General features: G+C 37.0%; 5 protein-coding genes across 5 annotated transcripts; all 5 read left to right on the top strand.

Moving 5' to 3' along the window:
• The first annotated feature begins 5,018 nt into the window (after positions 1–5,018).
• On the top strand, positions 5,019–6,101 carry LOC141679198 (uncharacterized). The gene is made up of 3 exons (XM_074485708.1): positions 5,019–5,093; positions 5,214–5,498; positions 5,727–6,101. Exons 1-3 carry the CDS (start codon positions 5,019–5,021, stop codon positions 6,099–6,101), a joined length of 735 nt encoding a protein of 244 aa, XP_074341809.1.
• Positions 6,102–18,418: 12,317 nt separating this feature from the next.
• Positions 18,419–19,021, top strand: LOC141679197 (uncharacterized). The gene has a single exon (XM_074485707.1). The coding sequence runs from the start codon at positions 18,419–18,421 to the stop codon at positions 19,019–19,021; it is 603 nt and encodes a 200-aa protein (XP_074341808.1).
• Positions 19,022–29,114: 10,093 nt separating this feature from the next.
• Positions 29,115–30,187, top strand: LOC141679196 (uncharacterized). The gene is made up of 2 exons (XM_074485705.1): positions 29,115–29,189; positions 29,330–30,187. Exons 1-2 carry the CDS (start codon positions 29,115–29,117, stop codon positions 30,185–30,187), a joined length of 933 nt encoding a protein of 310 aa, XP_074341806.1.
• Positions 30,188–32,424: 2,237 nt separating this feature from the next.
• On the top strand, positions 32,425–35,118 carry LOC141679074 (pre-mRNA cleavage factor Im 25 kDa subunit 1-like). Its single transcript, XM_074485556.1, has 7 exons — positions 32,425–32,744; positions 32,834–32,879; positions 34,004–34,097; positions 34,202–34,275; positions 34,351–34,437; positions 34,519–34,629; positions 34,901–35,118. The coding sequence occupies exons 1-7, from the start codon at positions 32,569–32,571 to the stop codon at positions 34,970–34,972; spliced, it is 660 nt and encodes a 219-aa protein (XP_074341657.1). The 5' UTR covers positions 32,425–32,568; the 3' UTR covers positions 34,973–35,118.
• A 4,868-nt stretch (positions 35,119–39,986) lies between these two features.
• Positions 39,987–46,171, top strand: LOC141677410 (mitogen-activated protein kinase kinase SIPKK). The gene is made up of 8 exons (XM_074483336.1): positions 39,987–40,210; positions 40,397–40,481; positions 41,292–41,426; positions 43,997–44,221; positions 44,357–44,539; positions 44,656–44,879; positions 45,733–45,778; positions 45,881–46,171. The coding sequence occupies exons 1-8, from the start codon at positions 40,134–40,136 to the stop codon at positions 45,968–45,970; spliced, it is 1,065 nt and encodes a 354-aa protein (XP_074339437.1). The 5' UTR covers positions 39,987–40,133; the 3' UTR covers positions 45,971–46,171.
• The last annotated feature ends 25,918 nt before the right edge of the window (positions 46,172–72,089 follow it).

The raw sequence follows: 72,089 nt of genomic DNA, 5'->3' as shown, positions 1-72,089 counted from the left end.
CTCTTACAGCCACCGAGAACGGGGAAGGGATTTCGGTCGTGGCCATCACTCTGCCTTCCAAATGGTTAAGTGGCCTTTTCAAATCGTCCACATTAAAAGTTCCCACACCTGGGATAGTTTGCATGTGAGGTTGCGGACCTTGGGGCTGTAGTGGAGGTACCTCTGCCTGGTTCCCACCTGGAGGAGCTTGTTGTTGGTTGGTGTTCTGGGCATCTTCCGGTATCACGATCAGTTCGGGGTTCCGACCTTGATCTCCCCCTAGATTTTCTCCTTAACCTCGACCGCGGCCTCGAGCCATCTCGCGATCATAATTTTCCACATTCCTATGATCATCATACTCAGCATAGTTATCGTTGTCTGGTCGATTATACCAGCGGGCATCAGTGCGGCCACGGCAGTTGTCGCGGAGATACCCATCTAAGTACCTACCTCGACCTCCGCCTCTTCCCCTCCATTGGGGTCTTCTCCAACGGTCGCTTCCATATCCTCGACCATATCGGTCCAGTGATTTGCGGGGAGGAGCTCTCTCATGATCGCGGTGCCACTCCTGATTCCCATGGGAATTCAGGGGCACACGCGTTGTATCATGGGGCGTCACATCTCCGCAATCAGCTTCCTTTTGCCATTCAAGTAACAACATTCTCAGATCATTGTCGCCTAAGCGGATCCTCAAGCGATCTTTTAAAGCCGCGAAGCCTCATTGCTCATTCACCGGCATGGACTCTGCCTGTCGGCACTCCTTAAGACTACGCCCCGACCGGTGCGGATGGGCAACCCCCCGGTTATCCATCCGCAGTATTTCTCGACCATCAGCATCTTCTTCTACAAGCTCGATGATTGCAGATGTATCATTGGAATAGTTCAGACATCGCGGGGTTATTGGCACACGTCCTCCTCCAGTTTGACCGTGGCCAGCCCAAGCATCTTTATCAGTCATGGGTGCTTTCCCAGGTGCATGAGTAGCACGGTTGTGGCGGAGGCCCCTTCTGGTCTTGCGTCGCTCCACGGTGCTCAGCCTTGAGTCGAAACCGTTCAGAGCATCTCCCATGCGATACAGTTGTTCCAGCAGGTCAGCGTTGCTGATAAGCACAGGCGGCTGTCCCCCAACATCTGGGGTGGGGCGATCAGTCATGGGTGGAACGTAAGGTTCATGGCGCTCATAGCCACGATCAGATTCTTCTTCAGAGCTTCCATCATAAAAACTTCCATCATGATATTGAGACATCCTTCCTCCTAGATGTAGATCTTGATTAGCCCCTCCTTCTAGTGCTAATTTGTTGACGGAGGAATTTGGGAGTAACAAAGTCTGAGGTTCGTAGCCAAAAACAAGATCGGTGATGGTGGTTCTTCGTCGGAAACGTGAACAGTAATCGATGGATCCGATGAACAGTATTCGTCGGATAGATGAACAATGTTTGGTGGTGGTGGTTATTGATGGCTGAGATTGCATAGGATTAGTGGTGGCTCCTTTGCACTCTCGCTTCTGATCCCTTACAATTTGCCTACGTATCCCTATTTATATGGAATCAAGCCAACGTAGTTCTTGGGGAACAAGAAACCTAATGGGCTTTGATCTCTTGTCCCGAGGCCCAATGGGAAACCCACTGGAAACCGTCTTCTACTAGCTTTAGGAATGTCCACCGATGAGGCCCAACCACAAAGGCCCAAGGCTCATCCGCGGCTTCGAGACTTCACGGATAAGGCATCTCCCTGGTTAAGGATAACCCTCTGCTACCAGCTGGTTCTCTAGTCCATGGACGCAGGTATAGCCGTGGTTCACCCCAAATGTTGGACGCATCCTTGTTCCCCGATAAGGAGCCCCTGCCAGATTACAGGACAAGTTATCCCAAGCTTTTGGGTGTAAAGTGCAGGATTCTCCGAAGTCTCCCAACGAGGACACCCATTGACTACAGAGACAGAGCTCCCAAAGTACACACCAGATTTTACCCCACATCCCCAATGAGGAAACTCATTGACTACAGGAGGAGACCTTCAGTCCAGGCATACCCCTGGAGGTCTCTGACCACGGACACCACCTTTACTGTAGATATGCTACAGGAAGGAGTTCTTCAATAGACTACCTGCATCAAATAGGTTAGTAATAATAATCTTCATCTTCCTAGAATCTTCCAAAGAACCCGGCCAAGTAATCATGTTAAAGTCTTCCCAAGGTTTTTCTACTCATTCAGGGCGCGCCCTAAGGCTCACCATAGGAAAGGATTTAATCAGGAAATTCCAAACCCTTTTTTTAATAATTGGGCGCGACTCCTCACTATGCTAAGGGCGCGCCTTCTTCTTCTACTTATCTTTTAGTTTCATGTTTGTTGGACGCGCCTCCCCTAACGATAGGGCGCGCCTGGTCCTTTATAAAGAAGGAAACCTTCTTTGTCTTTTCCTTAATTTCAGGCATTTATATCTTAATTTTAATTGTTTTCTTATTTTCAGTCTGAATATATTTTTTACCAATTTTTGGGCATAACACTCTCCTTTCCCTGATTGCTGAGATTTTCTATTCCAAATGATCAGGGATAGTAAGCAGGAACTTTAGATTCACTTCTTCAGCTTCATAGTATTTGTCATGAAGTTGCAAGTGATTTATCAGCTTATTGAATCTTTCAAACACATCAGTAATGCTTTCCTTTGGCTTAGCCATGAAATCCTCATACTGTGAAATCAGTATCTTTTTTTGGTTTGACTTAACATATTCAGTTCCTTCACAGAGTATCTCAATCTTTTCCCATTTTTGCTTGGCAGTGTCACAGTTGACAATGTTGTTGTACATCACATTATCAAGTGACTCAATCAATATTAATTGGAAGCTACTATCCTAGGATCCTTTCTCTTTTTCAGGATCAGTATACTCAGCATGATCTTTTGGAGCATAAAGAGTTGGGATAATCCTGTCTCCATCTGTAGATTCCTCAATTCTAACCGTAGGAATGAAAGGTCCATCCTTGAGGATCTGAATGAAGAGTGGATTGGCCATCTTGATGAACAACATCATTTTCTTTTTCCAAAGAGTGTAGTAGCTTTGTCAAAGGTAGGAATTTTGATGCTACTGATTTCTGTGTATTCATTCTTCCAAGATCTTAAATCTGTTTAATTTCAGATTTGGCTCTGATACCACTTGTTAGGAAATGAATAACACACAGAGGGGTGGGTGAATGTGTTTTACTGTTTTTAAGCTTTTCTTGAATGTTTATGGTTGAACAAAGTAAATTAATTCTTGTACTGTTTTGTTATAAAATTTCTAGGCTCTTTTTTGATAAAGAGCTTAGCTTCTTCTTGAGAATGTTACAAGAAATTTGATTTAAATTATTACAACTGACTAAAAGACCAGTGTTAACTTTATAACTTAGTTAACTGCTGGTTTACACAGTGGATAATAAAAAATGCTATTGGCTTTTCTAAAATATCACTTGTCATTTCTATTTATAGAAAATCAGATCTTCCATTTATGGCTTAGCATATCTTTAGCATCCCGTGTTCACTTTAATCTTCCTCTGTCGGTTAATCTTTGTCGTTGATCTTGCACATTCTTCAAGCTGCTTTTTGTAGACTTGCCAATCCAGCTGTTGGATTGTTTGTTGATTGTTTATCTTGGATATTCAACTGATCTGCAATTTTGTACTTTAAGATTGTACCTCGAGATCTCCAGTTTAGGTTTATAAAACACTTGACATCTCGATAAGTATATTGACTTATCGAGATCTCCAATATTATATGTTTAGTTTGGCTTGTAGAGGTCTTCAGTTCTCTATAAGAGACTTTAGGTTTGTCGAGATCTCTAGTCTTCACATCTTCACTTTGACTTATCGATAACTCTTAGTTCTCCAGTGGCTTCTTGACTTGTCGATATCTCAGAGTTCTTTAGTCAAATTCACCTTGTCGATATCTCAGAGTTCTTTAGTGAATTTTGACTTATCGATATCTCTGAGTTCTCTAGTGGAACTTGACGTATCGATAACTTAGAGTTCTCTACTGAATGTAGACTTGTCGATAATTTTGAGTTCTCTAGTGAAGGAATGACTTGTCGATATCTCCAATCTTCAGTTCTTCAATTTGGCTTGTCGATATCTTCCTGAGTTCTCTAGTAGCTATCCTGACTTCTCGATAAGCCATTCTGGAGTTCTTGAATGACTTCTCTATAACATTAAATTTGTGACTTGTACAGATCTTGACTTAGAGTATTTTTCTCTAAACAGATTTATTCAACTTCAAGCTTCTTCAAAATTTTTTTGAGGCATGATCTTCTTGATCTTCTTCCAGATAGAATCTTTAGGCTTGACACTGTTTCAGGAAAAAGACTCCAGTCTGCTCCTTTGCATTTTTACAGACTTTAAGCGTTACAAGTACAAAATACAAATTAAGATAATAATACAACTTACTTAGGGTTGGCCCCAAGTTTAACTGATTACCAAAAATAACAATTCATTAATCTCCTCCTTAGATTAGATGTCCATCTGGCTTGCTTCATATTTTGATCAGGGACACTAATGATATTCTTATCTCCAGTGATCTTTGACATCATCACTTATATATTACATATATGCCCCGTAAAGCAATCAAAGGGCAGACTTTAGCTGATATCCTGTTAGAATTTGATTCTGAGGCTGATGATAAGGCTTTGATGGTGTCACGTCCATCTCATACTGAGTAGGACTTAGAAGAGTTTCCGCACCCCTGGTGGATTTTACATGTGGATGGAGCAGTTAACAATGGAGGAGCGGGCGCGGGTATAGTACTCGTATCCCCGGAGGGCCATCATCTGATGAGCACAATTCACCTCAAATTTTATGCGACAAATAATGATGCGGAATACGAAGTATTGATCAACGGTCTAAAGATCGTTTTGGAAATGGTAGTGCGGAACTTAATTGCATAGAGCGACTCAGAGTTGGCGGTAAACCAGGTAAATGGGGGGTTTCAAGCACGAGGGCCGCAGACGGAATTATACTTAAGATGCACACAGCGCCTGATTGGAAAATTTAAAGAGCAATGCAGATGCTCTGGCAAAAATGGGATCTCAGCAAGAGGCTATATTGTTGGCATCCATACCCTTAGAGATCCAAGAGATTCCTAGTATTCCAGAGGTAGAGGTGATGCAAGTAGATGAGGCTCCCAAGGAAACATGGATGATGCCCATTCTTTCCTATATTCAAAAAGGGACACTTCCTGAGGATAAGTTCAAGGCTCGGTGACTCTGCTACCAGGATGCGAGGTATGTGGTGTATGATGAAGTTTTGTACAAGAGAGGCTCCAATCAACAGCTGCTCAGATGTGTCGATGAAGAAGAGGGAAATTACATCTTAAGGGAGGTACATGAAGGAATTTGTGGTAATCACTCGGGGGATAACTCGTTGGCAATGAAGGTTTTACGCCAGGGTTATTATTGGTCTACGATGAAGGGGGGTGCCGTAAATTTTGTTAAAGCATGCGATCGCTGCCAACACTTTGCGAATTACTCATCTATCCCAGCGACACTCTTGACATCTATGGTGAGCCCATAGCCATTTGCCATGTGGGGGATTGATCTTATTAGAGAATTACCTAAGGCTAAAGGAGATGTCAAGTATGCAGTGGTAGCGGTCGATTACTTTACTAAATGGGCAGAAACTATGCCGCTGGAAACTATCACCGCAAAGAAGATTAAAGACTTTGTATTCAACTCTATCATGTACGGATTCAAAATTCCTTACAAACTTGTCTCTGACAACGGGAAGTAGTTCGATAGCAAGGAGTCGCGGCAGTTGTGTGAGGATTTGAAAATTAAGAAGGAGTTCACAGCAGTTTATCATCCTCAGAGTAATGGACAAACGGAGGCCGTAAATAAAATAATAAAGCACACCCTCAAAACCAAACTGGAGGAGCGCAAGGGTAATTGGCCTGAAGAACTCCCGAGAGTGTTGTGGTCTTACAATACTACACCAAGATCTACCACGGGAGAGTCTCCGTTTATGCTCACTTACGGGTACGAAGCTATGGTTCCCGTAGAAGATGGCTCGGGATTGCTGCACAGAGATCGTTACGCAAAGGAAGATGCAGAAGTTAACCAAAGGCTTCACCTGGACCTTTTGGAAGAGACGAGGGAAAACTCCTAGTTAAGGCTCGCGGCCTACCAACAGCGTATTTCAAGGTACTACAACAAGAAGGTAAAGGGACAGCTTCTAAAGGTAGGGGATCTGGTGCTCAGGAAGGTGATGCCAAACACAAAGAATCCCCAGCATGGAGTATTTGGGGCTAATTGGGAAGGACCATACAAGATAAGAGAAATATTATGGAAGGGGACTTGTCAACTTGAAGATTTGGAAGGAAAGCTGGTTCCGCGAGCATGGAACGCTGAGCATCTTCGAAAGTATTATCAGTAAGGCACGGTTTTGGCCCCTTACATATCATGTTTACATTATATACTTGGGTCGTGCCCAAATTATAGGCCAGAAGCAATAAAATTCCTCCTAGCCTAAGGGGGTAGTGCATGTACTACTTACCTTAGAACTAGTTGAAGGATCATTTTTTGAATAAATTCCCCACAGAGTATAGTAGCCATGAGACTGGTGTACTTTTGACACTAGAGCGCATTATTAATAAAAACTTTGAAAAATTTCCAAATGGTTGTTTGCTTGCAAGATTGCTTGGTTATATGATGCGTCCTCATCATAGGACGCGCCCTGAGAAGTAGTCAGGTGAAACTGGAACTAGGACGCATCTTGGGTCTAAGGACGCGCCCAACCTATGCATAATCTTGGTTGACGCTCCTTTAATTTTAGTATTCTATAACTAAAATGAGGACATGTCCTTATTCAGGACGCGTCCAAAATGATATGTCAAAATACTTATTTTCAAATCTGAAAGGTTGACGCGTCGAAGCACTAGGACGCGCCCATATATTGTGCGTTGCATAAATCAAAAAGTGTATAATAACATGTTATCATACTAAGGGAAAAATATATATCACCCAGGAAATTTAAACGGCCAAGGCACAGGAACTAAGCAAAATAAGACGCGTCATGAGCTTAAGACGCACCCCATATATAAGAAAACGGAATGATCAGAAAAAGCACAACATGCATGAAAATAATAAAAGGAGAAATATCTCATAAAATTACAAGCAAACAAAATCCAGAAACAAGTCATAAGTTTACAAGCTGCAAGGCTTGAGGGGCCTGCACCCTTGATATTGTCCATAAAAAAGTTTATGAAAGACGCGTCCTATGCCGGAGGCGAGTCTTGTTGTTTCTCCTGGTCTTTTGGAGAAGAAGGCTGGGGTTGAACTTGTTGGGGCTGAGCTTAGTGTGGAGAAGGAGCAGGGGACGCGTCATCCTTTTCCAAGCCTAGGATGATCCTTTTATCCTTAATGGAATCTGCAACTCTGACTTTGAAATCAGCCACCCATTTTTGGGTATCTTTATCAAATTTGGAAAAGGTGTATTCTGGGTCATTAGCTATGAACTCAGAACACCACTCCTCAAATCCCCCTGCAAATCCATTCTAATACACCAGTTTCTTCTCCTCCTTTCAGCCATGCACTCTGTCATCATTTAGGAGGTCTAGCTCCAGTTGCATTTTAGAGTTTTCAGCAGTAACTCCATCAACAGCCTTCTCCATAGCAGTAATATGGCCATCAAGGCGCACCTTCTCCAATTGCAACTCAAGAATCTCTGCATCTTTGGACTGGGCAAGGAGGGTGATTTTGTTCTCCAGAGATCTGATTTTATCCTCAGCTTGGCTTTTTGCAGTATCAGTGGTGGCAAGACGCGCCCTCAGTCTTGCAGCCATGTTGGCACTTTGCCTTGCATACAAGTGGAGTTCAGCTGCAGCCCTCACCATGGCTTGCTCAGTCTGCTCCTCTGTCCTAAAGGTCCAGCCTCGAACTTCTTCCTCTATGAAAGTGCCATATGAGGACGCGCTTAGATATCTCACGACAAAATATTGGTCATCAGTCATTGTCTTCTGGCGCTTGGATGTTCACCAAAGTGGTGTTAATGATCTTGGGGGGGAAGAAGGAACCACAACAGGAGTAGGATCCTTGGCTTTTGGATTAGACTTCGCAGGAGCCTGCTTCATGACTCTCAGTTTTTTGGAGGCCCCAATAGCGAACCCTTTTGAAAGAGAAGTCATATCTGAAAAAGACATGTAAAATATCAGTTTTGGACGCGCCCAGAAATGTAGACGCGCCCTATAGGTAAAATACATATGGTAATATGAAAAATGATATGCACGCATATTATGAATTGTTTAAAAATAAAGATAAGGATATACTAATTTTATGTGCACATCAAAAATTATCCATATTACAACATGGATCACGAAAATGTGTGCGCTACTTCAACCAATGAAGCCTGGATAGTGAGAATAGATAATTTGTTCAAATTCAAGATCATGACGGTAATGAACAATTTTTGGGACAAGTGGCTAATGGTAATTTAAATTGTACATGTTCTTCTAAAATTATAAAAGATAAGAAGCTCACAAGTCAAAGCTATGTTTATTTTATGTACAGACACATGCCTTACATATTGCTATAGTGAATGCAATTTTTCGAGGCCAAATTAGAGCAAAGCTTTGTATTGCTTGACATGATTATTACAAGCACGCAATCCTAACTCATAGGAATACTGTAGTTCATTCCTTGTTGCTACTAAAATGACCCTCAAAGGCCATTTTACAGATAAGTTGTTCTATGTTTAAGTTTCCATTACAATTCAAGCTAGCGAACTGATGTTTAACCAGAATTCTACGAAAACAACATTTGGCAGCACAGTGACACAACAAATGAAATCAATAATATAATTATAATAGCAACAACAAGTAGGAAATACCAACATTCCTTGAAAGCCAACAAGAAACTGTAAAATGTTCATCTGCTTACAAACCATGAACATAGGAATATATGATCAACTACAGAGAAATTAGATGGAGCATATATAAACAATTCAACAGCATACGTGATCATCTTATATAAACTAAAACAAACATAAAAATGGTAACTTTAGCATAAAACAAACATAAAGATCCAAATTTTAGCATAAAAAAAGTCGAAAATAGATAAAACCTGAACATATTTGATGGAATGATAAGAAAGAAGCTGCAAAATCCTGGTTTTATAAGCAAGCAGGACCTGAGAAATCTGAACCGGAGAAAGATGAGGCAAATGAACCGAATGAACCTGCGACTCAATCACCACATCATGAAACCCAAACCCACTCAAACTCAAATCTTGACTCGAAGCAGACTCAGTGACTTGTTGTAAGTCTCTAATTAGAGCAGGATAGAGGTTTTCAATGACTCGGATCTTCCACTCGGAGGTGGCGTCGGATGGAACCCGGAAGATCTCAGGAGCGCATTCGTGTTCGTGGCCGAAACAAAAGGGGCATTCTGATTGGTTGTTAGAATTAGGGTTAGGGTTTGATTTTGATTTGAAGTCGGAGGGACGGTGGGATCTCGCCGGAGAGAATATAACCTAACGGTTGTTTATGGTGTTTTTTCTTAGTTCCGGGTTGCATTTCGGACCACCCATTTTAAGCAGTCACTACAAACCGTTGTTTCATTTTTGCAACAAAGCTACAAGATATGTAGCACCCTTAGTTTAATTCATCTAATTTATTTTTTATTTTTCATAAACTTTTTAAAATCACGTAAATTTAAAGATGTTTTTAATAATTAAAAAAAAAGCTAGCAAATTCATCGGAATTTTTTTTAATTTATGAAATAAATTTAATCCCGAGTCTTTGAAGAACATTACATTTTATTAAAAATTTTATAATCAAAACTGAATATCATTAAAAAATATCATTTAATTTAACATTTTTTTATTAAAATTTCAGTAAACAAACATGATATTTAAAAGGATTTAATGCTTCTAAATAAGTAGTAGGTGAGTACAATGAAAATTTTAAATATGAATGCACGTAAATATTTTTGTAATTACATGATTAAAAATTTAAAATTTTAACATTAAAAATAAGTTGCATACTCGTATAAGTGTATAATAATTGTCGTATTTAGGCCAATTTCCTCTTTTTAAAATTCAGAAAATTCTTTAAAATCATGATGAAACCCTAGCTCTATCATCCAAAAAATCGTGTAAAATCCAGATGAAATACCCAATTCCATCTCCATTTTCTTAAGCAGCCGATTACTAATGGCTCACGATCTTTTCTCTCTCCCAAGGGAAATATTTATTCAAGAGATAACAACGCAAATTCCTATTGAATCAATTGTACCGTTACGCTCCGTTTGTAAGTTGTGAAATTCTCTATTTTTTTACTCTGATAAACTAATAAAAAATGGGTAATGGCAAAAAATAATAAATTATTTGAAATTGATGATCTAAAAAAATATCAAATTTGAGAAATGCAACAAAAAATATTAGTGAAATACACTTTCTAAGATTGGGTATTTTACGCCATCTAGATTGATTGAGTATTTAAAATAATTTATATTTTTTAAAGTTGAAAACGAGTATTTCAACCAACTTTTTTTTTATTTTATTTCGAAAAATGCATTTTTACACAAAAAATAATTTTTTTTTGAGATATCCAACTCAATTTGAGAATGGTTATTTTGGAAGAAAAAGGCTTTTGCTTGGAAAGCAGATACTGATCTCATCATCAAACATTATCAAAAAATATTATTATTTTTATTTTTTTCATAAAAACATATAAATATCAAAAAAATTAACAAACGGTTATTTAATTTTTGCAACAAAGTTATAAGATATGTAGCCTCCATAGTTTAATTCATCTAATTTTTTTTTTCATAAACTTTTTTAATTCACGTAAATTTAAAGATGTTTCTAATAATTAAAAAAATGCTAGAAAATTCATCGGAATTTTTTTAATTTATGAAATAAATTTCATCCCGAGTCTTTGAAGAACATTACATTTTATTAAAAATTTTATAATCAAAATTGAATACCGTTAAAAAATAACATTCAATTTAACATTTTTTTATTAAAATATCAGTAAACAAACATGATATTTAAAAGGATTTAATGCTTCTAAATAGGTAGTAGGTGAGTACAATGAAAATTTTAAATATAAATGCATGTAAATATTTTTGTAATTACATGATTAAAAATTTAAAACTTTAACATTAAAAATAAGCTGCATACTCGTATAAGTGTATAATAATTGTCGTATTTAGGCCAGTTTCCTCTTTTTAAAATTCATAAAATTCTTTAAAAACAAGATGAAACCCTAGCTCCATTATCCAAAAAAATCGTGTAAAATCCGATGAAACACCCAACTCCATCTCCATCTTCTTAAGCAGCCAGTTACTAATGGCTCACGATCTTTTCTCTCTCCCAAGGGAAATATTTATTCAAGAGAAAATAACGCAACTTCCCATTGAATCAAATGTACTGTTACGCTCCGTTTGTAAGTTGTGAAATTCTCTATTTTTTGACTTTGATGTATACCAATAAAAATGGGTGATGACAAAAAATAACAAATTATTTGAAATTGATGATCTAAAAAATATCAAATTTGAGATATGCGACAAAAAATATTAGTGAGATACACTTTGTGAGATTGAGTTTTTGAAAATATGCCATCTCAGATTGATTGAGTATTTAAAATAATTTATATTTTTTAAAGTTGAAAACGGGTATTTCAACCAATTTTTTTTTATTTTTTCGAAAAATGCATTTTTACACAAAAAATAATTTTTTTGAGATATCCAACTCAATCTGAAAATGGTTATTTGATCGGTAAAAATGATCAGGATATTGAAAACAAATATTCTTGTTACTTAGAGAATCTCCAATAACTCTTTAAACATGCTTTTAAGTCTAAAAATAAGGAGTATGGCCCAAAATGAAGTTCCAAACTTTTAGAGGCTCTTTAAAACTCCAAGAGGCTTTTCTCTCTCCTCTCTTTTAGAGCAAGTCCAACAATGTTCTAGTAAATGACTTATAGATATAATAAAATATTGAAATTAGTGATTTAAGACAAATTTGTTGTATATCAACTCCAACAATATGCCTTATATTTGTGCTTTATTACTAAAATAATAATATATTTGAATTATAATAATAAGGGAAAGTAAATGATGAGAGAAGAGAGATGTGTGCAATAAAGTTTAACGACATATTAAAAAAATAGAAGGAGTAATAATTTTATTTTTCTGAATAAAAATATATAATTTAAACTTTTATATACAAAAAGAAACATTTAAAAATTATAATTTTTACTATGCTGTAAGCGACAATTAAAATGAAACAGGGAGTAGCTCGTGCAGGCGCAAGTTTCGTTTACTCGTTTAAAACAGGCTGCTGGAGTAATAATCTTTTGCTTGATAATTTTTTGATATTTTTTGGGAACAGCTGGTGACCATCTGTCATTGTAAAAGGCAATCCGTATTGGTGTGGGAGTGATTTCATTATCAAGTTTGATGTTAGAATTGGTAATTTTAAATCCTTGAAACTTGCGAAAAAGCACAACCATTGCAATCTTATTAATATGAATGATTATCTTGGATGCATTGATGATCGTGGATCACATGGATTTTCCCTGTTATTCAGAAATAGATACATATGGTATGCTTTAGAAGACCAAAATATATTCATATTTTTGTTAGCTCAGATTTTTCTTGTGCATCCTATATGTTACATGAGCATCCTTTTATGAGAAGTTAATAGGTTGTTCTACTTCAGGATTTCTGCTTTAAACAAAGTGCACGATCGATGCATATATAAATAAAACTAATTAAGCACGATTTTTGTAGTAATAGGTTATGCTAACCTGTTGCATCCAGAGAGAGACAAAATGATAAGATCCTGAATTTTGTATACTTCATTGATCTGTAACTCTCCTTCCGTATGCATGAGCTACATGTATGTATTTTTCACACAGAAAAAGTAATTTAATAAAGAAATTTGACATTATAGGGAAAAAATAACATGGCATGAGATAGAGCAGCTGCAGGTTAGCTTCCTAAAAATAGCATATAAATATAGGTATTTTTTTTGAATAATTAGGGCCTTGCAACTTAATATTTTTTCTAAAAAAATATGGGTATTAGTATGTCAAGGATCTGCATAATTTTTTTATATTGTGTTAATATAAATTTTCCTTTAGCTCTCACTGATAGGCTTAATATATATGTGTGCAATTTCATGGTATGATTTTATGTTTAATTTGGTCCAAAAAATTTGGCAGTGACAAGAATTTTCATTAAACAGCCATAATAGGGTTCTCTTAAACTGAATTTGATTTTATGAAGAACATGATTAATTAAATTAGTGCACTGATGCTGATAAAGATGCTGGATTAATGGTGAAAGAAGTCTCAGAAAATATATTACCATCTCAGATTACTATTCAAGATCCTAATCCATGCAAAATAAAAGGAAGACCTCGAGTATATAATAGAATTCCTACTGGAACGCAGGTTTCACATGTTGAAGCACAAAAGAAGCTAAGAATTTGTAGCAGCTATAAAACGAAGGGTCATTATACCACTAGGTGTAAAAATCTTTCAGTATCGTAGATATTTAGTACATTTAATTTGGGTTTTAGATATGGTTAAGAGGGGAATTTTATAGCAAGCTAAGAGGTTTTAGCATTTAGTAATTTAGATATTGAAAGAATTTAATGTGATTGAAAAAAACTCTGGTTCATTTGGTTTTAATCTTTTTGGATTCTTTCAGCTCTGAAGCGTGCTATTAACTGCATTGCAACAACTATATCAGCCATTGTATTACTTAGCATAAAGAGCTACTATTGATATATAGAAACTAATACTTTAATAACCCAACTAATTAAGGTTTCTCAAGATAATACTTATTTAAAACCAAAATCCATTAAAATTAGATAAAACTTTACAACTTCTCAACAATCCGTAAACTCTAACAAAAACCTAAGAAAAAGGCCGAACTAATCAAAGTTCCACAACTCGCACTCTTCCCGTAAGTAGCCCACCTAAGTAAGAATACCTGTCGGAGGAAAACAAAGAAAATAAAGGACCGGCAGTGAGCGAAAGGCTCTTATACGGATATGAAACAATGTATAAGATGAATAAAGATCGGACAAGATGTCAATATGAACATAAACCGAATAATGAAACGACGAGTGATGCCAAAAGGCAAGGAAGATAAAATACCATGATACATAAATTCACAATATGAATACACAAATAATTTCTAATCAAAATAACTTACTCTACCAAATAAATTCTTACCACTTACAAACAATGATCTTACATAATACGTGTCCCACAATTCCGGCGACACGCCCATACAATTTAATTACACCGCATAAGAGGTGTCAAGCACGAGATTATCCACTCGCGACGGATGTCTTACAACTCCCAAGTCATACAAATAACATAGATAACTCAAAACAAATACTCAAAGATCACACACCCAAATATTTTACATCTCCAAAATCATATATAAATTTATCAAAATAATCTCAAAACACTCTAATCAAGTATCACAAAACTAAACATCACACAAAATCACTAATTACTGATAAACTCAAATCTGATCAGTTCCAAAGAATGCCAAATTACTGAATAAAGATGAATTCAGCTGAAAAATTACGAAACACGAAAGTTGTAGGAAATTCCGAGACCTTTCCAGAATGGTAAGGCTCGTCAAAAAAGAATTCAGAAAACAAATAAATGCGGACTGCAGAACAGAATCAGACCCTGATTACAATAGTATTTTGATCTTTAAGACATCAAAATCACAGAATTTTGCAGCAGAATGTAAAAGCAAATTGCAGATATTGAAAAGAGCTTTCCAGAATAGTATTGCTCATAATATTGGAACAAATATTCAATTTATAATGAATTTACGAAGTTAGGCCGCACAAACAGAAATTTCAGCAATAAATTAGACAAACAACAGATTTTGATATATTTACAAGCAGAATTTCAGAAAATGCAAAGAACGAAAAACGAAGATAATCAAATTAGCTTTCCAACGAGTATAGAATCATAACAATCCAATAAACAGAGAATTAAATATGAAATTTATAAGAATTCAGATTACTAGAATCGAGGCACACGAATCCGATGAAGTACAACAAGACTGATAGTATAACGAAAATATCCGTACCTCGAGATCTTAGTTATCGAGAATTCTAACAACGATTTCAGAACCCCAATTCCACAAACTCCAAATTCATAACACTCCAAAAAGTTCTTGATATTAATCTCAATCTCCATCTATTTTTCTTTCTCTCTTCTATCTCTCTCTCCTCTCCTCCTTAATGAAAGTAACGTAAACACTTATTTTTTTAGCAAACCCTAACTCTTCTCTTCCTTCTTTTTTTTATTGAAACCCACACTTTTTTTAATAAAAGCCTTACTATTTTTTTAACTAACACTCTTAAAATAATATTCTGAATATAAGAATAAAAATAAACTTACACAGACTATTTTAATTATAATTCACTAATATTATTGAACAATAAATATCAAATGATAAGGTATAAGAGACCTGACTAGGATTCAACCTGGATCTAAAGGATATCAGGCTCGATCGATGGACCAAGACCCCCCTATCCCAGAACAATCAAGTAGAGAGACCATGCCCGGGGTCATCCCATGACCCGGATCAGGATCCGACCCGGGACCTGGATCATCTGCCTACCTGGATCCGGATCAGGGCCAAGATCACCATGAGGGGGGACCCAGCAAACACATGCACATCCCACAACTCGCCAAGGAAGGGTACGTGGGCACGTGACGGTGACAGTTATCAACAACCAGCACACCAGACAAGCACGGCGCGTGTCAGAAGGCCGTTAGGACACCCTGAAGGTGGTCCTTCCCTGGACACGTGTAAGCAATCCACCCAAGCCAGACATCCTCTGCTCCCAAGATCAAACGGCCCTGATTTAGAGATAACAACCCCTAAACCCTACCTTTGGGCTATAAATACCCCTAGGGCTGAAGAGTTTAGGGGTTAGAAAAATATTCACACTTTTGCACACTCACTCTCTCATATTCATACACGCACACATCAACCTTTCTATTACCTACATCTTCTCCAAAACCCTATTCTTATTCTTACACCGGAGGCGCCGTGGGAGCCAAACCCCCTTTCGGGTTTGTTTTGCAGATACCCAACCAGCAGTTAAACCTCATTCATACCCAGAAGATCCAGGAACGATGTCGGATGGAGCCGACCGCTCACCGGAGTTATCATTAGCGCTAGAAGGAGGGGTCGAACATCTTTGGGTCTCGGTGCCCCTGGATTCACCTTCATCAGCAAACTCTTAAGAGAGTCCAAATCTTAAACCTGTAAGAACAAAAGAAAGCATACCCTCTCTTGAATATGAATGCTCATTTTAGCCACGTTTGTGTGAGCTCATTACTTTAGGCCACGTTTGTGTGAGCCCGCTCTTGTTTGTTAATTTTGGTTGTTTAGGGTTTGATAATCTTGATAGTCTTGAAGCATGGGGTTTGATAGTCTTGATAGTTTCAAAACCCAGATCTACTTTAGTTTGCATATTTTCTTTGTGTTCTAGAGCCTGCTGTTCTTGTTTAGTCATTGTTAGCAAAACCCAGAAAGTTTGTTTGGTGTTATTCTGAAAAAAAATTTGTAACATTCAAAAAAGCAACCTTAGATCCATATTTTTAGCCTCAAATCTTGGTCAGTTGTTTGTACAATTATGGTAATGGCAAGAGCAGGAAAAAGTACGGTTGGTAGGCCCTCCGCCAGTACTCATGTCCAGGACCAGGACCACTCTCAGGCTCAAGAACCTGGGGGAGACCGAGAGACCCTCCAGGAGCAATCATTGACACAACATACCCCAGTCAGGGATGCGAGGAATGTCATCGAGCTCAATCAATATTAGTATACTAATGTTCCAGTGGCAGAGGATCGTATGGCTAACTTGACAAGCCATGAGCTGGCAGAAGCAATCAGGCTCTACAGAGATGAACAAGCCCGGGCTCAGATAGAATATGAGCAAGATGATGAGAAAGAAGAGTCCGGGGATTCTCAGCAATCTAGGAGATCTGTCTTCGACTGAATCGGAACTAAGGTAAAAAAGAGCCTAGTAAGAAGGAGACAAAAGCAACCAGAAAGAAAAAATTGGAAGAAATGAGGGAGCAATTAAGAAGGGAAGAAGAGGCAAAGCTTGAGCTAAAAATTCAGAAAAGAATGCAGTTGGAAGAGGAGAGGCTCTTAGCTAAAGGCAAAGGCAAAAGGACCTGGAGGGACCCCACCCCCGAGGTCATTTCCGATGATGAAGAGGAGGGTCAGAAAGACCTGAGAGACATGATCTATGAGCTCCAGAGGAAGATGGAAAAGGACTCTGGAATGGAAGTTGGGGAAACTCTAACACCCTTCAGCCATTCTCTGGAAGCAATCCCTCGACATAGAAACCTCAAGCACTACAACTTTGATTCTTTCGATGGATTGGGGGATCCGGAAGAACACCTGTATTATTTTGAACAAATTTCCCAGATATACTATTAAAATGATTTGACAAAGTCTAGATTCTTCGCCTCGACCCTCAAAGGGGGGGCTCAAAGGTGGTTCAGCAGGATCCCCTCAGGAAGCATCCACTCCTAGAAAGAGTTTAGAGGAGCCTTCCTCAGGAGATTCAGAGCCAATAAGACACACGAAATGCACATGTGTCACCTGGAAACCATCCGCCAATACGATAATGAATCACTCTTAGCCTGCATGCGGAGGTTCCAGGAAGCAATCAACAAAATCTTGAATCTTGATGAGCGGGAGGCACTGAGCATATTCCGAAGGAACCTGGATCCGAAACACAATGAAAGGTATATTGTAGAGCTGATCAACAAGGAACCTCAGAGCCTAGCTGCTGCTTACTCTATGGCAGCCAGATTCATCAAGGAGACAGATGTGCTCCAGGCCATGAGGATGACCCGAAACGGGGGATCCAGGAGCAAGAACTCTGATGACCGGCCGAAAGGGGGTTACCATCAGGAGAAAAAGTTCAAGCAAAGCCAACAAACCCAGCAGACAAACTTGGTGCAAAACACTCCAATATTTTATAGACTCGGTCCTAAGACAGAACTTAAAAGCAACCCTGGTCCAACTAGGCAAGCCAGATAGCCTAGACAAGAACCAGATTGGACACCACTAAACAGGACCCGGGAAGAGATATTGAAGAAAATCAATGGAAAGCCATTCTATTACCCACCAAAGCCCATGCAGACTCCCCTAGAGAGCAGGCCTTACAATAAGCAATGTGATTATCATGAAACTCATGATCACAAAACTGAAAATTGTCTCTCTCTCAAATATTTCATAGAAGACCAAGTCAAAAAGGGCAACCAGAATCAGTACATCTCCCGGGATACAAACTAGAAGGATGAAAGATAAAGAAAAGGAAAGAATGTAGTGAATGTGGTCCTGGGGGGTCTCACTCTCCCCCAGCAGCCCGGGCTCAGGAGATGAAGTATTCTCAATTCAATCCTACCCGGAGATGGTAATCTCATTCAGTAGCAAGGATTATGAAGGGATCAACCCGAATCACAACGAAGCTTTGGTGGTAACACTCTATATTTTTGACAATGAGGTAAGGAGAATGCTGATAAACAATGGCTCTTCAGTAAATATACTCTTCAAGCATACTGTGGACCGGATGAAGCTAGGGAGTGTGCGCTCAAATGAATTCCGAGAGGACCCTCTCTATGGGTTCGAGAATAACTTGGTCCCGATCCAGGGAACCATATACTTGTCAGTAATATTTGGGTCGGCCCCTAACCAAGTGACCCATGTCATAAAATTCTACGTGATCAACACTCCCTCATCCTACAACGGCATCATTGGCCGATCAGCTCTAACCAGGATCCAAGCAATCACCTCAATATCACATTTGAAAATCAAATTCCCAACTCCAACCGGGGTAGGAGAAGTTAAGGGAGATTATGAGGTCGCTGAGAGATGTTACAGCCAAGCTCTGGTAATGGCTGAAACCCATCAAGACAAAAGAGGAAGGCTGTGGTCCTTCGCAAACAACAAAGCATTAAGAAGAAACATCGCCCCCACTCAAGGGATGATTCCAGAAAAGAAGTCCAGATCATAGAATCCCTCCCAGATCCAAAAGCAACCAAGACAAGCTCGAAAGAGCAGAAAAACAACCAAGTCACGGCAGAGATTGAATTGAGCCCAGGCTTCGGCCAAGGCAATCCTACTGTACAAGCAACCAACCCTGAAACAAGTGAAGTAGGGGAAAGTAACCAAAAATAAATGACAGCCCAGGGTCAGATCTATATGAAAAAAAATACAGATGCCCGGATCCAGCAGTTGGTGTCAAATATGGATCATGCCAAGATTGAGGGCGCTGTAGAAACGGAAACAATTCTGATCAATGCAAGTGACCCTTCTAAGAAGATAAAGATAGGATCCGGACTCGAGGCTACCTTCAGAGAAAAACTGGTATCATTACTCCGAGGGTACTCTGATATATTTGCCTGGAACCCAAGAGACATGCCCGGGCTGGATGAATCCATAGAAATGCATAGCTTGGACGTCAACCCCGAGAGGAAGCCAGTTCAGTAAAAGAGAAGAAATTTTGCCCCAGAGAGGCAGAAAGCAATAGATGAAGAAATTGAGAAACTACTCAAAGCTGGAATCATATGCGAAGTCAAGTACCCGGAATGGTTGACAAATGTTGTGATGGTGAAAAAGGCAAACGGGAAATGAAGAATGTGTATAGACTACACCGACTTGAACAATACATGCCCAAAAGATCCTTACCGCTTGCCAAACATTGATCAATTGATCGACGCAACATCCGGGCACGTAATGATGAGTTTCATGGACGCTTACTCGGGGTACAACCAGATAAAGATGAATCCCAATGATATCCTAAATACAGCCTTCATCACCTACAGGGCGGTCTATGCCTATGTGATGCTGCCTTTCAGATTAACTAATACGGGAACAACCTACCAGAGAGCAATGAATAAAATATTCAAAGACCGGATTGGAAGGAACCTGGAATCCTATGTTGACGACATGATTGCAAAGTCTACATGCATCCCCGGTCACATAGGAGACCTAAGAGAATGCTTTGACAACTTGAGAAAATACTCACTCAGGCTCAATCCAGAAAAGTGCACATTCAGAGTGGGGGCAGGAAATTTTCTTGGATTCATGATAAGCAACCGGGGAATTGAAGCCAACCCAGAAAAGATAAAGGAAATCCAAGAGATGAAGCCTCCTAGAAAACAAAAGGATGTGCAGAAGCTAGCAGGGTCACTGGCAGCACTTAGAAGATTCATCTCAAAGCTAGCCGAAAGATGTCTACCCTTCTTTGACCTATTAAAAGGAGCAACCAACAAGAGAGAAGTGAATTGGAGCCCGGGATGCCAAAGCGCATTTGAAGAAATTAAAAGGTACATTTCTCAACCCCCTTTGTTAACAAAAGCCCAACCCGGGGAGCCCCTATCCCTTTACCTATCAGCAGGGACCCTGGCAGTTGGAGCAGCCCTGATCAGGGAAGAGAATGGAAAACAGCAACCAGTTTATTATGTGAGCCAAGTGCTAAAAGATGCGGAGACCCGATATCCAAGGCTAGAAAAGTTTGCTTTTGCCTTGGTAACGGCATCCAGGAAACTCATACACTACTTCCAGGGAAGGGAGATCAGGGTTGTAACTAATCAACCCTTAAGGAAGATAATACACAAGCCAGATGCCTCAGGAAGGTTGGTAAATTGGGCAGTCGAGCTAAGTCAATTCAATTTGAGTTTCATCCCAAGAACAGCAATCAAAGCCCAGGCTCTAGCTGATTTCATCATAGAATGCAATTTCCTGGAAGAAGAATTTGTTCCCATGAGCATTGACCCTGAGAACAACATTGATCAAGACATAGGAGCCTGGGCTCTCAAAGTTGATGGTTCTTCAACAAATGAAAGGTCAGGAGTCGGCCTCATCCTAAAGAGCCCAGAAGGATTCACAATTTAAACAGAAATCTCCTTTGGCTTTTCAGCAACTAACAACCAGGCAGAGTACGAGGCCCTAATAGCAAGATTGAAACTAGCTAAGGCACTCAGGATCCAGAACCTCAAAATCTACATCGACTCCCTGATCGTAGTAAAGCAAACAAACGGCGAGTATATAGCCAAGGATCCAGTTTTAGCCAAGTACCATGCTCTGGTCCAAAGCTACCTCGCCTTGATACCAAAAACACAAGTCACCCAAATCTGCAGATAGGAGAATTCAGAGGCTGATACATTATCTAAACTGGTTCAAAATTCATCAGACCTGGATTGCTCCGTCTACTTCGAAGAGTTACAGAGACCAGGCATAGAATCTGAAGAAGTCATGGAAATAGACAACAACCCGAATTGGATGACTCCATTCATCAACTACTTGGAGAAGGGAGAGCTCCCGGAAGACAAAGGGAAGGCTCAAAGGTTAAAAGCCAAGGCAGCAAAATTCTTCATTGAAGAGGGCATACTCTATCGCCGGACCTTCTCATCCTCAATCCTAAAGTGCATTGGCCCAGGAGAGGCACAGTACTGTCTGATGAAAGTTCACGAAGGAATATGTGGGTATCATATGTCAGCAAAGGCCCTAGCTCATAAGATCATTAGACAAGGGTACTACTGGCCAACTATTCACCAGGATGCAATAGATTTTGTGAAAAAATACAAAGAATGCCAAATCTTCAGTAATGTCACCCGGATGAGCCCATTCCTACCCTCTTCAGTCTTGTCACCAATTCCATTTATCGTATGGGGCATTGATATCATGGGACCCTTCCCCAGAGCCAAAGGAGACCTCAGGTACTTGCTAGTCTCAGTTAATTATATGACCAAATGGGTAGAATCAAAGGCCATGAGAATAATAAACCAACAAGATTGTATCAAGTTCATGAACAACATTTTGATGAGGTTCAGTATCCTGTGGGTACTGGTCTCGGATAATGGGCCACAGTTCGTTGGATCAGAATTTGAATCCTACCTTCAAGAGCGGGGCATCCGGCACAAAAAGTCATCTGTAGCCTACCCTCAAGGGAATGGCCAAGTAGAAGTAACCAACAGGATCCTTCTTCGGGGGATCGAAAAGAGGCTCAGGGAAAGCAAAACCAAATGGCCGCAAGAGTTGCCTAATGTAATATGGGCGTACAGAACGAGCCCCCGAACAAGCACAGGAGAAACACCCTTCAAGATGGCTTATGGAACTAAAGCTATGCTACCAATCGAAGTAGGATCCCCCTCCTATCGAGCAATCAATTTTGATGAAATAGCAAATGAGGAGGGGCTCAGAACAAATATTGAGCTAATAGATGAAGTCCGAGACCAGGCGGTGGCAAGAATGGAGAAGTATAAGGAAAAAACTAGAGAGCATTTCAGCAAGAAGTCCCGGGTCAAAAACTTCCAAGTTGGAGACCTGGTACTTCGAGACACAGAAGCTTCAAATCCTACCAACACTGGGAAGCTAATGCCAAGGTGGGAAGGCCCTTATAAAATTAAGGAAGTTTTAAGGCCAGGCACATACAAGCTCATGAATATGGATGAAACAGATATCCCGAACACTTGGCATGGACTCAGACTCAGAAAATTCTATCAGTAGAAAAAGCAACCAAAAGCAAACAAAAAATTTGTAGCCTGTGGCAAGCAACCATTGTATGAAAATTCCAAATCAATGAAAAGAGTTTTCCTTTCTCAAAAAGTTGTTAATTATCTTACCTTAGCAATAAAGCAAACTAGAAAACAATCCGGATATAGTCTCATACCCGGATTGGAAGCAAAAAATAAAAGCAGAAAACCCGGAAAAATTCCAAATCCGGATTAACAGCAACCACCATTTACTTAGAAATTTTCTAAGTAAATGGAGCAAACATCAATCCAGATTGGTAGCATAACCGGATTGAAAGCAATAATACAAGCAAAATAACAATTATGTACTCAGATTGTTCTCTCAGTACATAAAGTAAAATAAGCAAACATCAATCCGGGTTGGCATCATACCCGGATTGAAAGCAAATGTAAAAGCAAAAATTAACCCGGGTAAGCATTCGAATCCGGGTTGAAAACAACCATTATGTACTCGGATTATTTTCTAAGTACATAGAGCAAATAAACAAACATCAATTCGGGTTGGCATCATACCCGGATTGAAAGCAAATTCGAAAGCAAAAACCAACCCGGATAAGCATTCGAATCCGGATTGATATACCATAACAAAAGCAAAGTCAACCCGAATAAGGCTTCATACCCATAACAACCCAGATATAAACCCAATCCGAGTTGGGGGCCATAGCCACAGCCCAGATCATGATCATTTGTGCAATAGAGCCAGGATCCGGATTGCTCATAAAAGCAAAAACTATCGGATGAAGTGTCATACCCGGACCGGAAGACAAACAAATATTTTCTATAATGGAAGGAAAGTACAAGGAAACGGAAGTAAAATTTAAAGCAGGATCCGGATTTTCATTAATCCGGAACAAATCCAAATATTAAAAATAGTTCAAATCAAAGTACGAGAACAGGAAATCGTAGAAAAAGAAATTACAGGGGCTGGGCCCAAGAAGCTTAGCAAAGCTGGTCCGGATCTAGAGGAAACTAGGGTTGGGGTCGTCATATGGTTCTGGTTCACCCTTGCCCTCTTCAATAACAGATTTTACAGCATGGAACTCCTGAATGAAACTGTCCCAGTTGGCCAGGAGGTCAGATTTTATATGCCTCTCTGCAACAAGCCAAGCTCTGCGGACCTCGGGTACACCAGCCTGAGCCACCTCTAAGTCATAAACGTCACTAGCCTTGAACTCAGCGATTATTGCCTCCTTGTTCAAATCTTCCTTGGCAGCAAGCTCGGCCTTCAGCCTCTCCAAATTTTTAACAAGACCATCGGCCCGGTCCTCTGCACTCTTCAACTTCTCATTCAACCCGGATTCAAAGGTCCGAAAGCTCTCCTAGGCCTCCACTGGCCCCACTGGAAATTTGATTACCTGCCCCCACTGGCCGATCACCCTCTTCAAGGAAGCAGCCATGTTGTACCCTTCAACTTCCTCCTAGTCTTCCTCAGAGGGAATGCTAGACATAAACCCGGCCAGATCGACCAGGGTCTTGGTCCCTACCTTGACAACACCCCCATCCGGACCCTTCCCTTCTGAGTCGCAAATGACCCGGTCAGTGACAACAGCTTTGCCACGGGGAGGCCTACCCGGGGCCGACTTCCTCTTCTTTGAAGGAGGGTCCTCTTCAGAAATCTCCTGGACATCCGGATCCTCGATCAAGGGCGCATTGGCCGGATCGGCCACGTTCCGGGGGGCAGAAGACTCGGCTCCACCCTCAGCATCCGCAGATCCGGATCCGGTCCCAGGAGCCCCCTTTGTTGTCTTGTAAGCCAGGCCCAGAGAGTTGAAAGCTGCTGCTTAAGCTGAATAATACATTATTGCCCTGAAAGAAGGATTATAATACGGCAAACCTGCAGGAGAAAAAGGAGAACAATCAGGACGGAGACAATATAAACCCACTGGACTAAGCAACCAAAACCGGGAAGCAAATACAATAAAGCAGTAAACCCGGATCAACACGCAAAGCAGTGAACCCGGATTAAGGGATAACAAATAAGGCCGTGATCCGGATCAACAAGCAAAGCAAGAGATCCGGATCAAAAGCTAACACTTTTTCTAAATGGATTACAAGCAAATTAGACCTTGATCCGGATCATCAAGTCAATCAAGAGACCCGGATCAAAGGCAAACATCTTATGCAAACAGATTACAAGTAAAAAAGCAAATTAGACCTTGATCCGGATCATCAAGTCAAGCAAAAAACCCGGATCAGAGGCAAACATCTTACGCAGAGACCACAAGAAAGCAAACAGGACTTTGATCCAGATCAACAAGCAAAATAAGAGATCCGGATCAAAGGCAATCATTCTATCTGAACAAATTAAAGCAAATCAAATAAGACCAAAATTCGGGTCGACAGAAAAGGAAAAACCCGGATCGGCGAGGGACTTATATCCAAGTTGAAACAGCAACTTGTGATTCATAAAGGTGTCCCGGGTCGGCTTAAACCCGAGGCAATCACAAAACTTCTTAATCTGGTTCACTGCTTCCCCTTCCAAGATCGCGGGTTTGAACTTCGTCTGGACACCTCCCAAGGTGAAGTAAGGTAGGTAGGCCAGGTCAAAACCCTTCAACATTATCAACTCCCCGTTCTAGTGCTTTAGGGAAGTCTGATGCATAACTGGTTTGGCTATACCCGGTCCGTAACCACACTCGGAAGCCCGGAATCTAAGTTCATAAAAGGGCTTCTGGCTGGATTTTAAGAGATAAAAGATTTGGTGGAAAAGTTTAAAGGTTGGTAAGAGCCCAGACTTGTTACAGCAGGCTATAAACCAGGTCATGGATTTTTCTTCTACACCAGATCTAGATTGGGGGGCAACCAGGAGCATAAATTTTTCTTCTACACCAGATATGGATTGGGGGGGCAACCAGGAGCAGAAATTTTTCTAAAGCATCAACTCTTCTACCTTAATCCGGATTGGTCGCTACTACACCAGATCTGGATTTGGGGGCAACCAGGAGCAGAAATTTTTCTGAAGCACCAACTCTTCTACCTTAATCCGGATTGGTACCCATAACACCAGAACCGGATTGGAGGCAACCAGGAGCAGAAATTTTTCTGAAGCATCCAAATTTTACTACCTTAATCCGGACCTACCCACTAAGCACCAGATCCGGATTGGGGGCCAACAGATTGACAGAGTTTTTCTCCTATGGCAACAACTATGTGATTCTACTCTACTCCCTCATACAGAAAATCTGTATAAGGGAGTGGGGAGCAAATGATAGGGTATAAGAGACCCGGCTAGGATTCAACCTGGATCTAAAGGATATCAGGCTCGATCGATGGACCAAGACCCCCCTCTCCCAGAACAATCAAGTAGAGAGACCAGGCCCGGGGTCATCCCATGACCCGGATCAGGATCCGACCCGGGACCTGGACCATCTGCCTACCTGGATCCGGATCAGGGCCAAGACCACCATGAGGGGGGACCCAGCAAACACATGCACATCCCACAACCCGCCAAGGAAGGGTACGTGGGCACGCGACGGTGACAGCTATCAACAACCAGCACACCAGACAAGCACGGCGCGTGTCAGAAGGCCGTTAGGACACCCTGGAGGTGGTCCTTCCCTGGACACGTGTAAACAATCCACCCAAGCCAGGCGTCCTCTGCTCCCAAGATCCAACGGCCCTGATTTAGAGGTAACAACCCCTAAACCCTACCTTTGGGCTATAAATACCCAAGGGCTGAAGGGTTTAGGGGTTAGAAAAACATTCACACTTTTGCACACTCACTCTCTCATATCCATACACACACAGCATCCTTTCTATTACCTACATCTTCATCTTCTCCAAAACCCTATTCTTATTCTTACACCGGAGGCGCCGTGGGAGCCAAACCCCCCTTCCGGTGTTGTTTTGCAGATACCCAACCAGCAGCTAAACCTCATTCATACCCAGATGATCCAGAACGGCGTCGGACGGAGCCGCCCGCTCACCGGAGTTATCATCAAATAATCTAATTAAAAAAAATCATGAAAATATAGGGATGTTACAAATAGAATCATGCAAGTATTTTCTAGCGTAGATTTGTTCAAGTTTTGTGGGACAATTTTGGTTAGCACTAATAAGACAATTACTGTTTTATGCAGATTTGGTGAGAGGATAGTGTGTTGTTGGTTTTGTATTCAGGTTGTGAGACATGTTTTGTGCAATATTGTGGACACTACATTAATATGTGTGCAGCAGTGGAAGGGCGCGTAGAAAACGCAGTCCTGTAATAGTTTAATTTACACTGTAGGTATTCTGAGGCTGCTCTGAATTTGGTAGTCTGCAGAATGATCATTGGAGTTCCATGGGTTATTGCTAAATTTCAGCTGAACTTAGTTTGCGTTTATCAGAGTTATAATAGTTTGGACATTGATTTTGTGCAATGTTACTGAGATTGAAGTTTTGAATATAGTAATTTTAGAAACTTTGAGCTTTAATTAGCGGAAAACCATCTACACTCCTGATATGCTTAGTAGTATTTCTAATGTCATAGCTACTGATATGGTGAAAACTCAGAGGTATGTACCCAGAAATGGGAAAAAGATTTAAAAGGCCTATAACAGTTTGTGAGTTGACATGACTCATTCAAACTTCACCAAACACTAGCTTTTTCAGTATTTGTTTTCTTAGGAATTCTCTATTGTCCCAACCTAGTTATGTACAAGACCTTCAAAATTTTAGTATCTTAAAAAACTCAGATGATCAAGACTGTCTCATACTTACATATCCCTTGTGTTTGCGGAAGTTACAGTCTTATGAATTTGAATGATTGTCTTGCACGGATAGATTATGCATGGGATGGATCAGGTCCGGTGGATGTGTATACTTTCCTTGAAGAAAGTAGTCTTTGGAATAAGATCTACACATTCAATACAAAGATGACTAATTTTCAAAAGAGTTTAACATGTTTTAAGTCTGGTGCAATGATTATTGTGTTTGATGGGAAAAATACAATTTGTACGATTTGAAGTCAAGTGAAATCAGGAGTTTTGGTTGTTACAATGGGACTGAGGCAGTTGCCCTCCGTGGCTTTAGTTATACTCCTACCTTGGTTGTTCTCGAAGGAATGAAGACGTTGCATCTATGACGTCCCAAAATGTTTCTTACTGCTAACTAGGACATTTGGAAGGTAACCATTTAACAGCTGATCAAGATATTAATATTCTTTCTTTAGATATGTTGTTTAGTAAGCACACACATACACTTGATCGGTTCTATTAACAGCTTAATCTGCAATTTTTTGCTGCTATCCCAATTTCTTTGCGAGTCCTGGAATCTTCTTGTACTTTTGTTAGACATTTCATATCTAAAACTTATGAGAGATGCTGATGATTTGCTCATGTATTACATTGATTCCTTTGCATGTGTAGATCTACTCAAGCTCCTAACGCACTTGTGATGGCAAATATGATCAGTCTAGTTGCCAAAATCAAGAGGAAGTTTATCAGTGTGCAAGACTTGATTGGTTTTCAAATTCATCAATCTTCTTTCTGTTGATTAAGTGCAACATAGACAATATAGATACATATCCATGTTTCTGTCAAGCTTTGGCAGACATGCTTTTTTTCTTTAGAAAGAACGATAAATAATTATAGAACTAAGTGTGCATCCTCTGTTTTAAATGAGCATGTTTGGATAGAAAGTTAGGTTGTACTCTCTTATGTGATTTCTAGATAGAATCAACACAAGACGGAAATGAATCATTGCAAATCTTAGTGTTGATTACTTATGATTTGAAAACTAGCTTTTTTCCTGTTCACAATGTAATTAATATAGATCTTTAAAACAAAACTGAAATGGTAGCAACCCTGGATATTAAGATGTATAACTCACTAGTAATTGCGGATATTATGATAGTTTTATTGTAATGTAAAACTTTTACCTGAGAGGGGGAAGGAGTGTCAGATCTCGGGCTAAAAGGTCCCGGCTGACCTTCCAAACTCAACAGAGAATCTGTTTTGTAAGCCATAACTTTCCTGTATAAATGACTTGCATCTGACATCTGCACTCATAGTTCTGTTATAAAGGTCTTTCTACGGTGTGTCCATGAGCACATTCTAATTTGATGAACCGGTGAAATATTTTTTTGCATAGTGGAAAGATCAATAATATTGGTGAGAATGAACCAACCAAACATGGCAGGTGGGTTGTAATTCGGGTCGAGCGAGCCGAGTTTCAAGCCGGACATTATTCAAGCCGAGCCAAGCCGGCGTTTAAGTAATCGAGCCTAAACCTCTGCCCGAACTCGGCTCGTTTAATTTCACGAGTCGAGTAGGCTCAGGTAATTAAACGAGCCGGAAATTCTGCCCGAACTCGACTCGTTTAACTAAACAAGCCGAGTCGAACCCACTTAAACAAGTTCGAGCCGGGAGCCCGCCCGACTTGAATTACAGCCCTATCTGGCAGGAACTAACAACTAGATTAAATGGGAAAAAAAACCAACAACTCGCTACTCTGCACGTACTGGGCCTATTCCGTCGTGTCACTACTGGGCCTAATCTGTCTGCTACGTACTTAATTCTTTAACCTAGGACGCAGCACATCAAACCTCTATGTTAAGTACATTTGTGAAGCCAAATGTACTTGTTACAGATGGCTCCACCAGCTCTTCCAGATAAATCAATCGTCGAAGAGATCCTACTGGTGCGACTTGCAGTTAAGTCAGTGGTACGTTTTCGATCCGTCTGCAAATTGTGGAATTCTCTTTTGTCCCAACGTACTTATGTACAATCCCTTTTAAATTTTAGTCTCTTTAAAAACTCAGGACTGTCTCATACTCAATACTCAGCGTCATCGTATTATTTCAGCACGGTCATCATATTCGTCTATCGATACTCTCACGCTCTACTTTGTCCGAAATGCACATTGATGATGTCCCTTACCTTGCGTCTAGCAAGAATCGTAGCAAGGATGAAATGCACATTATTGGTTCAATAAACGGCTTAGTTTGCCTAGGTTCTTTCTCTATTGAACACCAATGTATCATGTTATGGAACCCGTCTATTCATCTCTTCAAGAAAATTATACCACAAAGGCGTGTTTCTAGCATGCTTGGATTTAGTTGGGATCCGGTGGAAAACGATTATAAATTTATAGCGGAACTTTATGATTCTTCTAAAGCTATTGTTTACTCCTATAAAACAGATTGTTGGAGTGACATTGTTGTCCCTCAATTTGTTTGTGGATACTACTTATATATGTTCCCCTCTGCTATCGTGAAGGATATCTGTTACTGGAAACGCGCTGGCAATTCTAGTAAGATTCTCAAGTTTGAGGCTAAAAATAATCAACTGACATACTTGGATATTCCTTGTGTTTGCGGAAGTTACAGTCTTGTCAATTTGAATGATTGTCTTGCACGGATAGATTATGCGTGGGATGGATCTGGTCCTATGGATGTGTATAATTTCCATGAGGAAAGTAGTTGTCGGAGTAAGATCTATACATTCAATACAGAGATTGCTCATTTTCGATGTTTTTTAACATGTTTCAAGTCTGGTGGAATGATTTTTGAATTTGATGGGAAATTAAATTTGTATGATCCAAAGTCGAATGAAATCAAGAGTTTTGGTTGTTACAATGGGACTAATGGATTTGCTCTTCATGGCTTTAGTGATACTCCTACCTTGGTTGTTCTCGAAGGAATGAAGCCCTTGCATCAATGAGGTCCCAAAATACCTGTTAAGGCTAACTATAAGACATTTGGAAGGTAATCCATCAGCTGATTAAGATATAAATCTTCTGTGTTGTGTCTTTCTTCAGTTTTAATACATTATGAAAAGTGCTATGTCTTTAGATTTGTTGTTTGGAGTTGTTGTATGTGTACTTGCATGCTTCTACGAGTAGCTTAGTCGTATGCCTTGTACTTTCTGATATGATCAAGTTTTATACTGGAACCTGAAACCTGACTCTGTTGGTGAACTTGTGAGAATAAAAGTGTCCTACAAGGTTTCCAGATTTGACATACATCTTGGGAATTCCCTGTTTCATGTCCCCGAATTTAACTCTTTATACTTCAGTTTTTCTAAATATTTAAGTATGAGCAATCCTTAAAAATATTATATTTTAAGGAGGTTATTACTTTATTGATTATTACTCCATCGAGGTTCAACTGTATACTATTATCTATTTAACAATCCTTGCTATGGTTAACAAACAGTTGGTGCAGTGGTTGAGCTCTTGTCTTCTTCAAAGGAGATCAAGGTTCCGACTTTTTTTTTATAATTTGGTAAGCACATGCATACACTCTATCAGTTCTATTAACAGCTTAATCTGCAATTTTTTCTACCTAGATTATCACTTATCCTCCTGCAATTCCAATTTCATTATTGTGAGTCTTGGAAATTTTCTTGTACTTTTGTTATCCCCTGAAATCTTTACCCATAAAACTTACGAGAGATGCTGATAATTTGCTCATATAATTTGCTCATATAGTACATTGATTTCCTTTACATGTGTAGATCTACTCAAGCTCCTAACTCATAAGTGATGGCAAATATATGATCAGTCTCTCGTGGCCAAAAATTGAGAAGCTGTTTATCACTTGATTGGTTAAATACATGGAGTATATGTTTTAATTTTTGGATCATTTAACAAGTTTTCGATACCCTATTCATATGGTCATCGAATTCATGATTCATCAATCTTCTTTCTGTTAATTAAGTGCAATCCATGTTTCCTGTCAAGCTTTGGCAGACACCGTTGTCATTGGCAGTTATCTAGGGGTTTATGTGAAATGTATATTGAATTATATATAGTAACATAAATCTAAATATCTAGCAATACTAAGTAAAGCTAGCTTGTACATTCACAGTTAACAGAAGTGGTTTGTCATACATTTCTTGTTACAACTCATCTGCATCAGTAATAAGTGTATACCTTCCCTTTCTCGATCTTCAGCATCTACTCTTTCCTGTCATCTTCTTAACTTGTCTCGGAATTGTATTGGAACGAGTGATACGTTTGCATTGTCGCAATTGATTTCATTGTGGTGATTTAAACGAATATGCACAATGTCTCTGGTAAAAGTCTTGCGTATCTGTAGTTCTGTACTACTTGAGTAGTTCCATTACAGTCTCCTAACATTGAATAACAGCAAGCTGATGCTATCAAAATGTCGAAATGTAAGGCTGATTTCACCAATTCAAGGCCTTTTTTTCGAATGATCTCCTTCCTTAAGTAGAGCCTCTGTAACAGAGCGCAAGTTCACACTTATAATTATAGTCTATGTAGGTGCTTCTAAGTGCCACTTTCTTAGATTAATCGTCTCAAACTTCTATACACCTAATTTTTTTTAATTATCTCATCCTTAATTATCAAAGACCCACCTCAATTTTTGATGGATGCAAATATGACTATAAATTAATTAGCAAAAAAAATGTCTATAAAGTATTAACTCTTCTTCTAAATAAATTTATTTACAAAATATATAAATATATTTAATTATCCTATTTAATATTTTCTAATCAAATTGACCAATATTTAACTAGAAAATTACTTACATAGAATTAAAGGAAACTGAAATATGTATTATTTTTTTAAAAATATGTATTTTTAAAAAAAAATTATTTTCAATAATATAAGTTTATTTTTTAAATAATATAGATTATAAAAATTTCAGTCAAAATTGATCATAAAAAAACAGTACGTGGTTATAGATTTGGAAATCATTGAAATTTTTTATTTATGATTATCATCGGTTGTAAATAAATTAAACAATTTATTGATAATCTAATCATTAAATGAATTAATTAAATATTTTAAACAATTTATCAATCGACTTTTAACAAAATTGGATTATTTCTTTGATCACGTGATAATGATATATTTCAATAAATCAATCTTACACCCAAATATGCCATCTGTCTTTCCTTTTTCTAAAAAAAAATCAAATTTCTTCGAACACAAATTAGCAGATACACTGACCAACATCTATCTATCCACAAAACAATCTCGAAAACTGTGCCAAACCGACACCTAGAATCTTACAAACAATCATCTCAAGCCAACACATACAAGTAACTACGTGTTCCTCAAGAACTCAAACATGGACAACTCACAGCTTATAAACAACACTCATGTTAGTTCAACTAGCACTGATGATGGGTCTGAAGTAGAACCAATAAAAATATACGGGCTCAGCAATTATTATTTTTATTCCAAGCCAGCTCCTCCTTTGAAAAACCAAACCTTAGAGGAACGTGTCTGCTGTCTTAAGACCAGGTAATGATTCTTGGATATGTTTTATGTTTGACTCCCAGGTTTTGTATTTTTCGTTTGTGTGTGTGTTTAAATTTTTGATCTTTGTGTAGGTATGATGTTTATGGGATGAGGACTTGTGTGGAAGCTGTGATTCTGGTAATTTTATTGTTTTTCATGATTGATGTTTTGTGTATTTGGGCTTTATTATTTCCTTAGAATTTAGGCCCCCTGAGTCCCTGTTATCTCCTTCGTGCCCATTTCATTCGTATAGAACTCGATGGGACGGAGAAAGTACTTTTTATAATGTTAGTCTTTACCTCAAAGTTTTAGATGGACCGGTTAACAGATATTGAAAAGCTACCTTTTACTTTCGAAATTGGGTTTTTAATAAGGAGGTGATTTAAGATGGTTAAGTGAGATATTCTGTTTAAAACTTCATGTCCACAAATTTCTGCAAATTCTTATGGACACTATTATTGATTGCTCGACTTGGTGTACTTTAGGATTAGGGGGAGTCATAAATGTATTACATGGATGCCATTCTCATGGTCCTTTGAGTTGCATTCCATTCTCCATTCAAGAATATTACTATTAGAGCAAGTACAACAATGTTTTAGAGGATGCCTTGTAGATATTATAAATAATGGCGTCGTAGTGATTTAGGACATTATTTTGATATATCAATTCCAACAATTTGCTTTATAATTGTAAGAATAATTTGGAGCAGGTGATGCAAAATTGAGTTTTCTCATAAGTTTTAGTTAAGGTATCATTTACATAATTATCAACTCTCCCAATATAGGGGTGTCGGCAAGAGTCACCATACTTTTGACATACTAATCTAATGTGGGATAGTTTTGTATCTTTTCTTTATAGTTACAGCCATCTTACTCCATGTTTAATCGTTTATCTTTACAAGTGGGGTCATTTATGTTAACTGAGAGTGGTTGTTCCATAAAATATGTGGAATTGGCTGAAACTATAGAATTTAAGTTTTTTAATTTCGTTGTTAAGAATTTATTTCAGCGTACTCAAGTCTCAGTTGTATTTTGGGTCGGACCTTCAATTCTGTGCCGGTAAACCAATTATTTGCAAGAGTTTAATTTAAGTGATCTTTTACCAAAGTGATAACATAATACCTGATAAACAAGTATGTAAAATTGCAGGGGACGGAATCTTGGCATAAATTTGTTCAGGAGAGAGTAGATAGAGCTTCTTTGTCTTTTCTTAAAAATGTGATCATGATCAGCAACTTACAGGATATTTTTTAACAAAAACAGGTTGAGCTCTCCAATACTCCCCATTTATTGTTGTTTCAAGTAAGGAACTCCACATATAAGCTTCCAGGTGGTCGTTTACGACCAGGTGAATCAGGTTATGACCTATTCCAGACTTTTTATTGCTCTATTTAGGTCCCAAGTCCTTTACAAGTACTCTGTACAACCTCAAAAGTTATTTTACTACTTCATGCCTGGCAGATATCGAAGGCTTGAAGCGTAAGCTTACAAACAAGCTATATGTTCAGTGTGATGGTTTTGTTCCTGACTGGAAGGTACTTAAATCCTAGCTATATACCTTTCTCTTCTTGCATTATTATATCAGCGTATGCATTAATTTCAATGTTTAGGTAGGAGAATGCCTTGGTAAGTGGTGGAGACTTGGCTTCGAGACATTGTTGTTACCATACTTGCCACCTAATGTCAGAAGTCCCAAGGTAATTGTTGCATGAACTCCATCAGCTTCTCTCTATCTAATAGCTTGAATAAATTTATGTTTATAACTTTTTCATATGCAGGAATGCAGAAAAATCTTTCTTGTGAAGTTGCCGGTTATGCAAAATTTCACCGTACCGAAAACCCACAAGTTGCTTGTGGTTCCTTTGTCCAAACTTCACGAAAACCACGAAGTACGAAAGATTCTAATTCCTTGTTCCTTAATGTTGAACTTTTCAATTATAGGGATTGCATCAGATCACTTTGTTTTCTGGATTAATCAAGGCACTTGCTACATGGTATTCGAATGAATATGTTTCACGTAAATAGCAACTGAATCATTAATTGTATCAGAGTTATGTCCACATTTATGTTAATGGCAAACTCTATCAGCCAAAAACATTCAGTTTACTAATCTATAATTTTAATGCTAAATTTTGTGTCTAAAAGCCGTGTTTTCTGCAGATCTATGGACCGGTAATATCAGGAGTTCCCCAGCTGTTATCAAAATTCCCTATTGAAATTGTGAATAGTTAAGTTGCACTTCGTAAAGGCAGTTGAGCTTGAAAATAAAGTTTAGGAAACTGTAAATTGGACGGATCAAACAAAGGAGCGCATATAGTATAGAAAATCCTCCATGAACTGTTGTAAGTTTTAGACAATAGAAGGCTTATTTTGCTTTACTAGATATTCTCCGCTTCTTTTCCTTTTTTTTAAGTTTATAGTATATTTTTGAATAAATATGTTCTTTAAGTATTCGGGGGAGGGTGAAAATGAGGGGGAAGGATCTTCCATGTTCTTTTTAATATCCTAATAAGAATTGCTATGATTAAAATATCAGAGAATGTAAAATCACTTATCGGAAGGGCAAAGAAAAATCCAAAACAACCCTTGGTTGACGAGAGTAGAGTCTGGCTGTCTTGTGTTCTGTTATAAATGCAATCATATGTACCATATGTTAGCTTAGCTCTGCAATAACTCTGTCAATATGCTGTCCAAAGAGACCAAGGCATGTCGTCTTCAATGACTCCGGTATATCTTTTTCGCCTATGTTGTCTGCTCTATTTCATTTCAAATGCTGATTATAATTGTTCATTGTACTTGGTCCTTGCGTTTTTCTCCTTCCACTACAACCATAGTGTCGAAGAACAGTTATATGTATGACTGTTGTAGGTTGTACTTTGGCATAATGATCAAGATTGTACCTATTATCTATTAGGTAACAGATCGAAACGTTCTATAATCCTCGATCTTTTCATCGTAATAATGCGAGTTTGCCTAAGGTAGGAGTTTCCGCAGATCGTTATAAATATCAGGCAAACTGAACTGAAATTCAGAGAAAGGTCGCGTTTAGTCCCATAAGTGGAGAGTCCACTCTTCAAGTTTCAACTACCATCCTGCAGGGTTGATTTTGCAACTCTTGTTGTTTTCATCAACCCCAAATGTATTAATTTGTTGTTTTGGTGTTGAAACATTTTGTTGGTGGTGGTTCTGGTACTCATTTACTTTGTCCGACAACATTCTCATTTTTGAAGTCAACGTGTTGTTGATGATCAAAAGCAACTCTTACATTCAAAGCAGAACGTTTGAATTATTGAGATAGCTTTATATTTCTTAGAGCAGTTCCAACTTCCAATGCATGGTGGGCCTATTTTCATAATTTAAAATTAAATGCTAAAATTTTTAACTGCAAAGGGTTTTGTATACTCCCGAGTTTAAGAAAAATGATAAAGTAGTGGAGAAAAGTTGAAAAAATGAGTAAAGTAGTGAACCGATTAATATTATATGTATAAAGTGGGTATAGTGGAGGAAAGTAGGGGATGTAGTTAATTTAAAAATTATAAAAACTTTATTATTTTTGGAAAATTTTGAAATGTAACAATTGGAAGGGACATCCTAAAAAGGAAAGTGTAAACAAATGGGAGGGAGTATTTGCATTCTTCATTCTAATATTTGCATCTTTCGTTCTAATTTGAATTCTTAATTCTAAATTTGAAATTAATGATGCATTCACGTCATTTCATCAAAAAATAATGATAAATGATATGCATATTGATAAACTTTAAATAAGATGTAGAGAAGAAAGACAAAAATGAGTTAAATTTGAAATTATTTAATTTTAAAATGTAACTTCTATTGCAGTTGAAGATTTATCATTTAAGGATAAAAAAATAATTTTTGGTAAGTAAAAATATTGTAATGACTATAGTTATTTTAAATCTAGTATTAAACGGTATAAAAACCGGCACAATGCATCACTTATAAATTTTAGGAAATGTTATTTCCAGAACTATTTCTTTATTTCCAGAGTAATATTAGTATAAAAAGACAAAACTGTGTGCATTTACAATTAAAGCCTGAAAAATGTAAGGGTAATTTAGTCTTTTCATACTTTATTTGCTCTAAAAACAAAAAGAGTTATGAAAATAACATTTCCCTAAATTTAATGAATTTGTTGTAACTATGTCCTACTTTAGGACTGTATTCAAATTATATGAAAACATTTAGGGGTGTTTGTTAGGGATAATTAACATTGGGGAAGGGAATCACTCATTCTCTTTCTTTTGTTGATATTTGTTCAATAAAAATTGTCATTCCCTTTCACCTTTTCACCTTTTTAATCGTAGATTTACCCCAAATTTTTCAATGCATATTCCCCACCTAAATAGATATTTGTTTTCCCTTATCAACTTTTTTTTATTTAATTATATTCGGGCAATCCAAAAAGTAGATTCATATGTAAATTATTTTTCAAAAATAAAAAATAATTTTTTTTTAGTTTTTATAAATTTAAAACAATTTTGATATTTAATTTATATGTTAATTTTTTTAAAAAAATAAAGATGTTATAAATTAATTATATTAATTTATTTTAATGTAAATAAATTATATTCTTATAAATATAAAATATATTGACTCTTTTTATATTACATAATATTAAAAAAATCAAATATCACTATAATCAAGTAGTTTTTCATTCTGTTTCCGGATCTGAACCAAACAAGTAAAATAATTCAGAATCATTCCAATCCATTCTCCTCCTTTACGTTTTTGTATTTCATTCGCACTAACCAAACGCCCACTTAAAGTTTTATTTTCCCATTTCATTCTCTATAAATGAACTAGGGCTTTCTCGAAAAATATCCAAGTTTAAAAAGTTTTTTTGTAGGTTTACTATTATTTTTTAATATATATATATATATATATTTTTAATTTTTATTTGAAAAATATGTTTTTCAATTATTTATTTATTTGCAGAAATACGTTTGTTCTGCAACTTGATGCAATTACATGCAAACTCGACATGTTTCTGCAAATAGATTCAAACTCAATTACTCAAACATAACCAAAAAACTCAATACAACTACATGAGAATCTCGATAAATGGATATTTGATAAACGAATAACCTCTCAAATGAATAAATTTTCCCGTTCTCAATATAATAGACCCAAGGTATTTTTAACCTTGATAAATGGATAATCACGTTAAATGAATAAAATTTCTTGATACCGAGCGTAATCATTTATCGAGTTTTAATTGTAGTTGCATATGATTATTTTAATTATACCATATATTTGCAAATATTTTCGGAATATAGTAAATCACAAAATTTAAAAAAAATAGTGTGCGCGGTTATTTCTCAATAAACAAAGCATACATAATATTTTTTATTCCGCTAAGTATAAGTTTTAATTACAAATATTTTGAATGAAATAAACTACCTCAATGCAGGATGTTTTGCAAAAATTTCACATTAATCATGACTTTTAATTATTATTTTAGTATATACACTTTAAATATAAAATATTTAATAATTTTAATAATTTGTAAAAAAATAAGAAACTAATTATTTTAAAACTTTTCGTTAACAATTTAAACTGTGTGCAAGAATTCCAAATCTCGTATGCATTTTGAAATAGAGAAAGTATACATACAGATGACAATAATATAAATGATATATAATCGCATGGCTGTCGAGAAGACAAATATTAAAGGGGACTAATAAAAAAAATATCTGGTCAAAGTTATAAACGAGGAATGTTGACCAAGAAAAACAGAAAAATCTTATTGCTCTCACCGGATCAATATAAAAGTTTTTGAAAAGTAAACAAGGGTTTCTTTTGCACTTATTTCCCATCGAACATCTAATATTTTTATTAATTGACTTTTCTTTAGTAGCACGTAAATTATTTTTAATATTTCAACTTTTTCTTGATAAATTTCTTTAATTAATTCCTTCATTTTAATATAACTGGCTGTTTAAATAAAATGCGCAGATTAATAGGTTAAATTGACTTTTCTTTAATTGCACATAAATCAATTTTAATATTTCAACTGTTTCCTGAATAATTTCAGTGATTACTTCTTCCGTTTCAAAATAATATCAATTTTTCAAAAAATTGTGCATATTAACAAAGTCAAAAACCAATAATAAAATTATATTAGTATTTATTTCATTAACTATATTAAATATATTATTATTAAAGATATAAAGTTAGTTTTGAAAATAAAAACTAGTAATATAATATTTATATTTTATGTATACATTAACTAGGAAATACAAATTAAATTAAATAAATTTAAATAGTAAAATTGAAATTAGAAGTGAACAATTATAATTAAACAATTTTTTATTCAAATTAGACACTTAATCTTAAAGCTTAAAAATCAAAATATGCACTATTTTGGGGGTGAATGATCAAAATGATAATTGAGAATACGTTCAGCCAAAAGAAGTCATAAAATACGTAAATGACAGATGAATATTTTTGCCCGCACGGTGGGTGTATAACTATTTTATTGGTAAGAGAATTTATGATTACGACTCTGAGTCACGGTTTACCTTTGTTCACGTTGCGTAAACTCGTAGCGTTTATCTAGTGCACACATTCCCAAAACTTAGCTCCGGGTTGCGGGTTATCTATGATAAAAAAAAAAGATAAATAATTTTTTCGTCCCAATTTATATGTCCTGTTTGACCTTTTGCGGTCAAACTGAGTCAATTTGACTTAAAATTTCATATATTACATAATTGAAAATATTTATAAAAATGATATCACTAGAAAGTATATTTAATATACTTTAACATGTAATTTTCAGTTTTTAAAAATGATGAAATAATGAGTTTTTATTTACAGTCAAAGTTGAGTTAATTTAACTATAAAGAGTCAAATAAGAAGATAATTTGAGATGGAGGCAGTATATTAATTTTCAAAAATTTTAAAAAAATCACTTCTGAATTTTGTAGAATACATATCACTACGATGCATATTCCTTGATGATCAAAAGTGGTACACGCACCATGTGTATATTATATAAAAATTTAAAAAATTTAATAACATACATGTATTTTGTGAATATTTAGGACAAAACATACTGTCAATATATGTTTTTGATAATTGAAAAAATAGTAGTATATTTTAAATATATATTTTTCTATATGAAACGGAAGATCTACTGATTTCCGTATGAAGAATTGATTGCAACAAAGAGAAATATTTAATGATATATTATGCTCCTAGTAAATGAATAAACAAACAAAAAAAAAGACATGATGAAACTGATCGGGTAGAAGAAGACTTTGCAAAGACTTTTCTGGAAATGAAATGTGAATTGCTCCACATTTTTAGCAGCATCAGCAATATATAAATACATACATACACACAGCACGGCAGAGCCGAGAAATCAAATCAAAGCATGAAGAAAGGTAGCTTAGGCCCTAGCCTCAAGCTCTCTCTCCCTCCTCCTGATGAAGACTCTCTCACTAAATTCCTGTATTTTCCTCTCTCTCTCTCCTCTCTCCTCTCTCTCCCTCTCTCCCTCTCCCTCTCTATCTCTCCCCTCTTCTCTCTTCTCTCTCTCTCCCCCTCTCTCCTCTTCTCTCATCTCTCTCTCTCCCTTTCTCGCTTTCTCTCTATCTCTCTCTAGTTGTATGTATTAATTTGGTGAAAATGAAACAGGACTCAATCAGGAACGTTTATGGATGGAGATCTACTAGTCAACAGAGACGGCGTGCGAATTGTGTCCCAAAGTGATGTTCAGGCTGTACGATTCTCTCTTATTTCTTCGATTTAGTTCTCGAATCTATTGATCATTTTGTTTCCAGCTTCTGATATGTGTGTGTGTGCCTGTGCGCGTCTTATTTTAACAGTTTAGTTTGAGTGATGTTTATTTAGAATTCTGTTATAAGCACTTTTGTTTTGTGATAAACAAGTTTATTCCTCGATTTTATTGAATCGGTATTTTATATTCAGAATCAATTGATATTTGTTCTTTAGCTTGTGCATTTCTTCTGATTGTTTCGCTTGTCTGTCAACTCTATTTGTCGATCCGTTTGCATGTGTTGAAAAGTTTTAGACTTAGTGTAGAATTGTTCGGATAAATTCATGTAGTAAGAATTTCAGTACTTTCGTATTGCTTAACAGAACAAATTTGTTCCTCAATTAAATTTAATCATTTGGAATTGAAATTTACTGATCTCATATGATACAAATTAATGTGGTTTGCATTAAATTTAGATTCCCTGAAGAGGTTCTTTGTATAAAATCTAAAATCGCATCTTCCTGGACAAAGTTGTTGACGTGTTGTATTCATTTAAATATAATGTTATACTAAATTTGGAACAAAAAATTATGGAAGTATTATGTTGTTTAGTTATGTTAATACTAGTTTATAGTTAAATTAGAAGTTGCTATTTTTACTTGAATTTCATGTCTTTTCTTGCTTAACTCATAAATATCAGATAATGGAATCTATAAAGGATTTATCAGATTAATATATGCAAGTGCTTCTGTTTTAATTTCTTCAAGATTTTCCAAGGTAGTTATAATCTCAATATATTTTGTGTTTGTTCAGGCACCTCCCATTCAGGCAACTGACAATCAGTTAAGTTTAGCTGATTTTGATGCAATTAAAGTAGTAGGCAAGGGAAGTGGGGGAATAGTGCGACTGGTGCAACATAAATGGACTGGACAGTTTTTCGCCTTGAAGGTAAAGCTATACAATGTATAAGATCGGTGAATAAAATTTAGACTACTAAATGTCACTCCCTCCGTCCCATTGGATTGTTAATATTGTTCAAATTAATAAAATTTAGACTACTAAATGTTACACCCTCCGTCCCATTGGATTGTTAACATTGTTCAAATTGTGAGGGAAAATTTGAACAATGTTAACAATCCAATGGGACGGAGGGAGTACAATATCTGACTATTGTGTGTGTACATGAGAGAAATTAGTGATTTAAAATTAGAAAAAGGGGCAGCAGTTTATTGAAGAAGAAAAAAGTAAGGCAAAAGCTGTTCTTACTTTTATGTATGACTACCACCCATGATGTAATCACATGATGTCATGCTCATGTTCTTGATTTTTTTAGCAAATTACATAATTGTCTTTTTTCTTTGACAATTGCATCTATCATATTTCCATATTACTCACTGCTCGTTTTTAGGTACCTGCCTTTTTTGTTAAATTTTGCTTTGACAACTTTAAAGAAATATTATGAGATAGTATGTGCTTCTTCGTATTTATGAAGATCAAGGTCTTTTTTTTCGATAATTAAGATCAAGGTCTTCACTCATACAAGATTTGGTTTCTAGTTCCTGCAAAATAGTAGGTACTTTAAAAGTGGTTCTGAACTCAAGGATAACCAACAAACAAGCAACGTTTTTTGTTATTTACTCCCTCCATCCCATATTAAACATCCTTATTTTTCCAAGATTTTACACGCATTGCTACGGACATAAAAAACATACTAGTAGATATGATTTTTTCATGTTTTTTGTTTTGTATAAACATATGGAGTTCAAACTTTTATGCAAAACAAAAAATTTCTTCAATTATGTTTCATATATGCGTGAAAAAACTTGTGGGATGTTTTGGGAAAGAGGTAGTTCTAGGTATGATGATTCTGCCGTGTTAAAACAGCCAACCATGTTACGAATATTTGGACTGTTGATCCTTTAAATCATATGCGCTTAATTTTTAAACTGTAGAAATATGGCAGGGGTCTTTTAAAAAGCTTTGTCTATTGCGACAGAGCGAGACTAGTTTTTTTTATAGATAAACATCAATTACAAGGTCACTTAGTGTAATACTCACTTATTAACCAAAAGATACTGATATTTCGGAAGCTATTCATATTCCCAAACTGCAGTTCCACATAGCAGCAGTATTTACTACTAACTATTGCTTGTATTATGTTATAATAAATCACCCAAAATGGCTGCCTCGTTGCAATGTATCCTGTACCAGAATGTCAAGGTGGAATACTACTGGTAATTAAGAAACTGTTTTGTAGCGAGTCTGGATATATTAGACCAAAACTGAACTATACTCCGCAAAATAATAATTATGAATGTTCCTTTTTTATTGACAATTGGTCGTTCGTTTCAAGTCAAAGGTTGACCCATGCCAAAGTCTTGAAGTAAGATAGTGGAGCCTTTACTGGTGATAGACTCAAAGAGGTTTTTAGCTGGCTATAATGGTGATGGAGATGATAGATAAAAAAAGAAGTTGGGGGAATTTTTTAGTGAGAGAAAGGTCAGGACAAATGTTTGATACATTAAATGGTGAAAACGTAGGGTCACTCAGGTGTATAGCGTATACAGATTACAGTATATGCTTTAAGCAAATCTGTAGAATATAACACGACTGATATAGTGGTCTGGTTAATTTTCTACCAAATGAAGAAAACTAGTAGCCAATAATATCTTAACTATACTTGTGTTGAGACTTTCGTAATTTGTAACTCCAGCCTCAGTTCAGGTGTCACGATTTCTGGTAAGAAAATCTTCCTCTTAAAGTACTTAACACTTGCCTTCTCAATCTTTTCTTTTCATTAGATATCCTATAGTTTGGTCTCTGTAAAGAATTTTACTTCGAGTATTAGAAAAGTATTAAAAGATAAAGCAGACGGAACATAGCCTCATTCCTTGTCACAAATATTTATAACTCGTGTTATCCTTAATCCGTAGAAGGTGAACTCTCTCTTTTTATGGTACTCCATAGGATCGGCCACACCTCAGCTCTCTCTTGAGTTGCATTTCTCATTTTTGTGAATAATGAACTCTTATATCTTTCCATTGTCATTATCATATCGATAGTGGAAATAAGATTTTGTAGAAGCAATATATCATGGAGAGAAGGGATTCAAATACCACAGGTTATCAACCAATGTACTGATGCCACAGAATGTTATAGTTTTGGTAAATATCTTAACATATGATGAACCATTGGCTTTACTGTATGTCCTCTGCTACACATAAATAGGAGTGCTCAACTTGTTATTTATACTCAGCTAAACAAAACTAAACAGGTCAGACTGTCAAGGGTTCGCATTTTTTAGATGAAATGTTCTCAACTATTGCTTGGGCTGACTTCAAAATAAAACAATTTGCGGTCCCAAGTATGAACTAGTTTTACATGATTAATATATAAATATATGGTCTTAAATTTAGTTGTGAGACTGTATCTTAGTTGTTGTTCTCTTTATTAATTGTGTCTTTGTTTTCTATATACAGTATTTGAGTCTTGCTTATTATATTATGTCTGGGTTCCAGGTCATTCAAATGAATATTCAGGAGTCTGCTCGTAAGCAGATTGCACAGGAGCTAAAAATTAATCAGTCATCACAATGCCTCAATGTTGTTGTATGTTATCAGTCTTTCTATGATAATGGTGCCATATCTATAATTTTGGAGTACATGGATGGAGGATCTCTAGCTGATTTTCTGAAAATTGTCAAAAACATTCCAGAGCCATATCTTGCTGCCATCTTTAAACAGGTCTTGTTCAAATCTTATAATTTGTTAAGGGATCTATATAATCGTGCCTATAAGCAGCTACTTGTTTGAACTTGGGTGATAGTGAGATTAACTAATTGATTCAGGCCTTATTCTTCCTTATAAAACCAAATTCAGGTGTTGAAGGGTTTGTGGTATCTTCATCATGAAAAACATATAATTCACAGGGACTTGAAACCTTCAAATTTGCTAATAAATCATAGAGGGGAAGTGAAGATCACGGACTTTGGAGTGAGTGCGATTCTGGCAACCACTTCTGGACAGGCGAACACTTTTGTCGGCACATATAATTATATGTCTGTAAGTAGACGTAGATTATTTATTGGCATATTCTAGTTATTGCTGGTCATGAAATTTAATTTACATGTAATTTCTGCTCTACCAGCTTATTTGATTATTTTCATGGTATATTTTAGCCTGAGAGAATCAGTGGAGGTCAACATGGGTACAGCAGCGACATTTGGAGCTTGGGATTAGTTGTGCTGGAGTGTGCTACAGGTTATTTTCCTTATTCCCCACCGGAGCAAGATGAAGGATGGAGTAACGTTTTTGAACTAATGGATACAATCGTTAATCAAGCACCACCTTTTGCACCTCCTGATGAATTTTCTCCTGAGTTCTGCTCTTTTGTTTCTGCATGGTAAGGATCACAATCATCAAACAGGACATGTGTCAGATATCTGTTCACTTGGTTTGTATATATGTGCTAATAACGTGCATGATACTAATGTGAGAACAATAGCAGAGTAAAAATCATGCATTTTCTCTGTGCAAGTGGATGTTTTTTCCGGTTGGGTTAAGCTGACACATGAAATTTATTATTCAATCTTGAGCTCCTTTCAATTTTTTTCTTTCTCTTAGCTATGAGATTAGAACTTCCCATGAGGAAGAAGAGCAAAAACAAAAATTAGAACAATATTAGACATTACAATTACACCGCTACATGGCAGTAACAAAATCACAATATGCAATGTGGATAGAGTCGTAAAGATATGATTTCTCTGCTACATGTTCTAATATGTATTGAAAAATAATGTCTTGTATATGATTTCTTTGTTTAGTGCTCCACTTTCGTTTTCCTATTTTTAATAGGTTTTAAGCATATAATGTAGAAAGTTGCTTCGGATACTCATTGATTCGAAAGTTGAATGTTGTGTATTTGTTAAAGTTATCTATGTCTGTTATGTGTAAGTGTATTCCAGTTATGTTAAATAGTTCATGATTATATAGCTTTTAGCTCTGCAGCCTTGTGATAATAGTAGTAATTGATTCTTTAAAATTCTCCTATTCAAAATACTAGAGACCCTATTTGTGAAACTACACATAGTAAGTGTCGACTTTGTATTATATTTTTTTTGGTGATGGGTATAACTTTTTTAGTAAATATGAGTGGCCCTTTTTAGTTTGAAGCCCAAATCGTTTTAAAACAAATATTGTTGCCTAATTGTTTTTACGAAACAGAATTAACAACCTTCATTTTATACTTCTTTCAGTGTACAAAAGGATCCCAGAAAAAGGCCGTCTGCTAATGAACTCCTGGTACTCATATCAATATTTTCATATTTCCTTCATATAAGTATGGATCTTGCCAACTACTTTATATCCTTTATCTAAATATTAGCCATTTCTGATGATATGCAGAGACATCCTTTCATCAATATGTATGAACATCTTAACATTGATCTTGCTGGCTACTTCACTGAAGCTGGATCCCCCCTTGCAACATTGTAGAGGAAGAGTTTGGTACGTCTACAGTCTTGGTTTGCTCCTCTATTGTATGATGCTGAAAGATATGGTTTTCCCTTGAGCTTTAAAGACAATATATCTGTAGCCTAAACATTTTCATATATAGTAGTGTAGTACCTCGTTGAGTGTTGGAAAATTATTAAACGATTGTTGAGCTATTTTATCATATTAATTCAGTTACTCTGACCTACTGTATCCGGTTCAGTCAATTAAGCCTTTTGATAAGTCATTTGAGAAGGATTGGTTTGAATATCTCCACTTAATATTTAGGAGTTATAATCAATATGTAGTATTGATATATATTTTACATAGAGGAGCTGCTTTTTTCACCATCTAGAATTTTAGATAGGCGGATCATCATTTTAACACCAACCTGCATTAAAGCCTTTTGTTTTCAAGGCACTTTTCCGGTAAATATTGTGTTATGAAATTGAACTACATTTCGAACATTGCGGGAGGCAAGCTTACAGCAATATAGAATAATGACTTGCAAACTCGACTTGTTTTAGGAGCCATGATTGCAAATTGCATTTGAACTTCAGTTCTCCCGTTGCTTGGGAGATACTACGATTTAAAAGTGGTTGCATGAAATCAGGGTCACAAAGTACAGTGTACAGACTTTCAGAACTTACAGACGTATCTAAATCGTGCAAGTGATTTTAATGGTAGTCGAATCAGTATCTCTTCAAAGAGTATATCATCTAGAAGAACAGGAGCCATATGTGAAAAAACAAACACACGGATTATTTTTTATTTTGTGTTGCGTTAGGTTAAGACTAGGGGTGTACACGGATCGGGTTGGGCGGGTTGGGAGAATTTAGCAACCCAACCCAATTAGTTCGGGTTTTCAAAATTTCAACCCAACCCAAACCGTTTAAATTTATAACCCAAACCAATTTGTATACTTCGGTTTGGTTCGGTTTGGATCGCTTTGATCGGTTTATTAAATATACAAAATTAATATAAAAAATTATAATAAAATATAAGGTTTCAAAGTTTAAAACACTTGAAAATAGTTCAAAACAATATTACAATCCTCCATATTGAATAGTCTTAAGCATCTAATTTTTGACATCAAAAGTATAAATAATATTGCTTACGCTTTAAATATTGGAATGAATCATTAATGCAAAAAATATAACACTAATCAAACATCCATTGTTGTTACGAAATGAACTATGAACACGGAGGTTATAAGTTAAATTTAGAGTTAGAGATATATGGATCTATGTAAATGGCCTAAACATAATTTTGGATTAACTTATTAGCATGTACATATATATTTTAATCGGGTTGGGTTGGATTGGTTTAAAATTATCGAAAACCATATCCAACCCAATTAAATCGGGTTGACATTTTTTCAACCCAACTATATATCGGGTTGAAAAAAATCGGTTTGGTTCGGCCGAAATAGGGTCGGTTCGGTTTGGATTGGTCGGGTTGGCCAAACCGTGTACACTCCTAGTTAAGACTGAGACTGATAAATCACATTCCACAAATGATAGAAGTATATATATCCGGCAGAATAGAGTTGTTCATGAATAGCACCGAAGCGAACTTTAATTTATTTTTTTAACAAACCGAGTATAACCGAGCTTTTTTGTTGAACAAAAAACCGTGGTCGAGCTCGATCTCGTTAACATAATTTTGATCCATATATAACATATGAAGATAATTTATACGAAAAATATAATAAATTAAGACATAACATGCTTTTAGTAAATATTGTAATATATATGTCTTAAAGTAATTTTCTTATTCAAATCTACTATATTTTATATAAGAATTAATAAACAATATCAAATTATCATGTTCGCACTGACACGAAATATAAACAAATGAAATTAATAATGCGTGTTTATTCAGTAAAGAATATTTTGTTAGAAAATATATGTAATATAATTTTAAGAAAATAGAATGTTAAACTTTAGTCATTTTATCAAAATTAAATAAGTCAACCAATTATGTGATGAATGAAGTAGTGTTAATTGTACCCACAATTTATAAATTTATTAGATTTTTGAATTAGACCAATACATTTGAGCTTATTTTTAACCCCAGTATCAGAATCTACTTATTTTTAAAAACACAAAATTGACTTTTATTAAAAATGTATCAGAGCTAGATCGAGTTGAAGTATTTTTTTCAATTAACAAGTTTAGAAAGTTTATTTATTGGATCGACAAGGACGTTATACCAATGAAAAAAGGTGTTCGAATCATCATACATCCACCATGATTAATGTGTCACGGACCTTTACATTACTGCATTAGACATTAGTATACTCAAAATTGCTAACTTGATTTATTATTTAATCCGATTTTTTAAAAATACTTAGTATTTGGTCCAGATTATCGCACGATCGGGTAAAGCTAGATGTGTTGTACCCAACCAACCTTTTTCTTTTTCATATTCCACTTTGTTAAAACAAAATATGCATGAGTATCAAAATTTAAACTATGTGTATATGTTTATTAATAATAGTAAATTCTTAAAAAACGAATTTTAAATTCTTTTAATATTTCATACAAAATCAGTCTTTAAATATATATGATTACTTAAAATTCGAAGTACTAATATTTATTATGAATATTTTATCCGAATTTAGAAAAATTTGGCACGAAAAGCAAATATATATGCTTACAAAATCTGTATTTGAAAAAAAAATTGAATTCATTCATTACTAGATTAATATAACGCTACACTAGTTTATATACTAGAAAATAATATCTGAAATGAACTGATAAAAAAACTACCAAATACAACGATATATTCTAAAATACATATCATGTGCAGAAATAAAATATATGCCTATATTTGCTAACTAAGCACTTCAATCCATAATCAAAAGTTTATATCAAAAGTCTACAGGGAACCTGTGTTCCCTTCTTACATGCATTCGATAATTTATCAAAGATCGTGCCAATAGCCCTCTATACAAAATTAATTATTTTAAAACCATAACAGCATTAACCACTTGCACAAATTTTGACCTAAATCAAGTACACTCAAATTCTAAAATCAACAAAATCAGATGAATAAAATAACAATAACAGTTTGTTATCTAAAAATTTACTAAACTTCACTACTTTTACTCGCATATTTTTCACTGTAAACATTTTTTGAGTATCTTCAGTGTATTCTAACTTATATTTACACTACAATTGTAAAAGTACATACTAAGTAATAATCTAAAACTCAGAAAGAAGAAAGATGCATAAATGTAAGATTAATTATTAAAAAGAAAAACATTATGTGAGGCACTGTGTAGCCATTTAAAATAATCATTTCTAAAAGAAAAACATGTTTGACCTAAAAAGGAAAATTTGCGGCGAATTAATACTCACATGAATAATCAAAAGAACCTTCAACTAAAAGAAATTACTACTCTTGTGCATATTAAAAAACACTGGACATATTAATCACAAATCCAAATGATTAATGATAGGGCATAACAGACCCGGGCAGGAGTCAACCTGGACTAAAGGGGTCAGGCTCAACCGACCTGCTAAGACCCCTCTCTCCCAGGCCAATCAAATATAGGAGTCCAGGCCCGGGTCTATCCTAATTCCCGGATCCGGATCCGCCTGCATACCTGGATCCGGATCGGGGCCAAAACCACAGTGAGGGAGGTCTCAGCAGACGCATCACATCCCACAACCCGCCAAGGAGGGGTACGTGGGCACGTGACTATGACAGCTATCAACAACCAACACACCAGACAAGCACGGCGCGTGTCAGAGGCCGTTAGGACACTCTGGAGATGGTCCTCCCCTGGACACGTGTAAGCAATCTGCCCAAGCCAGGCGTCCTCCGCTCCCAGGATCCAACGGCACAGATTTAGAGGTAACTACCCCTAAACCCTACGTTGGGGCTATATATACCCCCAAGACTGAAGGGTTTAGGGGTTGGAAAATATTTTACTCTTGCACTCACACACTCTCATACACTCAAAAACACACAGCAGCCATCACACATACACACATACACAGCAGCCTCTAAATTACATAAACGTATATCCCTTCATCTTCTCCAAAGTCTGTTCTCATTCTCACACCGGAGGCGCCGTGGGAGCCAAACCCCCCATCCGGTGTTGTTTTGCAGGCGCCCAACCTGCAGCTACACCCCATCCACGCACAGAAGGTCCAGGAACGCCGTCGGACGGAGCCGCCCGCTCACCGGAGTTATCATTTGGCGCTAGAAGGAGGGGGCTCCATCCTTGGGTCTCGGTGCCCCTGGATTCATCTTCATCAGCAAACTCTTGAGAGAGTCCACTTCCAAACCTGTAAGAACATAAACAACCAAACCCTTTCTTGAATATGAGTTTTCATTTTAGCCACGTTTGTATGAGCTTCTTGCTTTAGGCCGTATTTGTGTGAGCCCGCTCTTGTTTGTTAAGTTTTAGTTGTTTAGGGTTTGATAATCTTGGTAATCTCGAAGCCTGGGGTTTAATAATCTTGTTGATTTAAAACCCAGAACTGTTTTAGCTTGCGTATTTTCTTTTGTGTTCAAGAGCCTGCTGTTCTTGTTTGGTATTATTGTTAGCAAAACCCAGAAAGTTTGCTTGCTGTTATTCTGGAAAATTTTTGTAATATTCAAAAAAGCAACCCCAGATCCACATTTGTAGCCTCAAATCTTGGTCAGTTGTTTGTACATTTGTGGTGATGGCAAGAGCAGGAAAAAGTACAGCTGGTAGGCCCTCCGCCAGTACCCATATTCAGGATCAAGACCCCTCTCAAGTTCAAGAACCTGGGGGAGACAGGGAGACCTTCCAGGAGCAACCACTGACACAGCATACCCCAATCAGGGATGCTAGAAATGTCATAAGATAAATCAGTACAAGTACATCAATGTTCCAGTTGCAGAGGAGCATATGGCTAACTTAACAAGCCATGAACTTGCTGAAGCAATCAGGCTCTACAGAGATGAGCAAGCCCGGGCTCAGATGGAATTTGAGCAAGATGATGAGCAAGAAGAGTCCGGGGACTCTCAGCAATCCAGGAGGTCTGTCTTCGACCGAATTGGGGCTAAGGCAAAAAAGAATTAAAAAGAGCCTAATAAGAAGGAGACAGAAGCAGCCAGAAAGAAAAAGTTAGAAGAAATCAGAGAAAAGATAAGAAAAAAAGAGGAGGAAAAGTTACAGCAAAAAATTCAGAAAAGAATGCAGATGGAGGAGGAGAGGCTCCTCGCTAAGACAAGAGGTAAAAGAACTCGGAGGGACCCTACCCCCGAACTTATTTCTGATGACGAAGAGGAGGGTCAGAAAGATCTCAAGGACATGATTTACGAGCTCCAGAAAAAGATGGAGAAAGAATCCGGGGTGGAAGTTAGGGAGACCCTAACGCCCTTCAGTCACTCCCTAGAAGCCATCCCTCGACAGAAAAATCTCAAACATTACAACTTTGACTCTTTCGACGGACTTGGGGATCCGGAAGAGCACCTCAACTACTTTGAACAGATAGCTCAAATATACTATTACAATGACTTGACCAAATCCAGGTTCTTCGCCTCGACCCTCAAAGGGGGGGCTCAAAGATGGTTCAGCAGAATCCCGTCAAGAAGCATCCACTCCTGGAAAGAATTTAGAGGAGCCTTCCTTAGAAGATTCAGAGCCAATAAAACACATGAAATGCACATGTGCCACCTGGAGACAATCCGCCAATATGATAACGAAGCACTCTCAGCCTATATGCGGAGGTTCCAGGAAGCCATCAACAAAGTCTCGAATCTCGATGAAAGGGAGGCTCTAAGCATATTTCGAAGAAACCTGGATCCAGAACACAACGAGAGGTACATTGTGGAGTTGATAAACAAAGAACCCCAAAGCCTGGCCGCGGCGTATTCCATGGCAGCCCGGTTCATAAAAGAAACAGATGTTCTCCAGGCGATGAGAATGACTCGGAATGGAGGAAACAGGAACAAATCTTCTGATGACCGACCGAAAGGGGGTTACCATCAGGAGAAAAAGTTCAAACAAAGCAACCAAACCCAGCAAACAAATGTTGTACAAAACACCCCAATATTCCAAAGATTGGGTCCCAAAACAGAGTCCAAAAGTGATCCCGGTCCACCTAGGCAGGCAAGGGAGCCTAGGCAAGAGCCAGAGTGGACACAACTAAACAGGACCCGGGAAGAGATACTGAAGGAGATCAAGGGAAAGCCATTCTACTATCCTCCAAAGCCAATGCAGACTCCCCCAGAGAGCAGGCCTTACAAAAGGCAGTGCGACTATCATGAAACCCATGGACACAAGACTGAGAATTGTCTCTCTCTAAAATACTTCATTGAAGATCAAGTCAAGAAAGGCAACCTGAATCAATACATCTCAAGGTCGAAAAATCAGAGAGAGGAAAGGCAAAGAAAAGGTAAGAATGTGGTAAATGTGGTCCTGGGAGGCTCACACTCTCCCCCTAGGAGCCCGGGCTCAGGGGATGAGGTATTCTCAATCCAATCCTACCCGGAGATAATGATCTCATTCAGCAGCAAGGATTATGAAGGAGTCAACCCGAATCACAATGAAGCCTTGGTTGTAACACTTGATATCTTTGACAACGAAGTAAGAAGGATGTTGATCGATGATGGATCCTCAGTAAGCATACTCTTCAAGCATACTGTGGACATGATGAAGCTCGGGAGCGTACGCTCCAATGAATGCCAAGAGGACCTTCTATATGGGTTCGGGAACAACTTGGTCCCGATCCAAGGAACTTTGTACTTGCCAGTGATATTTGGATCGGTCCCAAACCAAGTTACCCATGTGATTAAGTTCTACGTGATCAATACTCCCTCATCTTACAACGGAATAATCGGACGCTCAGCTTTGACCAGGATCCAAGCAATCACCTCCATATCACATTTGAAAATCAAGTTCCCAACCCCAACCGGGGTAGGAGAGATCAAGGGAGACTATGAGGTAGCTGAAAGATGTTATATCCAGGCTCTGGTAATGGCTGAGACCCATCAAGACAACAAGAGAAAGGCTGTCGTGCTCGGGAAATGGCAAAGTATTAAGAAACATCGCCAACAATCAAGGGATGATGGAAGAAAAGAAGTTCAGGTCATAGAGACCCTCTCAGATCCAAAAGCAACCAAACAAGGCTCAGAAGAGCAAAAAGCAACCAAGTCACAGGAGGGATTGAATTGGGCCTAGGCATTGACCAAACCAACCCTACTGTGCAAGCAACCAACCCAGAAATAACTGAAGAAAGGAACAATAAAGAGATGACAGCCCAGGCTCAGATTTATATGAAAAAGAACACAGAGGCTCGGATCCAAAAGATGGTATCAGATACGGATCAATCCAAGATAGAGGCCGCTGTTGAGACAGAAACAATTCTGATCAGCACAAGCGATCCTTCAAAAAAGGTAAAGATAGGATCCGGGCTCGAGGCTAATTTCAAAAAAGACCTGGTGGCACTACTACAAGGGTACTCTGATATATTCGCTTGGACCCCAAAAGAAATGCCCGGGTTGGATGAATCCATAGCAATGCATAGCTTGGACGTCAACCCAGAGAGGAAGCCAGTCAAGCAAAAGAGAAGAAATTTCGCCCCGGAGAGGCAGAAAGCAATCGATGAAGAAATTGAGAAACTACCGAAAGCTGGAATAATATGCGAAGTCAAGTACCCAGAATGGCTGGCAAATGTAGTGATGGTTAAAAAAACAAACGGAAAGTGGAGAATGTGTATCGATTACACAGACTTGAACAGGGCATGCCCCAAAGACCCCTACCCCTTGCCAAATATTGATCAATTGATCGATGCAACCTCCGGGCATGTGATGCTAAGTTTCATGGACGCCTATTCGGGTTACAACCAGATCAAGATGAATCCCAGAGACATTCTAAAGACAGCCTTCATCACCCACAGGGCGGTCTATGCCTATGTAATGCTGCCGTTCGGATTGACTAATGCGGGAACAACATATCAAAGGGCAATGAACAAAATCTTCAAGGAACAGATTGGAAGGAAACTGGAATCATATGTCGATGACATGATTGCAAAGTCCACAAGCATCCCCGGGCACATAGGAGACCTGAGAGAATGCTTCGACAACTTGAGAAAATACTCACTCAGGCTCAATCCAGAAAAATGCACATTTGGAGTAGGGGCAGGAAAATTCCTTGGATTCATGATAAGCAACCGAGGAATTGAAGCCAACCCAGAAAAGATAAAGGCAATTCAAGAGATGAAGGCTCCCAGAACACAAAAAGATGTGCAGAAGCTAGCAGGATCACTAGCAGCACTCAGAAGATTCATCTCCAAGCTAGCTGAGAGATGCCTACCCTTCTTTGACCTGTTAAAAGGAGCAAACAACAAGAGAGAAGTTAATTGGAGCCCGGAATGCCAAAGCGCATTTGAAGAAATCAAAAGGTACCTTTCTCAACCCCCTGTGTTAACAAAAGCTCAACCCGGGGAACCCCTATCCCTTTACCTGTCAGCAGGGGCCCTGGCAGTTGGAGCAGCCTTGATCAGGGAAGAGAATGGCAAACAGCAACCAGTTTATTATGTGAGCCAAATGCTGAAAGATACAGAGACCCGATACCCGAGGCTAGAAAAATTTGCTTATGCCTTAGTCACAGCATCCAGGAAACTCAGACACTACTTCCAGGGAAGGGAGATACGAGTTGTAACAAATCAACCATTAAGGAAGATAATACACAAGCCAAATGTCTCAGGGAGGTTGGTAAATTGGGCAGTTGAGCTAAGTCAGTTCAATCTAAGTTTCATTCCTAGAACAACAATCAAAGCCCAGGCTCTAGCTGATTTCATCATAGAATGCAATTTCCCAGAAGAAGAGCTTGTGCCCATGTGCATTGACCCTGAGAGAAACACAGATCAAGAAACAGAAGCCTGGGCTCTCAAAGTTGATGGCTCTTCAACCAATGAAAGATCGGGAGCCGGGCTCATCCTAAAGAGCCCGGAAGGGTTCACAATCCAAACAGCAATCTCCTTTGCATTCTCAGCAACAAACAACCAAGTAGAGTACGAGGCCTTGATCGCAGGATTGAAGCTAGCAAGAACACTCAGGATTCAGAATCTCAAAATCTACAGCGACTCCCAGATCGTCGTAAAGCAAACAAATGGCGAGTACATAGCCAAGGATCCAGTTCTAGCCAAGTACCAGGCTCTGGTCCAAAGCTACCTAACCTCCATACCAAAAATCCAAGTCATCCAAATCAGCAGAGAGGAGAATTCAGAAGCTGATGCATTGTCTAAACTTGTTCAAAATTCGTCAGACCTGGATTGCTCCGTCTACTTCGAAGAATTGCACAAACCAAGCACAGAGTCTGAGGAAGTCATGGAGATAGAAAACAATCCGAATTGGATGACTCCATTCATTAACTACTTGGAAAAGGGAGAGCTCCCGGAGGATAAAGGGAAGGCTTAAAGGTTAAAAGCAAAAGCTTCGAAATTCTTCATGGAAGAGGGAATACTCTATCGCCGGACCTTCTCCTCCCCAACCCTCAAGTGCATAGGCCCAGGAGAGGCACAATACTGCCTCATGGAAGTTCACGAAGGAATCTGCGGGGACCACATGTCCGCAAAAGCACTAGCTCACAAAATCATAAGGCTGGGGTACTACTGGCCTACTATCCACCAGGATTCAATAGACTTTATGAAAAAATGCAAGGAATGCCAACTCTTCAGCAATGTGACACGGATGAGCCCAGTCCTACCCTCCTCAGTCTTGTCACCAATCCCATTTGTTGTATGGGGAATTGATATCATGGGACCCTTCCCCAGAGCCAGAGGAGACCTCAGATACTTACTAGTCTCAATTGACTATATGACAAAATGGGTAGAGGCTAAGGCAATGAGAACAATAAACCAACAAGACTGCATCAAGTTCATGGACAACATATTGATGAGGTTTGGGATCTCGAGAGTACTTGTCTCAGATAATGGTCCACAGTTCGTCGGTTCAGAATTTGAATCCTACCTTCAAGAAAGGGGCATCCGATACAAGAAGTCATCTGTAGCCTACCCTCAAGGAAATGGCCAAGTTGAGGTAACTAATCGAATACTTCTCAGGGGGATAGAGAAGAGACTCAAGGAAAGCAAAACCAAATGGCCAGAAGAATTGCCTAACGTACTTTGGGCATACAGAACAAGCCCCAGAACAAGCACAGGAGAAACCCCCTTCAAGCTGGCTTATGGAACTGAAGCCATGCTACCAATTGAAGTAGGATCCCCCTCCCATCGAGCAATCAACTTTGATGAGATAGCAAATGAGGAGGGGCTCAGAACGAATATTGAGCTAATTGATGAAGTCCGAGACAGGCAGTGGCAAGAATGGAAAAATATAAGCAGAAAACAAGAGAGCACTTCAGCAAGAAGTCCCGGGTCAAAAACTTTCAAGTTGGAGACCTGGTACTTCGAGACACGGAAGCTTCAGACCCCACCAACACTGGAAAGCTAATGCCAAAGTGGGAAGGCCCATACAAAGTCAAGGAAGTTCCAAGGCCAGGAACATACAAGCTCATGAACATGGATGAGTCTGAAGTACCGAATACATGGCATGGACTCAGGCTCAGAAAGTTTTACCAGTTGAAAAAGCAACCAAAAGCAACCAGAACTTGTAGCCTATGGCAAGCAACCAATCTATGATCCTATATCTTGTATGAAAATGAAAAGAGTTTTCCTTTCCTAGAAAGTTATTACTTTTAAATTACCAGTTATGGAAGCAAAAAACAACCCGGGCACGTTCCCATACCTGGGTTAGAAGCAAACAACAAAAGCTACCACTATTTGCTTAGAATTTTTCTAAGTAAATGGAGCAATCACCAATCCGGGTTAGACCAACCCGGATTGAAAGCAAATTTAAAAACAAAAATCAATCCGGATAAGCATCCAAATCCGGGTTGCAAACAACAATTATGTACTTGGATTTCCCAAGTACATAAAGCAAAAAAGCAAACATCAAACCGGGTGGGATTTAAACCCCGATTGAAAGCAAATTTAAAAGCAAAAAACAACCCGGATTAAAATTCAAATCCGGGTTGCAAACAACAATCATGCACTTAGATTTCCCAAGTACATAAAGCAAAAAAGCAAACATCAAACCGGGTGGGATTCATACCCGGATTGAGAGCAAATTGTAAACTAAAATCAACCCAAGTGGGTATCATACCCGGATTGAAAATAATTTCAACAGCAAATCCGGATACGACTCCATACCCGGAACAATCCGGATATAAAGCCCATCCGGATCGGGGACCATAGCCACAACCCGAATCAGGATCACTTGCGCAATAGAGCCAGGATCCAGATTCCTCATAAAAATAAAAACAACAGATGAAAGAAAAGCAAACATTTTCTACGACGGAAGAAAATTTCAAAGCAGGATCCGGATTGACATCAACCCGGAACAAATCCAAATATTACATATAGTTCAAATCAAAGTACGAAAATAAGAAATCCTAGAAATGAAATTACATGGGCTGGGCCCGAGAAGCTTTGCAAAGATGGTCCGGATCTAGAGGAAGCTGGGGCTCGGACCATCATAGGGCTCCGGTTCCCCTTGACCCTGCTCGACTACAGCCTTTACAGCAAGGAACTCCTGAATAAAGCTCTCCCAGGAAGCAAAGGGGTCAGTTTTGATATGGTGCTCGGCAACTACCCAGGACCTGCGCACCTCGGGAACCCCGGCCTGAGCAACCTCGAAGTCATAAACATCGCTGGCCTTGAACTCAGCGATGATGGCCTCCTTGTTCAGATTCTCTTTAGCAGCAAGCTCGGCCTTGAGCCTCTCAACTTCCTGGGCCAGGCCCTCGTCCCGGGTCTCCGAATTCTTCAGTTTCTCGTTCAACCCGGCCTCCACAACCCGGAACCCCTCCCGGGCCTCCTCCAGCTCACCCCTCAGGGAATCAGAAAGCATCTTCTCAGCTTTAGTCCGGTTGTTAGCCTCCTTGAGCTCAGTGAAGGCAACATCGGAGCAGATAGATATCGCACTCCCGACCTGAGAAACAAAAAAAAAGGAGAACATTATAAGCAAAAAGTGGATTGGGGGGCATAATCCGGAACTACGGGCTTAAATATTCAGAAGTTACCTGCCCCAATTGACCTGTGACCCTCTTCAGGGCAGCAGTCATATTATAACCCTCAACCTCCTCCCAATCTTCCTCGGAGGGGATACTGGACATGAACCCGGCTAGGTCGATTAGATTTTTGGTTCCTATCTTCACGGCCTCCCCATCCGGTCCCTTCCCCCTCCGAGTCGCATATGACCCGGTTAGCAACAACAGTTTTTCCGCGAGGAGGCTTTCCCGGGGCGGATTTCCTCTTCTTCGAAGGAGGTTCCTCATCAGAGATTTCCTGAACGTCTGGGTCCTTAGCCAGGGGAGCATTACCCGGATCAGCCACATTCCGGGGGGCAGAAGATTCGGCACCACCCTCTGCATCCGCAGATCTGGATCCAGTACCAGGGGCCCCCTTTGTTGTCTTGTATGCCAATCCCAATGAGTTAAAAGCTGTTGCATAAGCTGAAGAAGACATTATGGCCCGGGATGCGGGGTTGTAATGCGGCAAACCTGAAAAATGGAAAAGGAAAACCATCACCATAGGATTGATAAAAATGCAAAGACTACCAAATTCGGAAATAGAATACTGCAGTAAGCCCGGACCATGTCAAGACGTTTTATGCAAATTAGCTACAAGTAAGGATGGACCCGGATCAAAGACCAAAATAGACTTTGATCCGGACCAAAAATTACAAGATGCAAGCAAAAGGAAGGTAATCCGGTTCTCCAAGCTAGGATGGGGACCCGGATAAAAAAAACACATTAAACAAGAACTTACAGCCAAGTTGGAACAGGAGTTTATGGTTCATAAACGTATCCCGGGTTGGCTGGAACCCGAGACTACCACAAAATTTTCTAATTTGATCTACGGCCTCCCCCTCTAAGATCTCTGGGTTGAACTTCGTCTTAACCTCCCCAGCTGTGAAATAAGGAAGATACTCCAAATCGTACCCCTTCAACATCAATATCTCCCCATTCCAATGTTTCAAAGAAGTCTGGTGCATATCCGGTTTGGACCTACCCGGACCAAATCCGCACTCTACTGCCCAGAATCTCAGCTCGTAAAAAGGTTTATGGCTTGACCTAGAAAGATAAAATATCTGGTGGAACAACTTGAAGGTAGGCATGAGCCCGGCCTTGTTGCAGCAAGCTATGAACCAAGTCACAGACTTTATTCCATTTGGAGTTATCTGCATGGGGGATATCCTATAGACATACTTACACAGGTGCTTGAGAAAAATATGGCAGCGTGGGCTCCACCCGGACCTTAAATGCTCCAGCCAGACCGGGACAAAACCATCCGCAGGATGATGGAAGATCCTCTCATACGGCTCGGGCCACCTACAAGCGATATCAGGAGTCAACTGAAAAGCAGCCCGAATTGCCTTGTCCATATCACCCGGGTCAGCTTCAGCATAAAAATCCTTCAGCTGGTAATGATCCCGGCTGATCCCAAATGAAGCAAAAGCTGCCTCCAGCGCACCCTGATCATAAACGCCCGGGTGGCCATCCTCGTGCCTCTCGTACCTGACTCGGGTATAGTATATGTTATCTTCAAACCCGGGTGGCTTTCTAACAAAGTGATATTTAATATCGGACCAGCGGCCATCCGGGGTGAAAATAACAGAGTTCTCTGGAAGCCTCTTGAACCGGAAGCTCGTAATTGTTCCCACGGACCCGGACCCCTTTCTAACCATCTCGCCCCGGATCTGTTCTCTACCAGACGAATCTGGATCACTCTCCTCGTCAGAAAAGTTGGGATAGCAGTTGTATACTTTCCTAGCTCGCTCTTTGATCCGGACCATATACCTATTTAAATGAAGGTGAGTTAGTCTGGGCCCTACAGATTTTATTTGTCTTGCTAAGTGGTCCGGATCAGGTACGTTATGTTAATTTTATCATAACCTAATGATCCGGACCACCAATGCAAGTCCAACCCGGAAAAACATCAACGATCTGGATCACGTTAACTACAATCCACAAAAGCAAACCTCAATGGACCCGGATCTTGATGACAAGAACCCAGATCCGGATCCATAGAAACAGAAAACTTGAGACAAAACCCATATACCCGGATCCCAACGGCAAGTACCCATGCCCGGATCAGAAGCAACCAAGAACAGATCAAAAAACCTAAGTTATACAATCCTACCATAAACCTCCCCCAAATCCGGACCCTACACCCCAACCCGGATCAAAATCAAAACCCTAACCCACAAACAATCAACCCAAGAATCAAACAGCAAAATCTACCCTTTTTACCTATACACACATATATTTTAGCCAAGAACACGAAGAACAAACATAGAAAACCCAGAAAAATCGAGCCCAAAAACTAAAAATCAAACCAAAACACAAGGAAAACCTACATATCTAAGCATAAACACACGAAACGAGCACCAACGAGCAACAAAAACTAAGCCAAAAATCATGATTCCTACTACTTATGCGCGGATGAAAAAGCAAAATCAAGGCATACAAAAACTCGGAGGAAATGAAAACAAAATCGAAAAGAAAAACAGAGGAATAAAGCAAAAAAAAGCAAGTGAAGATCTTACAAGTTAATGGAGGATTAATGGCAAGACCGGCGAGACACGGCGGAAGAATCAACCACAAACACGGTGATTTGCAGAAAAGCGAGAGAGGGAGAAGAGAAAAACAAAGGACTGTTGAGCTTCTTTTGTGAAAATAAAAAATGAAATGGAAGAGGGGAGGCAGCCTTTTATAGGCCCAGGAAAGAGTAACTCCCCTGCCACGTGGCAGGATCCTACTGGTCCCAGAAGCAGTTACAAATTTTTTTTTTATACATATATATGTGTAATTACACACATATAAATGCAAATTAAACCCATAATGATTATGGGCCGAGTTTTTAGGAAATAACTGCCCAAAAATTCAAATTCGAGGGAGGGAATAAACTGAAAGACGTTACAAATCCCAAACTTTTCAAATTCCACAGCCCAATACCCGGATCAATAATATAAATCCGGATCATTGTCAACCAGGATTATTCTACTATTTTACCTTAATCCGGATTGGCATCTACCACACCAGATCCGGATTGGGGGGCAACCAGGAGCAGGAACTTTTCTAAGGCATCAACCATTCTACCTTAATCCGGATTGGCATCCATTACACAAGATCCGGATTGGGGGCAACCAGCAGCAGGAAGTTTTCTGAAGAAACTATTCTACCTTAATCCGGATTGGCATCCATTACACCAGATCCGGATTGGGGGGCAACCAGGAGCAGGAATTTTTCTGAAGCAACTATTCTACCTTAATCCGGATTGGTATTCATTACACCTGATCCGGATTGGGGGGCAACAGGAGCAGGAATTTTTCTTTACTAAGCCAAATATGCGAGCCTACTCTACTCCCTCATCCAGAAAATTTGCATAAGGGAGTGGGGGGCAAATGATAGGGCATAAGAGACCCGGACAGGAGTCAACCTGGACTAAAGGGGTCAGGCTCAACCGACCTGCTAAGACCCCCCTCTCCCAGGCCAATCAAACATAGGAGCCCAGGCCCGGGTCTATCCTAATTCCCGGATCCGGATCCGCCTGCATACCTGGATCCGGATCGGGGCCAAAACCACCGTGAGGGAGGTCTCAGCAGACGCATCACATCCCACAACCCGCCAAGGAGGGGTACGTGGGCACGTGACTATGACAGCTATCAACAACCAACACACCAGACAAGCACGACGCGTGTCAGAGGCCGTTAGGACACTCTGGAGGTGGTCCTCCCCTGGACACGTGTAAGCAATCTGCCCAAGCCAGGCGTCCTCCGCTCCCAGGATCCAACGGCCCAGATTTAGAGGTAACTACCCCTAAACCCTACCTTGGGGCTATATATACCCCCAAGACTGAAGGGTTTAGGGGTTGGAAAATATTTTACTCTTGCACTCACACACTCTCATACACTCAAAAACACACAGCAGCCATCACACATACACAGCAGCCTCTAAATTACATAAACGTATATCCCTTCATCTTCTCCAAAGCCTGTTCTCATTCTCACACCGGAGGCGCCGTGGGAGCCAAACCCCCCTTCCGGTGTTGTTTTGCAGGCGCCCAACCTGCAGCTACACCCCATCCACGCACAGAAGGTCCAGGAACGCCGTCGGACGGAGCCGCCCGCTCACCGGAGTTATCAATTAACACTAACCTATATTTAAATTTATGTAAATTACAATGTAGTCTTCCCCATTCGTTACTATACAAAAGATTGCGCTTCTCGCATCTGTATTCATCCGTTGTGAAGCAACAAGCTGAATCATCTTTTGAGTTTCTGTGATCTACAAGTGAGATTTGGCAGGTAGATGTCTAACATTTCTTGTAGATTAGTGTTAATAGAGACCGATTGATTCATTCATAAGCAGTGATCATAAGTTCTTAGGAGTTCTTAAATTCCCTTTGTTATAAAACATGGAACACGATAAAGTACCTACATTTCTTTCTCACAACTCAACAATTTTTCGCTTTTCTTGAAACACCTCGTATTTCTGGTGTGATTTGGAGCTAGTATCATTGAAGACAGTTTCACCGATAAATTTGAGAGCTAGAGTAATATTACAAAATTGACATCTCGGGATGTTTCAAACATTAATTTAGATCAATCGAAACATAAAATTATAAGTAAAATATACCATTCTCAATGACCTCTGTTAGGTAATGAATTACACATAGAGGGGGTGAATGTATTTTTGTGTTTGTATACTTTTCTTGAACTATTTTGGTTGTGAACAAAGTAAATCAATTGTTGTAGTGAAATGTGTTCATGCAGAAATTTAAACATGCAATAATAAAGAACACAGATCTTTCAAAACTCACTTAATTTTATATTAAAATTAAGAATGTTTTACTACAAAATTTCTAGGCTCTTTGTTGATAAAAAACTTAGCTTCTATCTTGAGAGAATACAAGAGTTCCTGATCTAAATTGTTGCTCTCAAACAAAGGATCAGTGTTAACTTTATAATTTAGTTAACTGCTGGTTTACACAGTGTATAATAAAACATGCTATTAGCTTTAGTAAACTGTCACTTGTCATTTCCATTTAAGGAAAAGTATATCTTCCATTTATGGCTTAACATATCTTTGCACACTGTGTTAACTTTGATATTCCTTTGTTAGTTAATCTTCACCTTTGATCTTACACACTCTTCAAACTGCTTTTTGTAGATTTGTCAATCATGGTTGGATTGTTTGTTGATTGTAAATCTTAGATATTGAACCGGTCTGCAATTTTGTACTTTGAGATTTTACCTCGAGATCTCCAATTGGTCTATAGAGAACTTGACATCTCGATAAGTATATTGGCTTATCGAGATCTCTAATACTCCATTGTAGATTTGACTTGTAGAAGTCTCTGAGCTCTCTATAAGAGAAATTGGCTTATAGAGATCTCTAGTCTTCATATCTTCACTTAGACCTATCGATATCTGTGAGTTCTCTCGTCAAATTTGACTTATCGTTCATTTGACTTGTCGATAACTCTGAGTTCTCTAGTGAAGAAATGACTTGTCGATATCTCCAATTTTCATGTCTTCAATTTGACTTGTCGATATCTCTCTGAATTCTCTAGTAGTTTTCCTGACTTCTCGATAAGTCATTTGGAGTTCTCGAGTGACTTCTCTATAACACTAAATCTGTGACTTGTAGAGATCTTTGACTTAAAATATTTTTATCCAAACAGATTTATTCAACTCCAAGTTTCTTCATAATTCTCTTGAGGCATGATCTTCTTGATCTTCTTCCAGATAGAATCCTTAGGCTTGATACTGTTTAAACAAAAAGACTGCAGTCTGCTCTTTTACATTTTTACAGACTTTAAATGTTATACAAATATAAATTAAGATTACAATACAAATTACTTAGAGTTGTCAATTTGACTTAGTCTTGTTAAAGTACAGGCATGTCTTGCACAATAATCTCCACAAGAAACGAACCGTAAATACCAAATTAATTATTTTTAAGCACCACAAGTCTTTCACAAATATAATTCATTAAACATGCACAAACAAATACATTCATAATTTAAAGAATGAACTTTTACCACTTTTAAAGTTAAAAAATGAAGTCAAAATTCATTGAAGCATTTTATCAAATACTTCCCAAATAAACTTTAATACATACGCAGTCAAGGACTAACAAAAAAGAATGAAGGAAGTATAAATGGTGTTATTATCATCATCATTTGAAATAAAGAACAAACATGATAACTTAATGGTACAAACATATAATTTACAGACAAATTACTTAATGGTCTTCAGGAGATCTAGCAGAATAATTAAACTAGCATAAAAAACCCGTGCGAGACAAGGGCCAGTAACTTAAATTACGTGTTTAAATTAAATTATGTGTGAACAATGTTGTTTAAAAAAATTTGTAATTTGGAATCTGATATGAGTGGTACTAATAGTGTGCATAACAATTTTTAACTTTGTCGTGGCTCGTGAATATATTTATAGTGTTTTGTGGGTGTTATCTAATTAGGATGATTTTTCATAATATTTATACTCACGCCTTATTTTCAATTTTTTCAAGAATGATGTTAAAGTGACTATAACTCATCAACAACAATCTTCCTGATAAAATCTGGATAGTTTTCAAATGTTACATCCTAAAAGTTAAAGTTATAGTTCTAGTTTTATTCACATATCTTTAAAAATATTCTGTAACTCTAATCAATCCTTGTGCTCTCATATTTCGAGACTTTCTTTCTAACTATTTCGTATTATTTTTTCTTCTAATCTCCATTATTTTAAGCATTTTTTTGTATTTCTTTCTCTTTTCCTATCTTAATATCTTTCAAGACATTAAACAATTCAATTTTGAGTAATTAACTGAATGGATATATGTTATGTTACAAGACGATCAATCTTTCAATCTCTGGGCTTGAGAATGATCATTTATGACTCGATAAATATTTTTTGTATTTCCATCATCATAAGTTAAAATTGCTCATGTACCTTATATGTCCTTAGATAATAAATGCATTAATTTTTTTATTCAATTATAACCTCATTTACAAAAGTATTTCACTAACGGAAGTGAATAGATAGACCAATCATTGAAATAAATTGTTATTATTATAGGATTAGTTTTAGAGGTCTAAAAAGATTTTACCAAAATTTTCCCAAAAAATGAGATGTCGCTTTTCTATTGGTTATTTTCTTTTAAATGAAATAGACCCACATGTGTTAATATGAATCGCACCAATAAAAACATGCTTTTTTGGAGTTATTTTGGCAGCTCTAATACTACTCTTAATTTAATGAGCTTTGTATATGCATATTTTATTTTATTTTTCTTTAATTATTTAAAGACTTTGTGAAATATGGGCCTTTAGCCTAACTTTTCTCTAAAGCTAATTTTTAATTTTTAATTTACATTTTTTTTTCAAATATTTTAAGTTTACCAGTTTATCAAATCAATCTTGGTAAATGAATGTTCATAAAATAATAATTTTATGAAATGAATAACTTGTATGAACAATTTGAATTGTTTCAAATATAGTAGTAAAATATTTGTTAATCTTACTTAATTAAAGAATAATATCAGTGAGTGCAATATTATAATCGTTCTAGAGGGTAATTTTTATCGAGATTTAAGTGTATATTTTAAATTGATCAAGACTAAAGCTGGTTGTACGATCAAACATTAGTAACTCAAGTTCCACATTAATAAACTTTTAATATACACTTGATTTTTTTCTTATTATCCTAAATTCTAATTTTTTTTAATATACTATTCAATATATTTATTGTTCGTCGTTAAATACAATCTATTATCCAACATTTGATTTTTACGCTTTGTTATATGAACATCTATACAAACTATTCTACATTTTTTAATTCTATTATATAAGTTCCTCAAGTTATATACTATGCATGACTCGAATGTATTTTGAGAGGCACAACTATAAATTGTATAATATACATCACATATATTTTTTTCTTTCAAAAAGACGTATTTTGACCGAACATTGAACTAATTGGTATGTAGAATCTTTTGCTTTATTTTAATGAGTTGCATTTTCAAAATCAACCAATTTTTTAAATTCTCGAATTCAACTAATAGGTTATAGGTTGTTATATCTCTTATATTTATATGTAATTTTGGATATTATATTAAAATTTGCATCTTACACTAAAATCTTAATATTTTTCATTCTAATATATTATTGTATAGTATCCACAATCTTGATCATAATATAATATTATATCTAGTTATGTAATATGTAATCGATAACATATAAAGAGACTGAATCTCACTTATAATAATTTCAAAAAATAAATTCAAAGTTTTGTATTTTTTATTATTGATTTAATATATATTTTTTCAGTATTTATAATTTTTTAATGTAATCTTATTATTGAACTACATATTCTATATAATTATTAATAGACAATCGATCTATAATTCAGAATTTATTTAAATATCATTTTGAAAATTTTCTTAGTATGTATATTTTAATTAAAGTAATACCTCTCAAAAGAATAATTAATTTATCTAATTTTATAAGAAAAAATAATTTATCAAAATGGGTGTAATATAGGTACAAAAACAATACACAAAAGTTATCATGCGATATTCTACAACTATTGTAACTTAAATAAATAGTAAAATATTTATTGAGGAGATTATAAACGAAAAAATCTTTATGTACCTACTTAATGAATTATAATATAAGCATAAATGTTCTCATAGCTTAGTTGGTTATGAACTTGAATTAAGTTACTTGTGGTCAAGGGTTCAAATCATGTTAACAACTTTTTTTACGAAAGGCTCACTAATTAGGTTCGGAAACAAGTTCGTAAGATTTCTCATAAATTGGCTTATGAGTTGAGGTTCAGGAGCTAATAATTGGCTTATGAGTTGAGGTTCAGGAGCTAATAAATTTGCTCGGGAGTTAGACTCGTAAGTAATGTTGGAGTTTTTAATATATACTAGCATAATAACCCGTGCGAGGCACGGGTCATTTTCCAGAGTTTTTTTATGCATCAATTATAATATTTTTAGTTGTTTTCTTATTTGTAAGTGTTATACAATGCCTAACATATATCAAAAATAAATTGATTGTTTATCGGTGTATTATTTTCATATAAGACATTATCAAATTACACAATATTTCTAATATAACTCATTAAGCAAAATATATATATTCTTGTTTGTGTTGTATAATTTGTATTTAATCAATGAATATAAACAGGGTAGTCAGTGTACGTTTAAAACGAAACGATTAAACTTAATCTGTAAAATGCCGTTAGTATGTTTACAAAGAAAAAACTAAATATTAACCTATATGTTGAATTCATAGTTGATCAAAAATTTTAAATTATATTTAAATAAACTATATATACCTGTCTATATTATTACTGAATTCACTACTAACTTACAATTAACTTATTCAATTTAAAAAGATAAAAACTGCATACTAGAAGTTAGAATGACTTGTAATCATAATATACAGTAATGTAAAATTTACACTACTGTTAATATTTAAGTAGATTTTAATGAAAATATTAGTTTTTGAAATTTAACGTATGTATGTATGGAAAAATGTTAGTTTTTTTATTTACACTACTGTTAAATAAGTAAGAATAAGTTATCTGTGTGTGTCAGCCGTTGTTCTAAAAAGCGAAAATTGGCATTATTCGGTAGAGCAATCTTTCAGTGATTAATCAGATAATCGATGATTAATCAGATTGATTAATCGGAGCATTAATCTGATGTGTTTAATATAATAAAAAATATTTAATTTATTAAACAAAAAGTATTAATTAAAAAAAGTGCAATGATTTATCGGATTATAAAATTGAATCGGCAGAGTATATTGAAACAATTAATCGGCTGGTTAATCGGTAAAATCGATGATTTTTAGACAGAGGTGTCATCGTGTAAATTATCGTATGTTATATTTCTTAGTAAATTACGATGGTTTCAATTATTTATATGCTAAATATATGATTTATATACATGTATAATCATTATTAACATCTAGTGAGGCAATTGATTACTTAAATAACATGCATTTATAATTATTCAAAAATTAAAATTATGTAATAAATAAATTGCAATTACTTATTTATTTTCAAGAATTCGAAGGAAAAATTATAATTATATCGTTACTTAAACTATTTTTAAGTTTATTTCATTACGACTCTAATATTTATTCATATAATAATTTGATAATATTGTACATTATTCTCCTAAAATTAAATATTTTCCAGTTCGATAAAGTTTTATAAATATCAGTTGAACTGATTAATTTCTTCAAATTATTGAACAATATATATTTTTAAATAGTTAAAATGTATTGAATCAAATGCTACAATATAGTATATATGTATATATATTTCATTTGAATAATCCAAAATATTAAAATAATTCAAAATATTTTACAATATTATCTCGATCAATGAATATTGCTTATCTAAAACAATTCCTTTTAAAAAGCTAGTTTTTTTAAAGTGAAAAATAAAAAATAAATCGATTTAATATATCATCGTAGTTTTAACAAATCTCGTGAGATCTCATATCAAATTTCTAATATTTTTAAAATCGGGACAAGTCTCAAAAATAATAATGCGCTGCTAGTGAAGTTAGTAATTTTGATACAAATAATCAATTGACTTGATCCTGTAAAAACCTCAAACACATTAATTCATATTAATATATTATATTAAAAAAAGGTCACATTATTGGTAAGATATTCTCGTCGAGTTTATAATTTAAATTTACTAAACGTGAAATGTGATGATGTTTTCCGGTCGTGTCATGTAGTCAAATTTCGAGTATTTTTTGAATAACTGACCAAGTTTTGATTTTAAATTTGAAATAATAAAAAATGCGTTGACTCATTATAATTTGAATTTATCTAAATATGTAATATTAATATAGGTTATTTATATATAAGCGATTCTATTTTCATTATTTCGAAAAATATATATATGTACATTTTAATTACTTTTAATAATAAAAATTATGTTAAAATTTTATGAGATATAATTTCAAACTAAAATATGATTAATAAATAAAATAATAATCCATTTATGTATTATGCCTAACTTTATATCTGGAATTCAATTCTTCATAATTAACTGTACAAATATTCAAGTAACTATCTTTTTTTGCGCAATTTAAGTAATTATAAGTTAAATAAAGTATTCATTTAGCACACTTACATATTATTTGTATGATAAAAAGTACATATGACAATATGGTGCAGTGATATGAGGTTGTATTGGAGAATGAAATATCTTGAGTTCGATTTTCACAAACCACATCTTTTATATAAATATTAAAAATAGGGGTAATTTAGTCTTTTTAATGAGACTTTTTAATCTCACAATATTATCACCATGTTATTTTATTATATATAGAAGGGATAAGAGAAGATTGTGTAACTACACAAAATTTGATATTTGAAAAAATGTATAGAAATGAGAGAGAGAGGTAGCCAGCTAATAAATTTGTTCGGGAACATAAGTAATGTTGGAGTTTTTAATATTATATAAGACAAGATTGTGTAACTACACAAAATTTGATATTTGAAAAAATATATAGATATGTGAGAGAGGGAGAGAGGGAGAGAGAGAGCTTTATTTGAAATTCAAAAATCAAATCTACCAGAATAATTGCGGAAGTGATGGGAGCTTATCTACTTAATTTTAAATTTATTGTACTGTATTTCTACCTTGATACGTGTATTATACGTGAAGTTGTATTTTTTTTACAAAAAGTAGTGGCAATTGAGTGTAAATACTTGAAAACTGATGGGAGGTAATTTTAAATTTAGCTGAAAAAAGGCGTCAAGCTTTATACTCTTAAGTGGACGGTTAAAAGTAATTTACCCTAACTGTCTAGAGCAATTTTTTTTGCTATTTCTCAATAATAAAATAGATTAAAGTGCACTTTGTGTATGTGCACTATGTGTGTCAGACCATTTTAGGTACTATACTTTGAAAACTAACATTTTGTGTACATGAACTCTGAAGATTTTTGTAGTTAGTGTACCTCCGTCAAATAAAGCTAACACCATTAGTTTTATTGGGGGCAGTTATGTCATTTGCCATTTGCAACGATTCTATTTAACCCCATTTCACACTGTCTTCACCCCCAACCTATGAAATCCTAATTTCTTGATTGAGCATCCACCCTACACAAAAATGGCAGAAGACATGGATAACTACGATGAAATTCTCGATCTAGCATGTGATTGTAACCGAATGAGCGTGGAGAAGACCTGTTGGTACGTTGAAAAAGCTAGAAGGAGGTTCAGAGAATGTGTCGAAGAAGAATGTGGCTACCACGCGTGGGTAGACCCACCACTCGGAGCTCAAGTTGTAGAAGTGATTGATGAGCTGCAAGAACTTATTGCTGAGTAAGTGCACAAATCTGGGCACATGATGGATTAGCGAATTAAAATATATCAAGCTGAGATGAATAATGTGAAGAAAAAACAAGAGTTCACTGTTATTGCGATGTTTGTGTTATTTTCTCTAATGATGAACATGCTTGGTGCAGTTGGACAAGAAGCTGTGATTGAGGATGAAGGTTACTCTTCTGAATCTGATTAAAGCAATGATTGGAGGTGTTTGTAGATGAAATTATGTCTTAGTTGCGTTGTTTAATTGTACTTCTTTGGTGTAGTTGTTTAGTAGTAATTCACTAGTTGGTTTCTTTGAACAATATAATGTTGATTTTGTTGTTGTAATATCAGACTTTGATTGGAAATTATGCTTGGTAACTCTTTCTGTATTGTTAAGTTTTAAGGACTTATAGTGTTGTTTATGATCGTGTGCGATTATGCATAACCTGAATCATGTACATATTAGAAATAAAGATAAATTGATAAAAACATAAACAATATAAACAAAATACTATATGATATCTATCATTACCCAAATGGTGATAATACATTATAACCACTATACCAAAAGATTAACATTCTAATATTAACAACCTCCAAAATACAATTGTCACCAACACACGTCAATGATGGTCAAAAAATATTATTCCACCAAACAACATACATCAAGTGGATAACATGCTATACAAATCATCATAATATCAAGTTCAAATAAACTATGATAATAATCAATTTACTACATGCTATGCATGCACAAGCATGGTAACAAGGAATACCAGATATGTCCCACTTTTTACAGGCAGAAGTATGAGTCTCCAAGTCTACTACCATCTCATAACCACTAGCAAACATTGTCATCAAATACCTAGCACCTCCACTTCATATCACATGACAACCTTTACTCTGATCTATTGCCCTACAATTAAGAACAAATTCTAGTTATAATTTACTCATGCATGTATAAAAATGGGAAGGTATTTCACTTATTCAGCCTCCTCATATCATTAAGACACACTGGGTTGATGGCATATCTGTTCAACATCTTGTCTCTTCTCTTATGAATCCTCACCATATATAACATCAGTGTGAATGACCTTTAGCATAGAAATAATAGGCAGATTCCTGTATTTTCCAGATTGTGTTGTTAAAAACCTCACAATGGTTATTAACAAACATGTCACTCCTGCAAAGGTTCCTGAATGCACTATTAGACCATTGACTTCTAGGTTTTTCACTAAGCCATTCAAAATACTTCTTTGACAACTATTTGACACAAATTATAATATCAGAGTAGATTAATGTGAAATATAAGTGCACATTAGAAAAAAGAGTATAGAATTTGACAAACCTTTTTCATCTCTTGCATATATTAAATGTATAGTCAGTGGTGGCCCTAGCAGCCAACCACAGATACATCTTCACACCAATGCCTTTATGCTCTTTCCACGTGTTCCTATATAGATGCATGACACATAATCTGTGTTCAACATTAGGGAATACACCTTCCAAAGCATTTACCAGACCCTGCCCAAGCACCAACCAAGAATTAAATAAACTGCACTTACGATTATATATAGAAGCATTATTATTCAACAATTGAGGGAATACAATTCTTTTACCTTTTGTCTGTCACTTATAAAAGTGAATGCACCATCATTCTCTATCCTCATATCAGCCTTGAGGTTCTTTAGAAATCAGTTCCA

Source organism: Apium graveolens, chromosome 8, assembly GCF_009905375.1.
Source record: "Apium graveolens cultivar Ventura chromosome 8, ASM990537v1, whole genome shotgun sequence".
Lineage (NCBI taxonomy): Eukaryota > Viridiplantae > Streptophyta > Magnoliopsida > Apiales > Apiaceae > Apium > Apium graveolens.
Note: the sequence above shows the minus strand (reverse complement) of the source record. Positions and strands in the feature narration are given on the sequence as shown.

Coding starts and splice junctions, on each gene's coding strand:
- LOC141679197 (XM_074485707.1), top strand. CDS start 18,419: ATGGTAATCTCATTCAGTAGCAAGGATTATGAAGGGATCAACCCGAAT.
- LOC141679074 (XM_074485556.1), top strand. CDS start 32,569: ATGGACAACTCACAGCTTATAAACAACACTCATGTTAGTTCAACTAGC. Junction 32,880..34,003: donor GTGTGGAAGCTGTGATTCTG/GTAATTTTATTG, acceptor TAACAAAAACAG/GTTGAGCTCTCCAATACTCC. Junction 34,098..34,201: donor TTTACGACCAGGTGAATCAG/GTTATGACCTAT, acceptor CATGCCTGGCAG/ATATCGAAGGCTTGAAGCGT.
- LOC141679196 (XM_074485705.1), top strand. CDS start 29,115: ATGGCTCCACCAGCTCTTCCAGATAAATCAATCGTCGAAGAGATCCTA. Junction 29,190..29,329: donor GACTTGCAGTTAAGTCAGTG/GTACGTTTTCGA, acceptor GTATTATTTCAG/CACGGTCATCATATTCGTCT.
- LOC141679198 (XM_074485708.1), top strand. CDS start 5,019: ATGGGATCTCAGCAAGAGGCTATATTGTTGGCATCCATACCCTTAGAG. Junction 5,094..5,213: donor AGATTCCTAGTATTCCAGAG/GTAGAGGTGATG, acceptor CTCTGCTACCAG/GATGCGAGGTATGTGGTGTA. Junction 5,499..5,726: donor CGACACTCTTGACATCTATG/GTGAGCCCATAG, acceptor AACGGGAAGTAG/TTCGATAGCAAGGAGTCGCG.
- LOC141677410 (XM_074483336.1), top strand. CDS start 40,134: ATGAAGAAAGGTAGCTTAGGCCCTAGCCTCAAGCTCTCTCTCCCTCCT. Junction 40,211..40,396: donor GACTCTCTCACTAAATTCCT/GTATTTTCCTCT, acceptor AAAATGAAACAG/GACTCAATCAGGAACGTTTA. Junction 40,482..41,291: donor CCCAAAGTGATGTTCAGGCT/GTACGATTCTCT, acceptor GTGTTTGTTCAG/GCACCTCCCATTCAGGCAAC.